Genomic DNA, 52,369 nt, shown 5'->3' with positions numbered 1-52,369 from the left:
AAAAATGTTAAGGATGAATAAAGTCTGGCGACATTGTCTGTTTATTGTTATCTGAAGACTAAGCAAGTAGGGCATAATCAAAATATCAGAAGAAAGATTATGATAGAAAATTAATGCTTAAAATGGAAAGATTAACTTTTGTCACTCCTAATATTCACTATAAGCTCTTGACAATCAAGGACTTTCTGTAAAAATATCCAACACTTGGGTTTTAAAACACAATGAAAAAAATCTAATTTAGAAACACTTGATTTATGTGTTTTAAAAAACCCAGAGAGCAGAAAAGCATCATGATCTAAGGAGGGTAAAACAGCATGAGGGAAATACTGATAAAATGGAAGAAATTACCATCTTTTCATTCAATGCAGATCCAAGTTCAGCATGAAGACTGACATTAAAATATTGCCTAAAAGTAAAGGGAAAAGGCAACCCATATTAACTTCACCTTCTTCAAAAGAAGGAGTATCTGTATCATTAATATATTTACCAATATCTATTTAGTATTAACTTTTCACCTTGATCATTGCTTATATTAAATATGTATCACAGTAAAAGTAGTGATGGTATAAAAAATAAAATATTCATTTCACATCTTCTCCTGAAACAGTGAATAAGTACATGCAATGTAAAGTTCATGTCTTTGAATTAAGAATATGTTCATTTTGCCACCTAAGCAAAATGAACACAATATCCATAAGGTTATTACAAGACATTTCATTAAAAACTAGTTCTATGCTTTCCTTTCTTCTATTAAGTCACGCTTTCAGAACTTGGTATCGGGCTCATAAACTAGGGACCTATACTTTATTGGAAAAAAAAATCCTTCAGAATCCCTTGCAAAGTCTATAAAACTAAGAATATTAAATGGAGCACCTCACAAAGTTGACAAGTCTGATTATTATAATTCACATATCTAAAATCTCAGTACACTTTCAATTTGATACAACTGGTTCCCAAACTTCTGTTCCAACAAACCACTGTCACACTTGATATTGACATTTCAATTGGCAACTGATCTTCAGGCTGGTCCTCAGTGGCATCACCATAAGCACAAGCCTGTGTGCATCCCACTTCTCACCCTGCACTATTTCTACTATCAGTATAAAGTAAGCTTTAGAAATTTGGAAATTTAGCTTTTCTAATCAGCTGATAAACCATCACCAGTTTTTCTTCTACATTAAAATATATTTAAACTCATTCAGAACACCTATTCAAAGGTTAGACATGCAGGAACTACCGTCTGCCTAACCATCATGAATAACTATAAAAATGCAACTATAAACAAAACTCTTGATTGGAAAATATATTTATGATGCAGTTCATTTGATGCCGTGGCCTACTTATAAATAACAAAAGTCCAGTAACACTTTTAGAATCCACCAGAAACACTGCCACTTCACAGCTTTCAACCCCAAATCCTGCCTTTGAAAATGTGGGACAATAATTACTGCAGGATGCCCTTAAAAAGAACAAATGAAGTCTCTAGTTCCAGAGGTGGCATCTTCAGCCATATCACAGTTCAGCAAATGTCCCCTCTCATGCAAATAACTGCTGCCTAGGGAAATTAAATCTCTCAGGTATTGAGTTCAAAATACTCAATATTTAGTCTGAAAGCTCACCAGGTTATATTTCACTAGAAGTTAGAGAGAACAAAGGGAACAAAAGGCATCCTTGGTCTCCTGTTGCTGTATAAGTGTAATTTTACATAACTTAAGTGCAACCAGTAACAAACTGGCAGCCCAACAAAATTTCTTTTAGAGGAAATTATTATTCATCATTTATACTTACTTCTTCAGGCTCCTCTGGGCTGAAGTTCAATTAGCTTTCCTCCAAATCCCATTATAATTCATAGAACTGTTAATCAGTTAGGCTGGCTATCATGAAGTCATAAATGTGAACAACAGTTTACTGGGGATATTTTAACACTTTTCCCCTCATTTCTCTTACTACTAATCTATGACTATGGAAAGGAAGGGGTGGGTGTTAGAGGTGGGTTTATGTTATTATCCATGTAGGTTTTGAGAACAGGTCTATAAGTGTACAGTAGAATTCTGTGTGATTTCCCAGAGAAAAAGATGCAAGCCACTATTTTCCCGACTCTTTAAAAGGAACAGCAGCACCACAGACAGGTGACAGACCTAAGGCAGTACAAGGGGAATAACATGCTAAGTACCTACAGGAATTGACTCCTGCACTAAGCTTAGTAACATGCCTACATCAAGTATGAACTGACTGGGATGAAAGAAATATGAAGACTCCAGGCATTTCCATCTACTCACAAAATCATAACGTTACTCCCATGCATGCCACTTCCACAGAGGCAATAATGACATAAATCCACATAAACTACCAACCAGTCGGGGAAAGCCCTATGAGACTCCTCATGCCTGTATAGCAGCACAGGTATCTGTTACCACTTTTTTCCACATACTTCTTTTTGCTTTTATCCACTGCAAATCTTAATGCAGTATCTTCAACATATTTCTCAGATTCTAAGCAACCATGCTCCATATGCTTTACAATATTCAATAGCCTTTTGTGACCTTATTTCCCTATTATCCTACATTTACTAAAAAGTCCAGAAAATCAGTTGAAATACTTTCCAAGTGACAAAAATGAGGAAGGCAACCAGGGAACTCATCCTGTGCCACTGCAATTACTGCTGGAGCTGGGTGAACACAAGTAAAATGAAAACAGGGGACATGATATACAACATAACAAATGAAAGAGCTGTCCGAAGTGTGCAAGAGGACAGGTTTCCTACTCTAGGAAAGTACGTGATTTGAAGGCATGCACATTGTGCTCTGCACCTGAGCTCAAATAACCTTGTGTGCCTCAGCTTCCACTGCTCCAAAACTAACAGCATTTAGGTGCTGGTTTTCGTTGGGATCACTAAAATGCTATCACTCCACAATATGGCTTAGTGGGCATGGTGGTATTGGGTGGACACTGGACTTGATTATCTTGGAGGTCTTTTCAAACCTTAATGATTCTATGATTCTATAGAGTTAATTTTCTTTACAGAAGCTGGTATGGTCTGTGTTTTGGATTTGTGCTGAGGACAATGTTGATAATACAGAGATGGTTTTGTTGTTCCTGAGCAGCACTTACCCAGAGCCAAGGCCTTTTTGGCTCCTCACCCACCCCACCAGCAAGAGCTCCAGAAGGAGCTGGGAGGGGACACAGCCAGGACAGCTGACCCCAACTGACCCAGGGGATATCCCAGACCATATGGCACCACGCTCAGCATAGAAATCTGGGGAGAAGGAGGAAAGGGGAACGTTTTGAGTGATAGTCTTTTATCTTCCCAAGTCACTGTTACAGTGATGGAGCCCTGCTGTCCTGGGGATAGCTGAGCACCTGCCTGCCATGGGAAGTGGGGAATTAATTCCTTGGTTTGCCTTGCTTATGCATATGGTTTTTGCTTTACCTGTTAAACTTCATCCAACCCACTAAGTTTTCTCACTTTTACCCTTTCAATTCTCTCCTCCAGTGAGTGGCCTTGTGGGGCTGAGTTGCATGCTGGGTTTAAACCATGACAACTTATAAGCTTATATGGCAGAGGGCCCTGAAAATTTAGTGGTGATAGCAGACAACATTGGTACAAACATAAGATGCATCATTCTGTTACTATTTACTTAAGAAGCACTGTATGGGATATCCAGATCAATAAGCAAAGATGTGAAGTATTACTGTAATACTTCCTCATTATATACTAAAAGCCATCTCTCCTTCACATTCAAAGTAAACCATATTTCCCAAGGATAATCATAATTCTTAATTATAAAATGATGATTTAGTCAGCACACCTGCCTTTAAAGCATAAAATACATTTTTTACAAAGTGTGTGCCTCTTTTGTGATTTCAAAGAACACTGCAAATGTAGAAGAGTGTGCAGATCAACAGTCAGCAAACAGTCAAAAAGCTGTCTAATGAATGAATAACCTCCTTTGAAGTGGTCTACTTCAATATTGTTATTTTTGGAATTTTAAGCATTAACTCTATGAGCAGCCAGCCTACACATTTCTATTCAGTGGCAATAAAAGTCAGCTAATTTGGTACCAACTACAACAAGATATTATAGTTTATGCATGATTTTTATCTCATAGATAAGGATAAATATGCCAAATTCCACAAGATATTTCCTTATTAAAGGGAAGTTTAGAAACGGAGGAGCCACAATGTTTAGAGTGCAAATCTCTAATTTATTTTTCCATTGAAATGAAAACTTCACCCTTGGAAAATACACTTGAGTACCAAATGTATTCATTAGCTTTTTGCATTTGATCTTGATTTGATGACAAAGATATTAAAAGGATGTCATATTATAGTAAATGTAGTTTTGACAATGGGTTCATTCATCCATTGTACTAAGTCAGAAAAGGGTCTTGTAACTAAAACGGCTCAAAATTTTCAAAGAATAATCTCAGAAGGTGATTAACTTACATGTTAGCTTAAGAAAAAAAATCCTGTCACATTCAATTTCTTTTTTTTTCCTTAAAAAGCAGTCAAAACATATTTGCACATTGCAACACCATTGAGTGCCTCCCTGAAAAATGACAGTGCATAAATTACAAAGCCAGCTTTTCACAGCAAACACAGACCTGTGCACAAGTTAGAATAACATCCTCTTAATCCCTAAAGCAGAGCAGTGATAAATGCATCTTTAGTATGTTAAAAAGCTGTTACTTTTTCCTTTTTTTTAAACCAAACTGCACTGCTATGAGCTTAAACTTCTCTCATTGCATTGCTCCAGGCAGTGGATCTCTGAACATACGCGCTTTCATCCTGTGAATATAGGTGAGAGAATAAACCAACGCCTGTTTTCCTGTCTTCAACATAAAGGCATTTGTAGCTAGACAAGAACCTGTGAGATATCAAACATGCTAATGAAACCTGACTGCTCTAAAAGGGACTGAGAGCTTGGCGTTCATTTGATGAATAAACATCTGAAGTTCTTATCTGCTGCAAACGCTTTCATTTGGGGTCCAACAGTAACTTTCTTGCTCTAACACTAATATTTAAAGTAACAGAATGTACTGTATGTTAACTGAATCATAGCATGTCTGTCATAACTATATTAATTTCAGAAATTTCTTGGCATTGAAAATATAAACTTCTATAAATCTGACTCTGTTGGGTTGATGTGGCCAGAAATGTGTATTCTATCACGATTTGTTGAAGCCAGGTGGGGCAGTGATTCCTTATCTCCATGACACATATTATCTGCTAATGGGCCATCTTTAAGACTAAGTGGGGCAATCATCTTTATCTTTTCAACAATCCATCCTCCCTCCAGAAAGATATTATCTGCTGCTGGCCCATTAAGTCCCACTGTATGACTGATAAAATTACATCATCCCACTGTGAGATGCTCTAGCCAGGGGGAGGAGCCAAGCCTTTCCAATTTAGATAAAAAAACTGAGATTCTGAACAGCAATTTATCCGTCTTTCCACTGGATTCCAGAGAAAAGCCGGACCTTTCCACATCATCTCTGGACCTTCATAGGAAAACTGCACCTTCTACAGGAGCACTGCTTCAGCTGAACCACATCTGCCACTGCAGGAGGACTGTAGCCACCATTTAACTGGACTGCTACCAACACCGTGACTGACAGGGTTTCAGGTTGGATTCTGACTCTGTCAGTGTTTTGGGATTGTTCTTTGTAATACTGTATTTCTATTTTAATTTTCCTAGTAAAGAACTGTTATTCCTAATTCTCATAACTTTGCCTGAGAGCCCCTTAATTTCAAAATTATAATAATTTAGAGGGAAGGGTTTACATTCTCCATTTCAAAGAGAAGCTTCTGCCTTTATTGGCAGATACCTGTCCTTCAAAGCAGGACACTGACAGAAAAATACAGGTATAATTCAATGCCCAAATAAAATTTCCTAACAGCTGTTTCAATTTCCTACCGCACAGTCTAACTAGAAACTGATTATCATCAATAAATCTTTAATCTCTTAATACAATATGTACCTTAATATAATATGTACCTATCTTTCTGTGAAAATGTAGTTGGATTATAAAACAGTAAAATAACAAAGTTATATTAGTGAGAAAAATACTAATGTACTACATCCCTTGTACCTGCTGAACATGCTGTATTTATATGGCAGTCAGCTCCCAAATAGATGGCACCAGAAGATGAAAATAGTTGCTTGTCACAGCATGCAAAGAAAAGGGAATTTGCTTCATCTGCACACATAGTTCTTTGAAGCTGTCCCGTGAAAGGTATCTCTCAATTATATATCACTATTTCCCCTCTCTCCCCACCAAAAAAAGGATTACAAACCTTTTTATTATGCCTAGGGGGATGGATGAAAAATTACAAATATTGCCAAGTGTGTAACTAGAAAAACTGCCTTGAAGTGGGTGGGGTTGTTTAGATCTTGGCAGCTGCTGTGTAATCAAAAGCTCTTACAAAAGCTAAAGTAATTTAAGTCTTGTCAGAGAGGCCCGCTGATTCTGGTAGTTATTTTCCTGCAGACCCTGTAATTGATTAGCTTTTCACACAGCATTTGCTGGGGCTGTCATCCAGAGCGAGTGCTCTGTCTGTCCCCTCAACAGAACCAACCCACAGAAAGACAAGATTTTCAAAACAATGCAGAATCCATCCTTTAGAAAGCACGAAATGTAGCTAAGAACTAAAACTCTGGCTATTTGTCTGCTAATTTCTTTAAGTCCTGTTAAACAAAGAAATCAGAAAGGTCTAGAAAGGTACCTTCCATGGCTGACAGGGATACTCAGTACATCTTTACTGATATTTCTAAGAGAAGCCATAGGCATTGAACACACTAAGATTTAATTTTTATACTGCATTTTGCTTAGGAAGTTGAACTTTCATCTAAACTCCTCACTTTCTCAGTTTTGAGAAATTAGTGGTCCAAGATGGTGCCCTCACTATAATGTCTCAGGCGATACAATAAAAGAAAGTTACTTCTTTAGACACACTAGCATCCAACTAGACTGGAAAAAGCCCTCACCATTCATAACAGCACCAGCATATGCAGATAGCAAGAATAAAGTTTCATGTAGAATGGGATTTTGAAATTTTCTGGTTTTAACCTATACTTCAAAAGAACTACAGAATGTGGAAGTCACCTGCACCTGGGCATCTGGACAGAATTTGAATAGCACACCTGTATACACAGCCTGTGAAGAATGGCTAAGCATTGAGCAGACTCAAGTTTTTGTTTAAAAGCCAAAGAGCAAATACAAAAAGCTTGGGCACAATTAAACAAGTGTTTTTTTAAAAAATGGAATATTAATCCTTTCCTGAATGATGGATTATAGCTATGTATTTATAAATCATATATTCAATTGGTCAGGTGTCTTATGAGATTCATACTGAGTCACATACCAACATACAATCAAATGAAGTTTAAAAAAAAAAATCTATTTTTTACATATGATATGAAATGCATAGCAACTCCCAAGGAGAATGCCACAATATAAGCAAAACACCTACTTAACTTCTTTTTTTTTTTCCATGTGCACAGAGACCTATGATTAAAGTCTGAGCTCCCATGGTTTTGATGCATACAAATATGCGCTACACACACTGTCGCAGCAGGCACTCATTATGCAGTCACAGCAAAAAAAAATTAAATGCCTCACTGAATAAGAAAGAAGGAGGAGATTTTTCACCAGTTCTGCTGAAAGGCAACAGCAACTTTAAGGGGAATTATTGTATATCCCGTTTATTCATCATTTGGGATAAATCAGTTTACTGATAAATAGCTAAAACAGTAATTCAGCTAAAAATAATTTACAGGAGTTATAAGCCCCAAAAATTCCTTACCATTCTGTGATGGCCTACAGCTGTCCTGGAGGCCTGGCAGTTATAAATAATTCCAGCTTTACAACTGAAATGTGATTGATAATGGAAGCAGTTCTATTATGTAACTTGACCAGCGAAGAGCATTAGAGAGCAGGCCTAGGCCATGGGGGACGAGAGCAGCTATTGGCTGTTTGACTGAGTGATAACTGGTTCAGCCAATGGGGACTGACCGTGCAGCCCTTCTGAGCTACGTAGGACAACTGTACTTAATAAAAGTTGGCTGTTCTGCATGACCCCAGTGTGTTTTGTCGCATGTCTGTACCCCAGATTGCAACACCATTCAAAGAATAATTAAGCAAGTATAGAAGATTAACTAGGAAATGTAAAATCTGGATAAATTATTAATTTAAATTAAGCCAAAAATAACAACCTGCCCTTTAATTAATTTTGGGGATAAATGATATCTGTTCAATTTCTTAGATGCCCAGACATTGAAAGCAAGAGTTACTCCAGGGGATGTGGCCTTGTTATTTACAGTATTTTTGTTCCATGGTGAATGTCAATGAACCTGTAAGTTTCAGATATATTAAATAATACAGCTTAAGATTCAAAGTACTCTAAAAAAGATATTACAGTGATTTCCTATGGTTAGGACTGTATATCACACTTTAGTATCCACAGACAAACCCTTCTGTAAGTGATTGTCATTTATCTATACTTGAGGGAATAATTTATTTTTAAGAATCCAAATGCTGGTTACATATTTAAATTAATGAAGCATGTGATGTAGGTCAAGGACAAACTAGAGAGAATTTTTTTTGTACTTTTCATGTTATCTGCAGTTTTCACACATTCTTAAATTAGTCTGTAGGCAGTTTGAAGGTTAAAGAACAGTGAACTTTGAGAACAATCATGGAGTTCAATGTGAAGAACAGCTTAAATCATATGCTGGAATGGTGGCATTTCAATTTTGCCAGAGGCAAGGTAAAAAGCTTAAAAACAACTGTGTTAAATGGAAACTTCTTATGTAAAAATACAGGTAAGAAAGAAATAGTAAGACTAGAGCTGTGACTGAAAACCACACATTTCTCATATTTCTTTCCTGCAATGTCTCTCCTGCCCAAGCTTTACAACCTACAGTGTGTCAAAGGGTGCAGTGACTGTAGAAATCAAAAAAGTATTTATCAATAAGGCAAACTGTAAATTATGGAGTGGGATTTTGAAAGTATGTATCTGGGAGATCAAATGCTTTCTCAGCACATCAGGAATGTCATCTACACTTATTATTACACACTGATTATTTCATAAGTTCTACTTCTATCTTAAATACCTTCACTACTAGGGGTTCATAGATTTTACCAAAGCAATACTTACACAGAAAAATAGCAGCTGGAACTACACTGCTGGGTCATTGAGCCAAATTCTGAAACTCCAAATACTAAGTTTTAGACTGGTTTGTGGCCAGGCTTCAGCTCAGCTTATATTGTGTACAGCCAGTGTGATACCATAGGTGCCTACACTAAAGTATGTACTTTAAACATGGGCACTAAGTCGAGCAAAAAAAAACTTCACTAGAAGTTTCAGGGTAATCTTTTTAACAGACGTAGAGAGTTAGAAAATATCTAGCATTTCTCTTTCCCCTCTAGCCTTTTCTTCCTTGTAGTGGTTGAAGTTTTTACCACTCTGCTGCTAACAGGATTTGCACAGCTACTGTTGCAACTTAAGGTCTAAGGCAAAAAAACTCCCACCCATCAGAATTGTGGGCTTTTGCTGAATATTTTTGATGGTTTAAATTTTCTGTTGAATATTAAACCCAAGTCTTACTCTTATGTGTGGCTATTACAGGCCCAGGGATAATCTTAAAGATTTATTCCAGTCTGGCTTTCTCAGGCTCAGCTAGGATTTTTCTCAAGCTAGAGCCTCCTTCTCCTCTGTAAACACAAGAGAAAGAATTATAACAAAGATAAACACCTGCTAGATCCGTGAAAAAGCCTGAGACAAGAAGTGTCTCCCTCTCTGACCAATTAACTGTCTGTATTTTGTTTTTCACGAAGTGTCTTATATAAAGCAATAGCTTCCTTCAATAAATTGCTCTTTATTGTTCTTTCTTGCACCATGCAAGAGAGTGCCTTGTTACTGTGTCCCTTCACCGCTCAGTAACCCTTATACAGTAACACTTATTAAAAATATTATTGCAGAATTATTTCCTATTTTTAGCAATGTAAATGCATTGTAAATGCAGAATTATTTCCCATCATCAGCTACTACTTATCTGTCTTGCAAAATGCACTCCTTTCTGCACCTTACTTTCCCTAGTACTGGAATAGCCATGCTACAATTGTGGAACACCTTGAGTTGCAAAGAACCTTTGTAGGTCATTAAGTCTGAACGCCCTGCTCCAAACAGAGCTAGGCTGATCAGGGCCTATCCAGGCAAGCTTTGAGTAATTCAAAGAGCAGAGAATCCATAACCTCTCCAGACAACCTGTGCTGCAGTTCCCTGTTGTAAATTTTGGGTGTTTTTCCACCAAGTTTAATAAGAACCTTCCTTGATGCTAATTGTCACAAATTATTACCAAAACAAGGAATCTGAAAATTTTGATCAAATATAGCAAAAACTTCTGAATTATCTTGTTCAGTTAGGAGAAAAATGCTGGAAAGTGTTTAAGTCCCTTAGAAAGTACTAATAAAACCCATTTTTACCACTAAGAGGCGAAACTGGAAGAGAAGGTGATGCAACATCAGCAAATTATCCACTGAGTCTAGGTTGCTTTATTCACTGTGGAAGTACTGATTTCACTGCCGTATTTGAAGAAGAGTGCTTTACTATGTATATTTCTGCAAATATGGAGTCCAAGTACCATCAAGTGCCTTGCATAGATTCCCACCAAAATATGAGCCCTGTTGATGCTTCATAGGTTTTGCAAGGTAATATCACATCCATTCATCTCCCCCCAGACCACCTGCTGGTCACTTTCTGACGTTCCAGATTTCCTGTGAGCCATTTACAGAGGTCAAAGGTGGCTGCATTATGCCAAAAGTACTGTATGTTCACATTGAGGAAATGTCTCTCACCAGACACTGTGATGGTACATAAACAATGTACTCAAAGTGCCTTACTAGTCTTACAAGCACTTGTGTACTTGCAACCCAGTAGTTGTTGGATCCCAGAAACCTGGGGTTTTGAGCTTTCTGTGCTTTCTGGCACTGATGCCCTGGAGAACACTGCTTTTGACCTAAGGCCTCTGAGAAGGCTTCCAAATTTGAGTGACCGAGTTAAAGCTACAGGTGTTTAGTTAAATAGAAGTGTGTAATTTCACATGGTGAAAGGTTTTTAATTTGAGGTTTTTATAATATAGTAATAGGTATGGGACAAGGTGGAGAATTTTGGGTGGTGTCTCCTTTTGATGTTCTTCTTCCTTCTTCAAGGTTTCAGGTAGTAGTTTCTGGTTAGACAGTGCTGCACTGCAGGTCACAGGACTTTGGTTATTGGGGCAAAAGTATAAATAATATAGGTGTATTTCTCTATTGGACTGTATAGCTGTAAGACACCTTGTAGGCTGATCTCCATCTTGCTTGCTTCTAGATGGTGGCTGGAAGTGTTGCTGAACTTTCTGTAGTTTAGATCAGATTTAATAAACAAGCAAGCCTGAACATGAGAAAATTTGTCCTCTTTGTGTTTTTTAATCCTGGCTCTGAGTGAAGACAGAAGAAAATTCAGACAGGCCACTAATTAAGTGGTGCATATACCACCCCATTGCAAGTGGCTACTTCAGATAATTTATTAAGAGAATACCAAATAGATTCTGTCCCTCTTTCCACAGAAACATCTAAATGCTAAGACTTACCAGTTCATGGTCTGCAAATCACAATGACAAAGATGCTTTAAAATTATTTTATTAAAGTACATTTTACAAGATAGCCCACTTTGATTTGTGAGATAGGAAACATAAAAATTACTTTCAGTGTTTCCAAAGAATGAAAAACAAGATGATTTTCATTCTTTGATGCTCTCACATCAGAACATACAGGAAATGCCAGCAATATACTATAATTAAACAAATATGAGCAAATAAATCTCAATAGTGAGTTGTATACGACCAACAGTATTTCCTTGTTGCTGCAATTACACCTTCTACCAAGGTTACCATTCATCAGCTGAAGGTCTCTCCAATAAGAACCTCAGCCAACAAATTATTAAAACACTGTACCTCATTTTCATACAGTATGAGGGTAATGGGAGCAATATCAGTCACTTTTTCCTTTTCACCCTTACAGATACAAATGACACTGGAAGCACCAGTCAGATTTAGACCACATGTTGACACCACAACTGCCACCAACAAATACTTCCTTATAAAATCCCTAATATTAACTTGCTGCTATAAGCAAGTCCAGATCTTCAACTGTGGGGCCATATGTGCAGGATACGTTAATACTAAAAAAACTTCAACTTAGTCTGTTGAACCAGCAAGTTTTGATTACTATTACAGTTGAATCTTTACATGCTAATTAGTTTCATAAAATCAACATTTGCACATTACAGAAGATCCCTACACAGAGCAAACAACGAAAGTCACAGAACAATTATGTTTGTTTGTTGGGGCTTTTTACTGCTGTACTCATCAGAATTTCTTTTTCTTGTTTTCAGATAAGTCAATTTGAACAGATTATTTTTATTATTTTGGTAAGCAATCCCAAGAATTCGTTAAACTTGAATAATTTGACTCACCATTTCATGTTACAAATGCTACACATAACTACTGGTATATAGCAACACACATCACTGCTTAACGAGTTGATTACAACAGGCCAGAGCATTGATAGTGTCTCAAGGAAGCGTCCCTCATGGAGCCAGATGAGACAGACCCTGTGTCTGATCAGAAGCCCTCATGCAAGTGTACCACTCTGTCCTGGGTTGGTGTTTTGACTGACTCCTCACCCTGCCCCCCTTGGCCATGAAGCTGTCTGCTCCCGGGGGAGGGGCCGCCTGGGCTCGGCTCTGTGGACTGGCCTTGGTTTTTTTTTCTTTTTCTGCTTGCGGTGGCTCGCTTGGCTCTGGCTGCTGCTGCTGCTGCTGCTGCTGGCTTTTCGCTGCTGTGGTAGTAGTTCGTTGCCTGCTCGCTGTTGTTTAAGGCTTGCTGGCTGTTTTTTCTTTCCTTTTTCTCTCTCCCTTTCTCTCTCTCCCCCTCTCCTTCCCCCCCCCCCCCTCACCTCCCGAGGATCAGCACCAGCTCGCTCCGGAGGAACCCTGCGGCTGCCTCTGGACACCGGCCAGAGAAGCATCTCGTCCTTCTGGTGAAGATCGAATCGTCCACGTCTCTTTTTTCTCCCTCGGTGAAATTTTTTTTTTGCATCTGGATCTGTGCTGGGAAGTGTTTCCCTTGTATGTGTTAATAAATAGGTTTTTTCCACTTTTCCCCCTGAGTGAAGTATTTTTTTCTTAAGTCTAGTGGGATAAAGAATTGGGGGTTTATTCCCTGGGGAGCTCTTCTGGGGTTTTTTTCCCCTAAGTTTGTCCAAACTAGGACATTTCTTATTTGGTGGCCCGTACGGGGAAGGAGAAAGTGGAAAAAACTTTAATAACATCTTGTTTTTAATTTGCTTGTATTGATATCAGTATGTTTTTTGAAGCCATGATGTCTTTTGGATTGGAAGCCTGTCTGTATGTTTGCTCTTTAGAGTTTTTTGAAATCTTAATACCCCTGTGGTCTTTGGGCCTGTTCTCTTACTCAGAGATAGCCCCAGTGTTGTCTCTAGCACGTAGTTTTTTCATGAAAGGGGTATTAACCAAAATACTCATTGGGCTAGGCTTGGTTGTTATGATCTGCCAGAAGTTTATGAAGGTGTTAGAATCCACTTCAGGGATGTACAAGTCGTGGTTTGTGTTGTGCACTCAATTCATTAGAGGAGAAGCAAGCAAAGAGGATTTCTTGCCTTTATTTTCCTTCTTCTCCCCTGAATTATTTACATCTCTGTTAGAAAATGTTCAGCTCTCCCTGAGTGTAAAGGAAACCATCTTTCTGGTATTTAATTTAGTAAGTTTTTTCTATACTGTCTGCAGTTTATACAGAATGAAAGCTGAGATTTCTAGGGATGCAGGTGTTACAACCCCTGATTTGGTAGCAAAGCAGAGTGGGAAGAATTCTGAGTGGTGTGGCAAATGGGAGGAACTGGGCCAAATTCTAAAAGAGTTTTCTGAACCTATAATCTGGGATTTTTCATCTGAACAAATTCAAGACCCAGTCAAGATTGCAAAGTACTTAAAAGAAAAGTGTCAGGACAATTCTAAGGAAAAGAAAATCACTGCAGTGAGCTGGGCTCTGGCGTACGCTTATCGAACCCTGTTAGATAGTACAGGACAACAAACAAAGGAGAGGGAACAGGGAGATAACGTAGCCACTATTCCAGTTACTCAGACTGCAGTTAACTCCTCAGGCTCCAGGACAGGGGCAAAATTAGACAGCAAGCCTCAACCTATGGCTGTGGCTACCAGTACCAGGAGTAGAAAGTGCACAAAGAAAACAGATCGGCCGGGGGAGGATGAGGATGAGGAGGATGCAGGAGAAGGACCTTCAACTCCCCCTGATGTAAAATCTGAAGCTAAAGTGACTGATGGGAGATCAGAAACTAATAATGAGTCCCTTTCTCTGAAAGATCTTCGTGGTCTAAGAAAAGACTATACAAGGCGACCTGATGAATCCATAATTAGTTGGCTAGTTCGGCTTTGGGATGCGGCTGGTGAGGCAACCATCCTGGATGGCACGGAAGCGAGACATTTGGGATCCCTGTCTCAAGATCCAGTCATCGATCAAGGTATGATGAGGGGAGCTAATCCTCAGAGCCTCTGGTCACGTGTATTGGACAGTGTGGCACAAAGATATCTCTGCGCTGATGACCTGTACATGCAGCAGACCAAATGGAAAACCATCGAGCAGGGAGTCCAACGTTTGAGAGAGATGGCGGTGACAGAAATTATTTTCTCAGATGACGTAACAACTAGAAATCCAGATCTGGTACCATGCACACCGATTATGTGGAGGAAGCTTGTGAGGCTTGGACCATCTGAATATGCCTCAGCTCTTGCAATCATGAAACGAGAAGACATATACGAGACAGTGCTTGATATGGCAAAGAAGCTTCGGGCGTACGCTGATGCTGTGCATGGCCCAACGCATGCCAGGATTGCAGCCGTAGAAACACGTTTACAGAACTTGGAGGATAAGTTGGAGGAAAACCATAAGAAGCTGAGAGAGGAAATCAAGGAGGATCTCCTCCAAATCTCAGCTGTGCAAATCGGACGTCCTGGCAGTCAACGCAGACGCTCCTCTGCTGAGGAGAGAAGGTACACCCCACGTGCGGAGTTGTGGTTTTTCTTGCGTGACTGCGGAGAAAACATGAAGAGGTGGGATGGAAAGCCCACAGCCGTTCTGGCACGACGAGTGCGTGATTTGAAGGAAGACAAGGCTCAACAAGAAGGTTCCATCAGAAAGAGAGCAGCTCCAGTCGCCCGGAATCACAGTGCCACGTATGAGGAGGATGATGACGACATGTCTGATTCACTTGAAGGAACTTCTAAGACCTATGCCCCCGTCAAAAAGGATAAACAGGCTTAGGGAGACCCTGCCTCTAGCCAGGGTGAGGCCAGGGAAAACCGAGTGTTTTGGACCGTGTGGATTCGGTGGCCTGGCACATTGAAACCACAGAAGTATAAAGCTTTAGTGGACACTGGATCGCAATGTACTATATTTCCATCAAAATGTGTCGGAAAAGAGACCGTTTCTATTGCTGGTGTAACAGGTGGATCACAGGACTTTACCATAGTGGAAGCAGAAGTGAGTCTAACTGGAGGAGAGTGGAAGAGATACTCGATTGTGACTGGCCCAGAGGCCCCGTGTATCTTGGGAATAGATTTCCTTCGAAGCGGGTATTTTAAGGACCCAAAAGGCTTCAAGTGGGCATTTGGGATAGCGGCTGTGATGGCAGAGAGAATCCAGCAATTGAACACCCTGCCCGGACTATGTGAGAATCCAATTGCCGTGGGACTCCTGAGGGTAGAAGAGCAGAGAGTACCGATTGCCACTTCAATAGTACATCGCCGGCAATATAGGACAACTCGGGATGCTGTGATCCCGATCCATGAGATGATCCGGGAGCTGGAGCGCCAAGGGGTGGTGAGCAAAACCCACTCACCCTTCAACAGTCCCATCTGGCCTGTGCGCAAGTCTGAAGGAGAATGGAGATTGACAGTGGACTACCGTGCATTGAATGAAGTCACCCCACCGCTGAGCGCTGCCGTGCCGGACATGCTGGAGCTGCAGTACGAGCTGGAGTCCAAGGCAGCAAGGTGGTATGCCACCATTGACATCGCCAATGCGTTTTTCTCCATTCCTTTGGCAGCAGAGTGCAGGCCGCAGTTTGCTTTCACCTGGAGGGGCGTGCAGTACACCTGGAACCGACTGCCCCAGGGGTGGAAACACAGCCCCACCATCTGCCATGGGCTGATCCAGGCTGCACTGGAAAAGGGTGAGGCTCCAGAACATTTGCAGTACATCGATGACATCATTGTGTGGGGAAACACAGCAGAAGAAGTGTTTGAGAAAGGAAAGGAAATTATCCGAATTCTCCTGGAAGCCGGTTTTGCCATCAAAAAGAATAAAGTTAAGGGACCTGCTCGTGAGATCCAGTTCCTAGGAGTGAAGTGGCAAGATGGAAGACGTCAGATTCCTACTGATGTTATTAATAAAATCACAGCTATGTCTCCACCTACTAACAAGAAGGAGACACAAGCTTTCTTGGGTGCTATAGGCTTTTGGAGAATGCACATCCCCGAGTACAGTCAGATTGTGAGCCCTCTTTACCAGGTTACTCGGAAGAAGAATGATTTTCATTGGGGCCCAGAACAACAACAAGCCTTCATCCAGATTAAACAAGAGATCGCCCATGCAGTAGCTCTTGGTCCCGTCAGGACGGGGCCAGATGTGAAGAATGTGCTCTATTCTGCAGCTGGAAACCACGGTCTGTCTTGGAGTCTGTGGCAGAAGGTGTCAGGTGAGACCCGAGGCCGACCCCTGGGATTCTGGAGCAGAAGTTACAGAGGGTCTGAAGGTAATTATACCCCGACAGAAAAGGAAATCCTGGCTGCTTATGAGGGAGTCCAAGCTGCTTCAGAGGTGATTGGCACAGAAGCACAACTCTTTCTGGCACCCCGGTTGCCAGTGCTGGGGTGGATGTTCAGTGGGAAGGTTCCCTCCACCCACCATGCCACCAGTGCCACATGGAGCAAGTGGATAGCCCTCATTACGCAGCGCGCCCGGATCGGGAAATTAAATCGCCCAGGGATCTTAGAAATAATTACCAACTGGCCAGAGGGAGAAAGTTTTGGTGTGACAGACGAGGAACAAGAACCAGTGACCCGGGCTGAAGAAGCACCACCTTACAACCAGCTACCGGCAGAGGAAATCCGTTATGCCCTGTTCACCGACGGTTCCTGTCGCATTGTAGGGACAAATCGGAAATGGAAAGCAGCTGTATGGAGCCCTACACGACGAGTTGCAGAAGCTACTGAAGGAGAAGGAGGGTCTAGTCAATTCGCTGAACTCAAAGCTGTCCAACTGGCTTTGAATATTGCCGAAAGAGAAAGGTGGCCAAAGCTCTATCTTTACACTGATTCCTGGATGGTAGCCAACGCTTTGTGGGGATGGCTGCAGAGATGGAAAGAGACGAACTGGCAGCGCAGAGGAAGACCAATCTGGGCTGCAGAAGAGTGGAAAGACATAGCTACTCGGTTAGACAAGCTACCCGTGAAGGTTCGCCATGTGGACGCCCATGTCCCCAGAAGTAGAGCTAACGAAGAACAGCAAAATAACCATCAAGTAGATCAAGCAGCAAAAATAGGGGGGTTGGAAATAGATTTAGATTGGAAACATAAGGGAGAGTTGTTCCTGGCTCGATGGGCCCATGATGCCTCAGGCCATCAGGGGAGGGATGCTACCTACAAGTGGGCACGAGACCGAGGGGTGGATCTAACCATGGACAGCATTACTCAAGTTATTCATGATTGTGACACTTGCGCTGCCATCAAGCAGGCCAAGCGGGTGAAGCCCCTCTGGTATGGAGGACGGTGGTCCAAGTACAGGTATGGGGAGGTTTGGCAGATTGATTACATCGCACTGCCTCAGACCCGCCAGGGTAAACGTTATGTGCTGACCATGGTGGAAGCCACCACCGGATGGTTGGAGACTTACCCTGTATCTCACGCCACTGCCCGCAACACCATCCTGGGCCTGGAAAAACAGGTCCTTTGGAGGCATGGTACTCCTGAGAGGATCGAATCAGACAATGGGACTCATTTTAAGAATAACCTTGTCAACACCTGGGCTAGGGAACACGGTATTGAGTGGGTGTACCACATCCCTTACCATGCACCAGCTGCAGGTAAAGTGGAGAGGTACAATGGATTGTTAAAGACCACCTTAAAGGCATTGGGTGGGGGATCCTTTAAGAATTGGGAGCAGCATTTGGCAAAGGCCACTTGGTTAGTCAACACTCGAGGTTCCACCAACCGAGCAGGTCCTGCCCAATCTGAGTGCCTTAATACAGTAGATGGAGACAAAGTCCCAGCGGCCCATGTCAGAGGATTGCTAGGGAAGACAGTATGGATTAATCCTACCTCGAGTACAGGCAAACCCATTCGGGGGATTGCCTTTGCTCAAGGACCTGGATGTACTTGGTGGATAATGCAGAAAGATGGAACAACCCGCTGTGTACCTCAGGGAGATCTGACTGTGGGATGAGACAGAAGGAATATGTAAATGTTGAAGGTTTGAGCAAGTCAGAGGAAGTGTCCATATTGTGTTTAATGAGTGTATATCCCAATCGTGTGTCAATGATCACGATATGGGATAAGGGGTGGAATGTCCTGGGTTGGTGTTTTGACTGACTCCTCACCCTGCCCCCCTTGGCCATGAAGCTGTCTGCTCCCGGGGGAGGGGCCGCCTGGGCTCGGCTCTGTGGACTGGCCTTGGTTTTTTTTTTCTTTTTCTGCTTGCGGTGGCTCGCTTGGCTCTGGCTGCTGCTGCTGCTGCTGCTGCTGGCTTTTCGCTGCTGTGGTAGTAGTTCGTTGCCTGCTCGCTGTTGTTTAAGGCTTGCTGGCTGTTTTTTCTTTCCTTTTTCTCTCTCCCTTTCTCTCTCTCCCCCTCTCCTTCCCCCCCCCCCCTCACCTCCCGAGGATCAGCACCAGCTCGCTCCGGAGGAACCCTGCGGCTGCCTCTGGACACCGGCCAGAGAAGCATCTCGTCCTTCTGGTGAAGATCGAATCGTCCACGTCTCTTTTTTCTCCCTCGGTGAAATTTTTTTTTTTGCATCTGGATCTGTGCTGGGAAGTGTTTCCCTTGTATGTGTTAATAAATAGGTTTTTTCCACTTTTCCCCCTGAGTGAAGTATTTTTTTCTTAAGTCTAGTGGGATAAAGAATTGGGGGTTTATTCCCTGGGGAGCTCTTCTGGGGTTTTTTTCCCCTAAGTTTGTCCAAACTAGGACACACTCTCACATCTCAGTTCTAAAGACAGGACAAGAATAAGGCACAAGCACAGAACATAAAAGCACAGTTCTGCTTTGTTGGAAATGCACACAACAAGCAAGTCCTGCTTAAAACCCCCAAAACCTAATGTGGCTGAGGCATTAGGAAGATAGAGCCTAAAAACTTCTTTTCCCAAGCCCCATGCATTCGCACCTCCCTTGGGATAAAAGGTAGGTAATCATTTGTGGAATAAAGCCACCTGTCTTCCAGTGCCCCCCCCTTTCTACCTGTATATTAGGATAGACCATCTCAGACCTAATAGGAGTGTTGAAAATATGTTCATTAATGCTTACATGACAGTTTCATAATTAGGTTACAAAGGATATCGAAGGACTGTGAAAGATAACACTTTTAGTTAGATCTAATTTCTGTTACCTCCTTTCTTGTGGTTTGTCACCAGGTTCTTGCTCCAAAACTGTTCTGCTCAGCCATGCTATCTACCTTTTTGCTCTGTTTCAAAATAATCCACTTCAGCTCAGGTCTAGACTGCCACCATCAGCATTGCTACATATCCTGTTGTGCAGCTACAGCAATGATTTATTATTCAATTACAACAATGTAGCAGAAGTGCTAGCGTTATGGGTCTTCATATATATTATGAGTTCAAGAAAATAATCTGCTGAAGTTCTTTTTGTTTCTCTGATGAACAAAGACATTCTCTACAGATAACACAGCAGATCACATAGTAGTAAGTATGAATCTCAGTAGGAAACCAGTATGCTTTATTTCAAACCTGTCAACATTTTTCATGTATCTCCAAAAATATATTCACTGCATTTTCCTCCCACAAATTCTCCAAATTACATCTGCTTAATACAGGAAATACATTTTAAAGGTCTTGAATGGAAAAAAATGCACATATTAATAAAATCAGAAAAGCATGTTAAGTTTTCTCACATCTCACTACTTCTTTCACCTTTAATAACATAGTGTTCTGAGCTAAGGACAACATTCCAAAGGAGGTACATACATATTTTCATACAGTGACAAAAACATTTCCCAGTGATTCTGAAAAAAAAAATGCAAACTCAGGGGTCAGTATTAACAAGATGAGGATTACTAATTAATGATTTTATTTACAAAGAGTAATGTTGTAAAAGAAAAAGCTACATTCATAATTAATAGGGAAAGTATGCAGATGAATCGATCATTTGTTGCTCTTACATATTGGTTAAGAATTGATGTGTTGCAGAATTACAGTGTGGAATGGGGAAGTATCCATTCTGTGAAAAAAAAAAAATCAGTACTCATCACCTATTTGTTTATTCTGCTGTTTCTGAAGCTGCAGAGAAAATTACTACCTGTCTGTGGTAACTGACAATTTAAAATGAAATAAAATAAAATAAAATAAAATAAAATAAAATAAAATAAAATAAAATAAAATAAAATAAAATAAAATAAAATAAAATAAAATAAAATAAAATAAAATAAAATAAAATAAAATAAAATAAACAACCAAATTAGCTAAAGTAATTACTATCTTAGAAAAAGGGAAGCAGGCATTTAACAAAACAAATACAGCAACAAGTTCCTTCATACGTCCAGGTTCTTTATGCAGAACATAATCATTTTAAACAGCACTACAGTATGTCATAGACAATAAATTAGTAAATACCGTAGTGGCTTCACAGTCCTGGTCTTTCTTATCAATGTGATTCCACGGTTCCTGAGATTAAAAACTGCTATGGCTTTAGATTTTAAGCACTCAGCATAGAAATAACTTATATGTGGAAATCTAAAGTTGCAAGACTTTATTACACTGCGCTGGCCCTGTGCCATTTTCACAGGCAGTAACAACACTGGAGGATCTACTGTCTTCACCACTGCCAAAATTGATATATCAGACTTCAAGAAAGTTTACTTATATTCAGAACTGTTATTTTCGGGCTTTGCACAGATTTAACTGCATTTAGTTTTAACTCTGGTAATTTCTGTGCACACTTTAAATTTGTAGGCCAGATGTTTAAATGCAGCAGAGGATTATTATTATGTATTTACTTATATAGATCCATCCCTCTTGTACGTCGACACTAACAAGAAAGTAAAGACACTTCCAGAGGAGTTAACACCTCATTCTGATGAGACTCATAGCAGGAAACTTGTTGGTTCTGAGCTCTGTATATGACCAATTCACTAATTTCAAAAAGTTATATCTGCATTCTTATCAATGAACATATAAATTCAAAATGTTCTGTTTTCATAGGCTAAACTTATGTAATCATGTTTTAAAATGTCAGCTTTTCTTTGAATGTTCACAAGTCAAAATACTTTATAACACTATACTAAAAATACAGAACTGTTATCAAAACCCCCCAAAATGATAAAACAAACAAAATAATCACAGTCACAGAGAGACTGGGGTTGGAAGGTGGCCCAACCCCCCTGCTAAAGCAAGGTCACCCAGAGCAGGTCATACAGGGTCATACATAGTCAGATTTTGAATATCTCCAGAGAAGGAGACTCCACAACCTCTCTGGGCAGTCCGTTCCAGCGCTCAGTCACCCTCACAATGATAGCAAAGAACCCACATGATAGCAAATAATTCAATTCACACAGAATTGAAAAGGGAGCATGCACAAATTAATTAGAGTTCAAACTGGAGTATAAATATGAACTTAGTCCTACAAAATATCAAACCTAAGAAAGTTAGGTTTAAAAAACCCATCAGATTCACAAGAAACCTGAACTTTAAGAAAATACTGAATAACGTAACAAGGTGAAAAAAGAAAAGTGATTCAACAAAGGAAGCGGAGATAATGAACTTACTACCACTGCAGCACTTAAATTTTTATTTTTAAAAAACTTACAAGTTAACTTCATAGGGCACTACTAGCCCTACATTTCTGGACATGCTCAAGTTGCCATCAAACCTGGAATTCCCTATTAGAAAAGAATATTTTGATCATCCTATTCCAGATTTATCACTTTGGCCACACTGTCCAGATTCCCTCTTTCTTTACATACAACCTGTAGGACTGGGCAGTGGATATTATGTTGCCTTTCAATTAAGCTTCTACTGTCAGTAAAACACTGAGGATTCTCAATACCTCTTTATCCAGAACATTCTGCTAGTGTTTTGCTGCCAGATATGCCAGAGACATAAGGTTTCGTCTACTTCTAACAAAACTAGCTTTTCTCTTTTTTTCCTCGTGATTAAATCGCTATTGGCCTCCAAAGAACTGGCATTCTTTCTTTACTCTGTGTGAAGACAACACACTGATTGAATGATTACACAGTGTAGTCCTCCCATAACATTATGTGGCTTTTTAGACCATTAGAATAAATTATTTTTGCTTGATCTTAGCATGCTTGAAGAGCAGGACTTACAGGTACTACAGAGGTGTTTGAACTTCTGGGGTAATGAAACAATGCAGGAGCTGCAGAAGAATTGCAGTGCTGGTAGTAAAGCAGGACTAGGATTGGAGCTGGGAGTAGGAAACCAAATTAGATCTAAATGAAGCACGTAGTAACATGAAGCTGAATACAGACAGTTCTTGATAACCCAAATACACAGTCCATTGAACTGCACAAGGCGTCAATGTCCTCCCTTCCCTCCCTTTAATGCAAAAACTTCAGTTACCAATATGGGACATTTTCAAGTTGATTTTTCAAGTAAAATATAGTGCAAGCTACTCAAATAATTTGTTGCGTCTGTTCTAATAATCGCTGTTTCTGCCCTAGAACGGAAGCAGAGCTCCCTCCGAGGAGCGGCACAAGGAGGGAGCCGGGCAGCGCTTGCCCCTGGCACAGCCACACCTCGGGAATGTTCCCTGGCTCCTGGCGCCACCCAGAGACACGCCACGGCGAGCCAGCAAAACCCCCTCTGGACCTGCTCATCCAACCAAAACGAAGGAAAAATGCGTATTAAACCTCGAAGAGGAAGAAAACCCCTCTCATTTAAGAGCTGTATGTTGAGCTCTCGTTTTGAGAGGGATACAAGGTATTTTATAGAGTTTATCTACAACGAAGGGGATATAAGCCCTCAATTCAAATCTATGTTCAGATTTTGGACAAAATCGACCTATATATCCTTTATATTTCTGCTTGCTGATGTATTAGAAATGAGGTTCGTTTGACATGTTTATTAGTGATTAGAACACAATATGAAGTACCCCAGTGTACATTTAGATTAACAGTGTAGGAATAACTGATAGCATTGCAAGTATACCTAAAGAAAGGTAAACCTTCATCTAAGTAGGCATATGTGATGAAAATGTACTGTATTTGCTAATGGGGACAATAAGGAAGTGGAAATCAAGACACCTGACAATTAAGAAGGCAATTAAGTCCAAAATATATATTTTAAAAAAAAATCCTGAAACCAACTCACAAAACTCATTCAATAATAATGACTCATTTAGTAATATACATAAGAGTTTATCAGGAAGAGGAAGTCAGAAGCTAACTATTTTTTAATTCTTATTTAGAATGATAAAACCAGTTTTAATCACCACACATCAAACCAAGCAATTCTGTATTTGACTTTTATACATTTTTCTAATCATCACAATCATAAACACGCACAGCAACTCTATACAGACATCTATAAAGTTTCCCCTTTATTGCAAATATTTTTAAACAGCAAGAACAGAAAAACAACCTGTAGAAGCTAGAAGCAAAATCTTCCCTGAATTCTTTAATAATTTTCTTCCCAGTATATAACAAATCATTCATTGATACCTGCTCTAACAGAGACTATACAGACACTAATATTCCACATCAACCAAACAAAAATTACCTCAAAGGCCCCCAAAACATAAGTAAAAAAACCCCTTCCCATCAAAAAGCCAAGAAGAAACAGAATTAAACTGACCCACTTCTCTCAGGGATGATAGCTCAGAGAGAAGGTAATTCAGAGGAAAACTGCATTTTCCATTTTGATTAGTGTTTTATCAATAGTCAAAGTAATGTTTTAGTCATAAAAGAACATACAGAACCAGTCAGAAAAAGCAATTGCTTCTGCACATGAATTCTTCTTCTTACAGCTCTTGTCAGGAGTATCTTTTGTGGTTAATTCAAAATGGTGAGGCAACTAATTTTCTCTTCTTTCTTTAGATGTCTCCTGATTAGATGGAATGAAAAGGTACATAGCCAAACTTTTGGAAGAACTTCCGAGCATTTTAAATGTCATAGAAAGTAGATTTTACTAAGGAAACAAATGAAGTCATTAATATTTTAATTTAGTAGTGCAAACATTCTATTACTTATCTATTAGAAATAGCTCTTTATGATTTTTTAAAACTCGCACTGACACCTTGCATCTTAAAAGAGATTGAAACTCCAAATAGTTATAAAGCTAGACAGACAGCATCAATTAGATGAAGGAAAGATACCTACTCCCTTTACAGCAGGACTGCAGATTAATTTTAAAAAAGTTTTCAGCATTTCAGAGGGCATGAACCCTGGTTGAGGACTTACGGCCATAAAAAGGTGTTGATCAGTCTAATCTTTTAAAATGTTTTATGCAGCAACATACAGCAGAGTTGGCTGTGGATTTGACATAATAATCAGCAGGGGAAGGAGAGCTCATTACTACAAGCTCTCCTTCCCCTGCACATTACCTCAGCACGAAGCCACATATCTCAATCAAAAAAAATTGCTATGGAGAGCTACACAAGTTGTTTCTAAATCAGCCAGCTTGGGGCTCAGCCTTATAGCTGCAACCTTCTTTTAACCTTCAGAAAAGCAGAAGGACCAGGATGGCCTCTAAATATTAGCCACCTATAAGTTTTAGAAATAAATCACTTGGCATATAAAAGTCACCAGCAGACCTGACCTCTCTCACACTAACACAACTGCTGCCCAGCGCAAACACATGGAAAATTCAGCAACAAGATCTAATGGAAAAGCGACAACCAGGACATCGTGTGGTGGTAGTTGAGGTCTAGGGGTGTCTAGCACATTGTAGAGTACTTAAAAGAACACTTAATGCTTTGGCCTCACCTCTTTAAAATATTTCTCAGACACAAGAAAACTTTCCTGAAAGTCACCAACAATCTATGACTATGACTATTTATAATGCCCAAATTTTTGACAAGGCTAGTGATGTCAGTGATGTGTTACAAACCAGAAATATGCTTTACTTGCAGGGTGTGGGGGGCAAGGTGTGTATAAAAAAAAGTAAGAGCCAAAGATTCAAATTTTCAGAGACTTGCTCAGAAAACAGTGTTGCAACAAACTTGGAAATAAGAGAATCATCTAAAGAACCTGGAGAATATGTTTACTGAACTAAGCTTAAGACATCATAATTTCTTATGATAAGTACAACAAAATACAAAACAGCGTGGCAAAATATAAGTATTATTTTAACTGTAATGATAGAATCAGAGACTGAGTAAAATTAAGGCAAAGGGGGCAAAATGTAGAAGGCTGACAGAAGTCCTTATGATGGAATTACTGCCAAAAGAATACAGTTGCAGCAGCACATTTCACATTGTTTGATGTTCTAAAATGCAGTGTATGTTCAAATGTCAGTACAGATTCTCATGAATGTCAACTATTAAATAGTGACCATTCAATATAAATAATTGTATTGAATTGTATTTCATGGGTTATTAACAGCTGAAATATTAGTTTTGACCCCCAGTTTCCTAGAACATACTGCACCACATCAGTCTCCACTTTGGAAATGAACTGTAGCCAATCAAGTCCCTTGACCTGATTCTGACACAAGATATCCCAGCCCCTATTGCTGTGCACTGAACCCTGTAAAATCAGCTACTAAGTGAATGTGACAAGGAACAAAGCAATGCTTGCCTATCTAGATGGGATCAGACCTGAGTCCTTATAAATGATGTACCAGGGATTGTTTTAGTTCCACAGAAAGCAGTAAAACATTCTGTAATGGGAATTATGTAGTTTTTGTTCTATCAAAATTAAGCTTAGAGACACTCTAAGGAAAGCTAACATAGAGGCACTGAAATGAAGTAGAAGTTACAGAAGCACAGACACAAGTTGCAGAATTTCCTGTTGGTGAGATTGTATGTGAGGTGCTGCACCAAGAGGAGATAATTTGGGATTAGTGTTAGCATGTGAAAGCCACAGTGACCAGAAAACAATAAAGTGCATCTAAGATGCCAAGCATAAGCTGATCATCTGCTGAGAATTAATTTTCTTTTTCATATTCAGTGCTATACACTTTGAATAATTTTCTTCAATCCTGAGAAAACCAGCTAAAGTCCCTTCACCACTCATCACATAAAAGGTTGAACAATACGCAAAGACTGCTAATTATAGAGCCTTATTTACATGCTGCTAGAAATTGTTATGTCTTCTGGTGAGTGTTCCAATATATGGAACGAAGTTTCTAAAAACCAAGTAAGACAGTTTTGTGAGAGCAGATTTTCAACATATTTATTCACCTTTGATAGTAGCACATGTATTTTCTGCTATTTATAATTTATTTAGAGCTGTCAGACTTGAGATTTTAAGTACCCTGGAGATGTTTCCTTAGATCAAGAAAAAAAATATCTATTTTATTTATGTGATGAAACACATGATACAAAATCATACTCTAAGGTACATGAACAAAAATAAAGCTGCTTGCACAACATGAAAACATTCTGCCTATATTTTCCCCAAAATAAATAACCCCTACATAAAACACAATTATACAGTGGAAAAATACCAAAAGCATATATCAAACCCCCCATGAACGCTCATTACTCACTTGCAACTCTAAACAGATTCAACAGGTTCTAATACTAACCATGCACATATAGTAAGATGAAAACAGCTTAAAGCAAAAAAAAGCATTTAAAGTAATAACCCAGTAAAAACCATAATGAATTTAAACTCACATAATCTATTAATTTCTCTTCTTATTATGATGTTATATAAAGAACTGGAATGACTCCATCTGGAACATTTTGAACAAGATATTGGAAATATCCAGGGGAAAAATGGGATAATGAAGCAGAAGTTTCAGAAAATGGCAGTAAGTAAAACTAAGTCTCAACAGTTAAATTCTGTAAGGCATAAAATACTTCAAAATACACAATATTCAGTCAAGGTATACTTAAAGCATATGCCAAAACCAGCTCTCATAAAAAGAATCACTTAACTCTGCAGTTACAAAATACTAAGATTACTTGTAAGGTTTTACCAATAAATATCCATTATTCACAAAGTTAGAGACCTGAACAAAAAAAAACCCATGACTAATCTTACCTTTTGCTATGGGAAGTTCCTCTGCCCTTCTAAGTATAGGATCCACCCATCTCTCGTTCTCAATGTAATTCCAGCAGATCACTTTACTCTTTTCACCTCTGAGTTCCTGGAATTGTTAAAGTAAAAAGAAAAGTCGTCATTACTTTTCCCCTTTGTGAATACTATCATTTTTTCTTTTCCGTCCCTAACACATTTCTTTTTCTTCTTGTCTGTCTGTCCTAACTCTCTCCTCCCTTTCTCTCAAATGTGTGCATGGCAAAGCTCCTCAAAAACTTCTTGTATTTACTGCCCTCAGCTGAAAGATAAGTCTTTATAGGAGAGATTAATCTCCAGGATTTTTATTTGGACACAGATACACCTGCAGTTTTTTTATCTTCTGTACCTGCAGAAATTTCAGGCAGGACTCAACTCTTCAACTTGCTGCGTCAGTAGCCATTTTTAGTATGTCTACCATAATGAGGTCACTTTGATTTGTATACCTTGGAAATTACCATGTACAAACATGTGTCCACTGACATAAAATATATATATAGGCTGCCCCTTAAAACGGAACACATACAGTGGGACTATACATCTTTTCTAACCCTCTCCTTTTCCAAATCATATTTTCCTGTAAGGTCTCTAGTTTTACAGTGTTCACTAGGCCCCCACACATTGGTCCCTGTTGTCAGGGGTCACACTGTGACCAGCACACACAAAACCGGTTGTCAAACAGTAACTGCGTTGTTCAAAACGCTTGTATTAGAAGGGCAAAGCCCTGACGAAAAACACGCAACTGAATGCAACAGGATACACGTAAGAGTGTCCTCAGAGAGCAGGGCTGGATGAGAACACTTTGGGAAATTCTGTCCCAAACAAACCAGTGGCTAAAGCAAGCAAGGAGGTGAACTGAGCCGCACTGAATTTTCATGTGCTAAATTACTTATAGTTATGACCAGAAGCGCGAAAGCCTTGCACCGCCCGGCTGCAGAGCCCGAGGTCCTGCGGACACGGTGCTCCCGGAGCAGGACAGCACCAAGCCCATCGCCCAAACCTGGCAGTGTCGCACCGGACACTCCCCGCGCAAGGCACACGCAGCTCCTCCCTTCCCTCTGCACCCACTGCCGGGCATCCACCACTCCTGACCGCCGAGAACCACGCCATAACGCCATTCCTCCTCCCGGGAGGGCCGAGAACCCGCAGGAGCGGCGCGCCCGCGCGCCCCCGCCCGCGATGCCGCCGCTTCCCGGCCCGCCCCGACCCGCTCCCGGCACCCACCGTCCGGGCGGGCCAGCAGAGCGGAGGGCGCGGAGCTGCGGCGCAGGTAGGTGGCGGCCCCGGGGTCTCCATGGCCGCGCGGCGGCGGAGCGCTCCCCCCGGGAGCCAATGCAGGGGCCCGGGCTGGGCCGGGCCACGAGGCCCCAGCAGCTCCGGCCGCGGGGGCAAGCATGGCCGCGAGGCGGCGGCCGGGACCGAGGCTGTGCCCGGCCGCGGGGGTGGCTGTTCGGGCGGCGCGGCCCAGCCGCGGCCCGAGCCCGGCAGAGCGGGGCCCGCGGGGCCGGACCCGCCCCTGGGGAGGCCGCGCATTTCCCTCCGCGCAGCTCCGCGGCTCCAGAGCCGGGAGCTTGTCACCGGCGTCGCCCGCTTGTGGAGACTGATTCCCGGGCGTCTATGTGTTTACAGAAAATAAACGGCTTTTGTTGCGAGCAGCACGATGAAATTCGGTTGCCTTTCCTTCCGACAGCCCTACGCAGGGTTGCTTCTAAACCAAGTCAAAACAGTAGAGACTCGCTGGCGTCCTTTGCTAGCAGGCTACAAGAACCGCACCATTGCTATTCATATAGCTGTTAAGGACTGGGAAGATGAAGCATGGAGAGAAATTCTTCAGAATAGGTTGGGCATGACACCGAAACAACTGCAAGATTTGTTGGATGACGGGGAAAAATTTGGCAGAGGAGTTATTGCAGGTAAGTATCCTTGGGTTGTATTTTCTAAGCAAACTTTCAGTTCCTTAACAGTCAACTCAAATACATATTGCAGCACTTTGCATGTCATTTAAGAGTATACATAAATAATTGCATAAATCCTATTTCAGTTTTACAGACCCCCCCCTTGTCACTTTTGGTATTTGGGCAGTGAAGTTTGTTCCTGTAACAGTGCAGAGGCAGTGATGTTTCACTGCATAAATTGTGCTGACCTATAGCAGAGGTTGCTTACTGTACACTTAAAAAGTTTTTATCCAGTGCTCATTTGTACTAATTTGTTGTAGGGTATCTTTATTACACCATCTTTCATTGTCATTTGAATACTTTTAGCTATTCCTGCACAACAAAATTATTATGTCACATACACTGAACATTGTTGTGGTTCTGTAGTGCTGAAAACTGTAGGTCCTACCTAATATGTAGATTTGCAGCCTTAACATAAATTGCATGCTTAATTGTGGAGTAGGTAGAAATTTCAAAATGGTTTAATGATTTTAAAATGTTAGTGGCTTGAGAGGAGCAGAGGAAGTCTTAGTGTTTACAGAAGCTGGTTCAAGGCCAAATGTAGCTCAGGAGTTTTGATAGCAGCTGTGTCTTGTTAGATGCAGGCTGCTTTTCAAATTCTGCATCTCTGGTTTGTGGTGATTTTCACTGTGCCCTCTCCCTTTTCTCCACCCCAGTTAAATCACGTGGACTTTTGCAGCAAACAGCACTGGTGGGAGGTATGCCTCCCCTCTGACAGTGCTTTTCTAGTAACACACTGGCAGTTCTCTGTGTCCTCAGGGAGGGCTACTCGTCTAAAACTTTTCTCTAGATCAAACTGGCAACTAATTTTTTATTTTAATTGTAAAATACAGGATTAATTGACGTTGGAGAAACATCACTATATCCAGAAAACCTGCCTCCTGAAGAGATTCTAGAGCTGGAAAACAAAGCTGTCCTCAGTAATCTAGAACAGAAATATTTGACTGTTGTTTCAAATCCCAGGTGGCTCCTGGAACCAATTCCTGCCAGAGGAAGAAAAGGGGTGTGGCAGGTGGACATTCCTCAAGAACTGATCCCTTCAGAATTGTAGGTGTTGCCCCTTACTATTATTGTTCCTGCCTAAATGCAGACTTGTATTTAAGATGCTGACTTGTGAATTACATCAGCATCTTGTTAGGACTCTATTCCAAAACTATTTGAAATGGCAAATTCATTTGAAGAACTGCTTGTTTGAGGCAAAACATACAAGATGTCTTTATGACTATTACAAGAAATTACTGTTTTTCTAGACTTTTCCAGTATAAACAACTAAGTAAAAGCCATTTTTAAAATGTATAGTTATGGATTGTGTGTTGATTTAAATATAAATTAAAATGATTTTTTGATACCTGCATCTCTGGTTATAAGAAAATGGTACTTAAAAACTAGCTGCCACAATGGGACATCTGTCCCAGACCATGCCTTGTCTTATCTTAAGGATAGATTCTTTTCATTCACACCTCAGGCACTGTCATGGGGTGACTTTGTCATGTTGAATGATATCCCCATTCGTTTGTTTAGCCCAGAAACAAGTTTTGTACCTTTAACGCTGGATTTGAGAGTGAAGGGGGGAAGGAGAAGTGATGGAATGTGAGGTAGTTGTTTTCAAAACATACAGATAGGAGTTTCATCGCTTTGTCTCTGGACTGTATTGCTGTGGTGAACAGCGGGAGAGAGCTCTCCTTTGCTTTTAGGTAGTTTTTGACTAACTGAAGCAGAGAAGTTCCCCAGACATTTTTTTTCCTTTTTCCTGGAATTATTTGAAGCAGCTCTGGACTGGGGACCTAGGGGGAGCACCAGGAGCTTGCACCTGTGGTCCATTGGGGCCTGGCCTGGGCAGTGGCATTTTGCAGAGCTGGAGGGACAGACTGAGCCAAGCTACCACCACCAGGAGAGACTTTCTGAATTTGTCATCTCTTCAGAACAGCGAGAGGTTTTGTTATTTGGTATTGGGGTGGTTTTTTTTGTGCTTGGCAGTGCTTTGCCTGTTGAATAAACAGTTTTTTTCCACTTCTCTCTGAGGAAATTTCTTCCCGAACCAGTTGGGGACGGGCTGCTTGGGTTTGCTTCCTGTGGGGGGTCCTTTGGAGGTTTTCCTCCCAAATTTGCCCTAAACAAGGACAGGCACACAAGATGTGCATATGATGGATATAGCTCTGTGACCTGACAGACTTTGCAGAAAGGCCATTTTGAGAAGATGCTGGCACAAAATGAAACTGAGCAAGTATTAAATTTTTTTCTCTTATTTAAGATGAAAAATACTAGTTATTTTTGAAAATCTAATACTGAATTCAAGACAAGTGTGAAGAAATACAAATAAGAGCCATTAAATTCACACCTTACATTACAGTGAAAATCCTTTTGATTTTCTGGAGCAAATCCTGAAAGTTTTTTGTGCCACACCTAGGCACAGCTCTAAGAACAGGACAAGTAGCAGAGCCTTCATATTCACTTTACTGGAGCACTTGGGAAACTGTCCCCTTAGACTACAGCACTTCTGCCAGAGCTGTGTGAGGTACCTTGCACCCCCAGTGCTGGCACCCAGGCGCCTGCATATGCCCTGTCTGAACCACATGTGGAGCTGGGCCATGACACCAACACAGACGAGCTGCTGCCAGCACAGCTGGAGGAGTGGGAAGTGACTGCAGGGCAGGGCTGTGTGAAGCAGAGCAGCTCCCTGGCCCCAGCCAGGCCCTGCTGTGCCTTGGCTGAAGGGAAAGCACAGAGGTTGGAGCTCCTCTGTGTTTGTCTGAGGAGCAGCGCATGGAGTTGTATGGGCACCACTGCCTCGAGGACTGCCTTGGCATTCTGCTTGGCAGGTGAGGCCTTCCCCAGTGCAGAGCTGTGCCTGTTTTCCCTTGGACCTGCTGTGCACAGACTGCTCTCCTCCTGGGAAGTGGCTTCTCAAGCTCAGCATCTGATTTTCTTTTCCATGGTGGTGCAGGCAAATTGACATCCAGTAACAATCCCACTGATGATAGATTTTTTGAACCAGAATGTAATAAAATAAATATAAATAAAAAAATACATATAAATAAAATAAAAACATATAATAAACAAAATTTAAACTGTGGGATGGCATAGTGCTGGATTGGGTTTCAGGCAGTAGCTGGTCCACAGCCAAGAAAGGGGACATCTGGAGCATCACAAATGGAAGTGCTGCATCCAAGTTTTTCAGGCATAGACCTTGAACACATGCAGAAATGTCCACACACTCTGCACTTACTGCCATCCTAACACTAAAGAAATGAAAGCCATAGTATTTAAGCTATCTAAACTGTGGGTTACCTAAACAGAGTGCAGCTGCAAGGATTTGGGAACATCAGACACCTGTTTTTATAAGCTACAGGACTACACATTTCATAGACTCTATTTCTCCAAAGCACCTCTAAGTCCAAGGCACACTGTCAAAGCAGGTCTTCAGACAAAAAAAAATGCTATGCCAACACCAACAAGATCCTATCTTGAAAAGTTTAATCATTTACACTGACCAACGCGAAGTTGGTAACGAAAACCAAGCTATGATATTTATACCAGCTAACCAACAGCTGTGAAACCTACCACAAATGTTTCTGGCATAAACCACACAATGGAAGGAGAAACAGCTTATTGGTCTAATGGGAGAATGGTACATGCTGCTCAAGAAGAATCAAAACACGAAACTGGAAAAGCAACAAAAACAACATGCAACTTCCAAGCCAGCACAAAAGTTAAAATACATGAAAATTTACATAGCTAACTCAACAGCATCATGTAAGTCATCATATATTCTACTTTTCCCCCCAAAAAAAAGCTTTCCAGTGTTACCTCAGAAGTGCAACACTCCTGTGGCCTCTCTGGTTGAGACAATGATTGTGGCTGAACAGAGAAAGAAGTAAAGAGGTACTATGCTAAGGCATCCCAAAGCATTTAAGAGAGACATGAAAACAAGTGTATATTTAGGACCTAAAAGACACCTGGAATAGCATAGGCATTTCATACAGGGTTTTTAAAAAAATACTTTTAGATAATACTTATACTGTACACAACAGGACTTTTAAACAATATATTACACTGCTAAAAATGTTCATATAAATACTATACAGGCAAGCGTGCAACCAACCTGTTAGGAAGGTTCACAAATTAGACAACCACGTATTTCTGGAAAAGCACTCAGATTATCTTCAGGATTTCTGATTCGTGTAATCCAAGCCACTGATTCAGCAATACCTATTTTAAAGGAACTGGGACAAGGCATGAGATGAAATACATCTGTCTGCTGATGACAAATTCAAGTTTAATATGCTACTGTCATCTTAATCTGGCATATCAATGTTTAACTTGGGAGGTGGAATCACATATTTTCCAGGACTCTGTGTAATGACCACTCCAGTCTTTTTTCGAAACATTGGTGCAATTTTTGGCGGTTCAGGCAGTGGCATTTCTTCTGTCTCTTCATTATCTTCATGATGAAGATCATAAGAGATATTTCCATATTCTCTCAAGAATGGGAAAATTTCAAGCAGGAACTGGCAAAAGTCTTTGCGAATTCCAAACCACCCTAAAATAAACCAGATCATTTTACACTATTAACAGAATAAACACTTAATTAAGTAAGACCATTTAAGGTCTCTTAATTGCTTGAATATAAATACGATTTGTTAATGCTGCTTCTCAAGTGTTCCTTACGCCTATCATAACATTTCAATTTAGGTTATATACAGAAAGACAGCCTGTACAACCATTTGTACAGTTCTATGTCTGCAAATGCATGCCTGTGCATAAATCCATCTACACATATTACAGTTACACTATCCCAGCAAGAATCCATTCCGTTTCACACATTACACAGTGTCAGGTCACATCAGTACAGAGTAGAACACAAAAGACTTAGCATCTCAACCAAAATAAACAGTGCCACAGGGGAGGACACTGTAAGCACTGAAACCTTACTACAACTGCCTGAAAACAATAGCAACAGAAAAGCCCTTTTTAAAAATACAAATCTTAATAAAATACATTTAATTTTAATCTGTTTCCAGGATTCTGAAATACTTACAGTGATTGCCTCCTTTTTGTCCAAATGTTGTTGCCATTAATGTTATCAGTGAAAGCCAGAGAGGAACAAATATGGGTATGAAAGAAAAAGAATTATGCCCATCTAGTCTGTGTACTAGCAAGATCTAAATGGCAAAAAAAAATAAAATTATGTGATGTCAGTTTGATTGCAATACTCACTTTCAAACTGCTTAAAGCATATGCTGGATCTGAAATCTTTAATTTCACACATCTCTGAGGAAAAAATGGCCTTCACGGGAGCATGTAGTTATAGTTCCAATGTGATACAGATTTTACTCAAGAAACTTTAAGGGAACATAAATTTCTTAGGCTGCAATACAGGATGTGACCAAAAGTATGAAGTCTATCACCATGTGTTGAAACCAGGTGGGGCATTGATCCTTATCTCTGTGGGAGATATCCTCTGCTAATGGACCATCTGTTAAAAACCCAGTAGGGCAGTGTTCCTTATCTTTTCCACCACCCATCCTTATTCCAGGGGAGATACCTTCCATTAATGGGCCATTGAGTCCCACTGCATGACTGATAAAATTACATCATCCCACTGGGAGATGCTCCACCCTGGGGGAGGAGCCAAGCATTTCCTACCCAGATAAAATCTGGTATTTGGAACATCAGAGCAGCCTTTTTCTGCTAGATTCCAGAGGAAAACCAGACCTTTCTACATCATCACTGGACCTTCGGAAGAAAGCTGCATCTTCTACAGGATCACTGCTTCAGCTGAACCACATCTGTCACTCCAGGAGGACTGCAGCCACCATTTAATCAGGCTTGCTACCCTGACTGACGGGGTATCAGGTTGTATTCTGACTCTGTCAGTGTTTTAGGTTTGTTTTTTGTAATACTGTATTTCTATTTTAATATTTCCTAGTAAAGAACTGTTATTCCTATTCCCATATCTTTGTCTGAGAGCCCCTTAATTTTAAAATTATAATAATTTGGAGGGAGGTTTACATTTTACATTTCAACAGAAGATCCTGCCTTTCATAGCAGATACCTGTCTTTCAAACCAAGACAAATGACTTCTCATTTGTGTTTCATATTTGCTGTTAGTATTTTATTCTAAAACAAAGAGCAGCATTCTCATTTCATTAAGTTAAAAAATCATCATTCATTACTTTCTGGAAAAGAACAAGATATATCAAATTCATTATGGCTTTTCCTACCTCAAATGTGAGCAGTGGAACTACAATTGTCATCCAGCTGACAGCCATGGTTATGTGTGTCCTCCTCTGCTCAGCAATCACATCCATGGACCGCAGGAACAGCACAGACCACACGATGTAATAGAGGACAACGAGGCACAGGAAGGACATCAAGATCCACAGTGGAACACACACAACCTGAAAGAAAGACACCTTTTTTTTGTTTCAGTTGTGGATTGTTTTCTTAATATGTAAAGAGAGTCTATGTATTAAGCCTAAACAAGAAAATTAGGTTTTCAACTAATGTGCATGAAACTCGTGTGTTGTTTCAAAACAAATCAGTTCAGGGGTTCCCCAACTTTCTAAACCTCATCAAGCTGAAACAATTTAAAATTAAGGCTATGTAGTTCCACTTTGGTAAGATTTCTGTGATTTTGCATGGGCTCAAACTGTACTTGAAACTGATTTTTAGCAAGTACTTCCTACACTGGATACCTTACTTTACAGGATTTCAATTATTTCTCAAGTTTTTGTTTTTTTTTTTTTTTTTTTTACAATAGAAAGGACAGACAACCATGCCAGTGTCAGTTTTGTGGGAATTTACAAAAACCAGATACAGAAATAGCGCTTTTGTATTCTAAAGGGACTTGGGACAGAACATCTCAGCAGTTTTGACAGTGACTACCTGCAAAGTAAGTGGATTTACATTCATGGTAACACAACAAATAAAACTAATTATTTACCAATACATTCTCTAACTTATCAATAATTTTCATGTCTTGTTTAGTGTTCCCATTGGGAACTTTGGGTGAGAATTTCCCTTTCAACTGCTGCTCAGAGACTAACTGCAGTTGATGGCACATTCCTCATCCCTCACAGGATGATGTGCCCAAAGAACAGCCTCTGATTCCCATGATCACTGAATGAAATGCCAGATCTTCAGTGAACGACTGCTAAGCAAGCAAAAATGGAATAATGGACTCTTCATGTATTAACTGTTCCCTAGAATAAGTACCTTAATGAAATTCAGCATTTAAACAGAGGTAAGAAGGAAAGACTGGTTACATACAAGCCATGGCCATCTGATGATCTCATCTAGTCTGAGTGCAATAAATATGAACTGCAGAATATTGACTGAACACAAGATTTCCAGCTAGAAAAAAAAAAGAAAAAAAAACATTACTTAACTCTTGCATTTACATTTTCTATTACTAGACATCCCTAAATCTGTGTGGGTGTGATCCCAACCACATAATGTAGAGTCAGCTGTTTTCAAGATCTTCCTAGTATTTAAAAAAAAAAAAAAAAAAAAGGCACTTAGAGTAGTTCGAGAAATAAGAAAAGCCAAACTAATCAGAATGAAAAAAGCAAGGCATCAGAAAACAACTGTACTTTTCATACAAGAATGCCACTAGAATTAAATTAAGTAGTAAAAAGACCTTCAACTTAAAAGTAGCAAAATTAATCTTCTGGAATATTTCATAGTTTCAGTAATGGGCAGAACTACCAAGAGTCCAAATTAAAAGTGTAAGTAAAATTTAAAGCTCTATCTAGGGAAAACAATAAATACATGGAATATTGGAATATGACGTCCAAATTCAAATAATTTACTGTATAATTGAGAGATATTTTAAACAACACTGAAGACATGGGTTTTGTGGCAACAGAGAAAAGCAATACTTCTTAAAATGTTAGTGAAAGGTTTTCATGAGTCCTGCTTGCCACTATGAGAAACAGCCCTTCAGTATACTTTTTGTTAAAAAAAGTCTATGCCTAGCTTGAACGAAGTGAGACAATGAAACACTATCACACATGGCAAGATTCTATTTCCAAATTTTATGGGCAGCCCTACAATGGGTAGGATTTTCAGAGACCACAGAATTATTACCTCAAAACTCTCACTGAAGCTTTTGAATGCAAGCTAGAAACATTACTCATTTTAATAAAAAGCATGCAGTTATGTAAGGCCTCTTTTAAATGTAATATTTCTCTGAAGGCAGACACTACATGCTACTTTTCACTAACACACATGATTGTGTTAGTCAGTGTAGACTGTGATCTGATAAATGCCTTTGAAAGTTACAGTGCAGGGAGACAAAAATCCAACAGCCAGCAGGCGCCTTCAGCCAGCTTCAGGGACCACGCCAAAGTCTCCACTGTTCAAATACAAACTACTTTGAAAAGTCTGAAAAAGCAGATTTAAATTTTTTTACCACTGGCTTTCCTAAAAGAATAAACCACCAATCCTCCCCCCTCCACTCAAGAGTAAGACCAAGCAACCAGAAAGCTGCAAGAGCAATGAGAGAGAGAAAAATATAAAAATCAGAGGATCGATTGTAAATAATTTTTAGAATCAAGTTAACATATGAGATCTACATGGCAAATATGCACACATATTTGCAGTGCTCACAACTTAATAAATTCAACGTGCTTTAAATAGTGTTTTACTGACTATAAAAGAGTGTAACACATGTAAGGAAGCTATTTTTGAGCCGAATATGACACAGGGACAAAAACTCAGCCCATACTTACTGATAACCTAATCAGATGCAGAACAGGAATGAAAAGATAATGTGCTTCAGATTAAATATTTATGAAAATAATAACAGATTAACAACTGCTTTGATTACTCAAGTCAAAAACGGATGTCCTGGATTAAAGGCAGACCCTTCATGTTTCTAGCAAATGAAAGGGAAATAATGAAATCCTCACAGAGTAAAAAGAAGAGAAAGCAGAAGAGCACTAAGTGAAGATGACTAAGAGTAAAAAAAAAAAAATTAGTTGAGACAGCTGTTTCCTTTTATGGGTTCCACTTTCTTCTGCCAGTACTTAGCAGCTGTGCAGTCATCTGTAAATCAATGGGTAATCAAGCATCATCCAGTAGATGGCAAGCACCTCCAAGCAAATTTTACTTTTAGCAATTGGTTAACTGGTAATAAAACCCTGCAAAATAAAATTCTATTGGCAAATGTTTCAAAATGAACTCAGGATATCAGTTTACCAGCCATCATCAACAATCACTTACCAAAAATGTTTCTCTCTAGTGAAAAACTCATCTTACACTAATGTTAGAGAAATAGGCCTTTGAAATTCAAATACCTGATAAAGCTGAGCCTAATCTAAAAATCAGATTTTTAACTGTCATGGTGTAGTTTGAGGACATAGCAAAACGAAAAACTCCTTTAAAAAAATCAATATGGAATCTAAATTTATTGCAAAATGTCACAATTGTAGGAGCACCTTGAAAATCCTTCCAAGGTTCTTCCAGAACGAAAGGGAGTTAGAGATAAGATAGAGGCAGAAAATAAAAACCTAATGTTACTGCCTACCTTTCACATTCCCAAATTAAAGATTAAACACACAAATTGTGATATTAAGATATTTTCAGCCCTGATTATGTGGGGCTCTGGAAACTCAATTCTGCCTAGAGATAGTGCTTTGCAATCAGTGGAATTTTTTTCTTTTGTTTCCATCTAAATGTTTCGTATTGATCTACATTAAGCATTCCTGGCGAGTTATTTTAACTGAAAAAAAAAAAAAAAAAACAGGTTCAAAACATGCAATTTGGTAGTTGAAGAAACTGGAATATACTAGAAAAAGTTATATTATTCCTGACCCTGATTTCACTCCCATTTGCAGGTGAGTGCATTTACAGGCGAGTGCAATTAATTGGACTGATGTAGTCTTCTGTATTGTGCTTTCCTGAGAGACAAACTACCACAGAATTGATCCCAAGTCCTGCAATGCCACAACTTTTACACATCATAAATGAAGCCTCACCTCCAGAGACCTGTCATGTCGGAATCCCCACACACAAGCTGCAACTGAGACTGGAGACACAAAGAACAGTGGCATGAAGACCAGAAGCCAGAAGTGGGTTCCTCTTTCAATCCTGTCACACACCAGGACTTCAAACATCAGCAATAGCAGGTGGATGCCTACTGCAATTAACATAGCTTTGAACTCCACACAGGTTTCTCCTTCTGCTCTGAAGAGAGGATAAGGAAAAATTTACTTGCCTGTAAGAATGCACATTACCCTGCAAACATCCCAGGACATTTGCTTGAGCTTCAGCTATTAACGCTTGTTTTTAAGAAACATACACATTATACCCATTAAACGCCACTCTTGATGACCTAATCAGATTTCTTGCCGATAAAGTTGCACATTGGAAGTATTTTAGTCAAGGGCTGCAGTGGGATTTTCACAATTTGAAAAATTTTTAAGGATTCCATAGCTGGGCAGATAGAATAGGATTTCTTTCCTAGTATATCAACAGTCAGCTCTCATGCAGGCTTGTTAGGAAATAAGCTAAATTTAAAATTATCTGTTTGATTTCTGCACCAGCATTCCTTGAATCAACATCTTTCCCTAGAATTTTTTTATTTACCTAAGCCAAAGTACTGCAACAGATATTTTCTGTTACTAACAGTAAAATGCCTGTAAAATAACAGCAAACACAGACCTTCTCCCTACACCATTAGACCCATTACTAGAAGTAGCAAACAAGATCTGAACCACATCGCATGTGGGTGTATCAGGAGATCTGTGCACCAAAATGTTTCATTTAGTATTCACCACAGACAGAAAAGTACATTTATTGCACTACATTTAAAGTAATTTTTCTTTTGACCTGGGACCTTCAAATTCACATTCTACTCAAATTACCAAAAAACTCAACAGTGATATATCTAAAGATGTGGAAGTTATTTTGTCCTAGACTGACAAGACACAACATTCCTTCTGTTATGCCAAACAAACATCATCAACTTACCGATACTGTGGGTTTCGGGCCCATACTCCTGTTCCCACTGAGGCACCAACAATCACCATTAACTTCCATAGCCATATTGGAGCAAACACAGCCCAGTAACTCCACTGAATTTTGTCATCCAGACGTAGAGAGAGCAGCACAGAGAAGAGCAGCAGGCAGGCATAAATAAGGAATTTGCTATTGAACAAACAAACAAAAAACCCAGTGAGGAATCAAGGCAGGCAACTTCACATTAGCTTTGTAGAGGACAACAAAATTAGTCACAGCTGAAATTTCACTGAGATACTTCTTAAGAGAAAACATGTCAAGCTTATTTACAAAGAATCAAATACTTCATCATAGATACAGCACAGGTGGTCATCATCTCTTTCACTTATAAAATCATTGGTTCAAGGAAACACATCAAAAGCATTTTGGCATAACTATCTCATTGAATGGACTGAGATAAAGTTCCCTTCCACAAGGATCCAGTCAAGAGCTGTATTATTAAAGGCTCACAAATATACCAGCTGTACATGTTTCTAAAACATGTTTTCTGTCATATAAATCAAATGAAGTAGCTTTTGATATTCAAAATTTATGAAATTTTGTCCACACCAATTTTAACTAAAGGTTAAAAGTTATTATGAATTGTAAATTCACATTCAGTTAAAAAACCAATACTGTAGAAAAGAAAAATCCAACACGTTAAACTTTGAGCAAAATTACCTATTATACACTGAAGTTTCTCACTGGAATATTGAGGGTGATGCTTAAAAAATTTGAAATAGCTACATTGATACAGTTTATAACAAAGTCAATTTAAGAATGAATAAACACATCCAGAATACTTGAGCAGTGGCACAGCAACTTCTTGTACCACCAAAAATCAGACAGAACAATTACACAGTAGACGATTTCTTCAAAGGACAGGAAGGGAAAAGTCTCCCACCCATCCACCAGAAGCTCACAGACTGCTTTACAAAACCTGTAACTTTCAACATGGATAACCTAAGGAACAGAATAATGCAGCAACAGTCAGGAATGCTACCATTTCTCCAACAGCACAACTCAAACTACCCACCTTCACTCACATCAAACAACAATGCATTCATCAGATCAAGATGACTACATTTGATATCAAGATGTTTTGTCTCAGAACAAGTGCACCTTAATAATAAAACCAGATTTATTGTGCCAGCAACTACCTCAGGATAGGATGATATAAACCAGTCACACTTCGTAGCAACAAAGAGATGTCTCAGTTCCTTGGCTAGTCATCCTTTTTTGACATTCAATATTTCTGTAATTTGTACTTTCCCTGGCTCCTCAATAAATGCAGCAGTGAAACACCACTGCTCCCTGGGTGTTCCAGGCGCATCAGAACAGAAAGACACCTGCAAAAGTGCAACATTCGGTTTTCCCATTCATCACTCAGCACCCAAATAAGCTGCAAGCATTGCTCTGCAGTAACAAAACTTTATAAGCTCCTAAGACTTCTGCTCTTACTCTTCCTTTACTCTGACCACACATATTTCAATTGATAATTTCAGCCTCTGTAACAATGCATTTCCTGGAGCTTTTGTTTGTCAAAACAATTGACTGAACACAGCCTGCTATAAATGGCATCATGTAAGGCCTCTTTCACGTGCAAGGTTTTTCCAGGACTCTCAGTATCTCAAGCCATGTTGCAGAACTTACTTACAGACCCTTAGTCTGTGGTCTTGAAATAACTGGTAAAACCCGGAAAAATTTAACTCGTTCTCTCCGTTTCTTTAAAAGTTATATGTCCGTACTTGCTTGGAGAGCCACCAGACTCCCCAGTTTGCAGTGACCATCACATTGTTAATTTTAAGGGAGCCCGAAGGAAGGGCTCGCCTTCCACGGTGCTCGCCTCACGATCACAGCCTGCGCGGAGGCGTGCGGACCCTCCGCACCCCAAAGCACAGCGGGGAAACATTCAAACACAAGAAAGAGCCTGGGAGTAATCTGCGAAAGCTACACAATAACAAAGCAGATGACTGGAAGTGAGGCTGGAAAGCAGATGTAGAGCACTCGCTTTCCCAGCCCCTGAATGCAAACCAGCCGCGGGGAGCGCGCACCGACACCCGGGGCGCTGGGAAGGCTGGATTCGATGATCTCAGAGATATTTTCCAACACGGTTGATTCAATCATTCTGGACAGGAAACCGGCCGAGAACGGCGTGTTCCAAATACCATCCGAGGCGGCGGTGCGGAAGGGCCACCCGAGGCCGCCCTCCCCTCCAGAACTGATGGGTCTCGCACCCAGCGCCGCTCCCGACCAGGCCCCCGGGCTAACCTTGCCAGGCCGGGGCTGCTCGTGCCGTACTCACCTGGGGTTGAAGTCCTGGAAGAAGCCGCGCAGGTTCATCGCGGCCCCTCTACCAGGCGCTCATGGCGCGGCCCCGACACCTCTCCAGGGCCTGGTCTGCCCGGGCCTCGCCGTCGCCCTGCGCATGCGCGCGGCCCTCTGCCGGGAACCGGGCGGGCCAAGCAATGCCGGGCTTCGCGAGTGCGCGCTGCGCATGCGTACCGGGCACGGCGGCGGCTCTGCCAGGAGATGAGCGGGGCGGAGCCGGGCGGCGGAGCTAAGCCGGTGCTTCGGCTTCTCCAGGATTTTTTCCCTCATTTCTGGCGCAAACCAGGCTTCTGCCAGTATAGACCCAGTTGTGCGGGTCCTGGTGCTACATGGTCTCGTAAAAGTCCCTCTCCAGCTGCCTCGGAGCCCCTTAGGTACTGGAAGGTGCTCTAAGGTCTCTCTGGGGCCTCTCTTCTCCAGGCTGAGCAGAATTTGAGTGACAGTTTCAGAATCTCTGGGCAACTCTGGGACATTTCAGTGTCTAGGACAATTAAATACCCGGACATTTAAGCACAGCTCTACAAAAAGTTTGTCATAATCCAGTATTCACTCAGAAATGTTTCAAGTACAAATTTGAAAAAATCCAAATTATGTATGTGCCTTCTTGGAGACAAAATACTGGGTGCTAAAAATCTTCAGCCAAGATAGAAAAGGCATAAAAAGAATCAAGGTGGACTTAAGTGAAACAAATTGTTGTCAGAAAGGCGAGAACTGGGCTTTCTGTTGTTTGGAGTTTTTTGGTTTGTCCATTTGTTTAAGTGAGAGTAATTAGCTGTTGAAACAAATGATCCTGAGAAACAGAAGATTTTCCCTTTTTAAATAAAGCCCATATAGCTCTCTGGGAGATAGATGTTAATCTAATTCATGCTGATGAGTTTGACTGTAACAAGACCTATGAAATTCTATAGCAGATCAGGATTGTTTACACTATGATTCCATGATAGGATAGATTATCTGGTGGTAGTTTTTTTGAAGTGAAAATTTATATTGTAAATGAAATGCTAATAAAACAAACAAACAAACAAAAACCCCAACAATCATATCTTAAGCTTTAGCTTTTGGAGAAAGATGAAATTAAGTAAATGGTCTAAATCTTCCACCACCTGCTAGCAGGACTGACAATTTATACCAACTAAGAAGTTAGGTATACATGCAATGTGATTTGTTAAATACCACAGCCATTCGTAGCTCTTGACAGTATTCATTAGTTACTACAGATCTATTCACAGGCATGATTCATCTGGAGATACTCACAGGCAGATTGTAGATACAACAGTAACTCCACTGGCAAGAGCACAAACAGCTGACAGACATCCACACCAGAAGCTTTCTGCACAATATATTCAAGTGATAAAGCAAGGGCATGCCAGCACGAGGAATGGAAGTGAGGAGGGTGTGAGGAGACTGGGAAGAAATCAGGATAAGAAAAAAGCAAGAACACATAATGAAAGAAATGGGAAGGAAAGGATGAAGGCTAGACAGTCTTCATCAGAGACTGATAAGATGGAAAGGGCCACAATAGGATCTGTGCCAGGGCAGTACAAAAGCTTGGAAGGAACCAAAGAATTAACAGGCTTAAACAATTGGAAATGAGAACCTTGGTTTTAATTATGCTTTGAAAAAGCTGAGCATCATTTGTTTGCAAGACAGAACAATTATGCATAATGTATTTGTCCAAGATAAAATACATCTACTGCAAGGCACAAAGAAGCTACTAGACAAGACCTATAAGCATAATCTGCAGCCAGATGCAATCATAAAACAAGGTCAAAATATTAATAACAAGGAATTAGCTTGAGAATTTTTAATAATTCAGAAGGCTAATAAAGCAGCTTGGCATTTCTGAGAATATTAATGAAGTTCCATAGAAGTAAATCAAGAAAGATTTGTTTTGCAGTTACAATGTTTGGCTGACTGCCCAGGGAGCAAAACAGTTCCTATGAGGTATGAAGAACTAGGAAAATAATCCTTGGTTAAAGAAATGAAAGCTCAGGGAACATACTTTTGTAGTGGTACCTCAGGAGAGCTAGAACTAATTTTTTTGGTTTAAAGTCAAATAATTGTGAATTTTAGGAGGTTTCTTATATTTTTTTTTTTTTTTGTGGTCTCAGATTTCCTGATTACTATGGCTAGATACTACCTACACATGTGAGGGTAATGTTAGGGAGAGATGAAGAGTAAAGGAAACTCAGGCTCTTATCTAAACTGAAAGACTTAAAAGATTTATCTTAAGTTTACATTTTATAGTAATTCAAGGGTAGGAGAAGTAATATGGGCAGAAGACAAAAGAAGCAGCAAGTAATCTGCTTTCGGTTAAGACTATGTGTCTACAGCTGGTCAAGACTTGAATGCTGGGAATTGAAGTGAATTCCCTGAGACAGTTTACCTTCATTTATCTATTTTCTCAAATTAGTTCAAGAAGAGATATGTAGGGTCTTTTTTATAGTCACTGCCATTACTGCTTTCATAAGCCATCTACTTGTATCCTTATTCTGCTTTAAAAATATAAACCAGGAACATTCCTGTCCTTGACAGACCAAAATTAAATGAAGGAAACAAAACCTGAATCAGCCTTCTAATTTGAAAAGCTTGCTTTTCTGTTGACAGTCAGCCTTGACTCCTTTCTAATATACCATATAATTCATATGTCCTTTTTGCTTCTCAAAGTGCCCATGTTAGGTGACTGGAACACTGCAGCATTTAAAGGGGGGATAGCAGTTCAGCAATAACTGACTGATGTTGCTGACAGAGGAGTCATGAACTGTTTCTAGGATCATCTTTCATGGTCTATGACAGAAACATCAAATTGTTTACAAAAACAAATCTTCAGGTTTGAAAATCCCCATTTGAATTTCAGTAGGCCTTACTTTATTCTCAGAATAAACAGAGTTTGACTGATAATTGACAAAGAAGAGATTGTTCAATCTATTATAATGTCTTTATACCAGCCAGTAATTTTGCACAGTTAAGAACAGTAATGATCTAATAAGTATATGCTTGTTGTCATTGGCATTACACACAGCTGTTTGGTTCTGAAATGAGGGCCTTCAGTTTCAATGAGAATTTTAATAATTCCTGCAATAATATTGATTTGTGTCCTCCTTGGGAAGTTAGAATTATTTAAAGCCTTTAGCCTTGAACTTTTTGCTTCTGTCTGTTGCATGTTGTGCCTCTCAATTACTGTCCTCGAGCCTGAAACCTATTTGTAAAGTTGTAGCAGTTCAACAAGTTTCTGTTTATATTAATGCCAACTATGATTGTGATGTGAAGCAAGTTACAATATTTAACCACTATGAATTTCACAGGCTATTCTGCCAGTTGGATGTTAGAAAATTCATTGTTGTGCAGCTCTTTGGCCTAAGAAGACTTGATGTTACCTTCAAAAGATGTATCTGTTTATAGTCTATATTTTTTGTCTTAAACTGTTCAGCTGGTCTCACTCATTACTTGTTCTCCTGTTGAAAGGAAGGTCATTGAAGCAAGTTGTGTTCCATGCCTCTTTTCTTACAGTTTGTGTGGTTTTTCAGCCTCACCACAACTTCCAAGTTATTAATTTTTTATGTTACTCTACTCCTGAGCTTTCTTGCATAACTTCTTTTTTCATTGTGTTTAATAGTTGTTTAAGATAAAGATTGAAAAGAAGGCATTGGATCATTGTTCTATAAATAAATCCTATCCATTTCCTCATAGCAGTGATTTATCAGAGCCAATTCTTTCCTTTGAGGCCTTCTTAATTACCTTTTAATTCCTTTCTTCTTAGTTCCTTCCTTCTTCATTTCCTTCAAGACTTTGATGGAGGTTCAGATCATGCATATTGTCCTGGCAAAATTAATATATTCTTCTATTCTTAAAACCCATCCAGCACAAAACAAGGCTTATTTGAGTTGTTTACTTTCAGCTCGATTGAGCTACTTGTTCCAGATGAACACTAAGCTTCTAGCTATTTACATTACTCCTTTTTCTTGAGTAAAGGCACCTAGAAATTTTACCTACAGCATTAATCAGGATAAGAACTTTAGTACTGACACAGGTCAAGTGTTCCAAGAATCTCAAGGATCTGTGTGTCTGGATAACACACACTACAAATGTAATTTCTGTCTGTGACTCCTCTGAGCTTTTCTCAGAAGTCAAGTAAGAACAAGATAAATGCTTAAATACCTTCAAATCAAGTAAGAGGTTTTGGATGTTGGACGCAAGAGGTGAGTTCCACTCAGGGTGCCTCACAACAGAGCAATCATTTGCAACAGTGTTGCATGTGAGTTACAACACTGGCACTCTGATGTACTAACACAATGCAACATACTTCAGCCAGTGGTGCAGGACAAGGATAAATCAAGCTTCATCTTATCAGAAGTTGGATATATCATAGCTCCTTTTTCAATGCATTCAGGGAAAACCAGAATTGGGTTAAATATCAATATGACTGTACATGGCTTTTACAGAGACAAAACACTTAACCAGTTACTTGCTGCATATTCTGTGACAAGGACTTATTAACATCTCACCACACTGAAAAGACATACAAAGATATCCAAAAACAATACAGCTCACTTAAGTCTCTGATTTTTCAGCCATGAAGATCCAGACGAATTGTTAACCAAATTACATGGGAGACAGGAAATGAAAGTGAACAACACAAAATGAGATTTAATTTTTTTGTTTGCTTGATTGGTTGTTTTTTTGGCTTTTTTTTTTTTTAACCTTTGCTTCAGGTCTGAGATCTAGCAAGATGACATTTTGGATCTAGGAGCTATCAAATTTACACATTAGAGAAAATCAGAAAGCTTCAGCACAGTGGTCCAAAGAGGTATGCTGGATTACCAGTTCTGCACTCACAAAGGATGACTTCAGTAAGAGGATAGCATGAGGTGATTTATCTTCCCTGGGCTTTCAGCTTTACAAAAGTCTACCAGACATTTCTTTTTTAACTTGTACTGTAGTGAACATGTATATCTAACAAGGAAAAGAAGAAAAAAACAAAACAAAACACAACCTAAAAAATATTTTAAAGTATAAGTATTTTCACACAGCCAAGATGTGCAGAGCAGCTTTCAACAAGATCACATGCTGCTTTCCCCCATATATTCCTGCAGTAAGTTGGAGTTGTCTAGTGAAGCATCATCTTGGTATGGTTCTGCTGCTGAAGGTGACAGGTGTTCTGTGAAGGAGTCAAGGAATTTCAGGAGGAGAAAGAATGATCTTCCCTAAGGCAATCAAATTTTACCTTGTGTCTATGTGAGTACAAGCCAGGCTTTACTGGTCCTTTTTTCCCCTTTGCATTTCTTACCCACAGGGTATCCGTGATGGAGATCCTGAGACCTACTCCACTCATACCTGCAGTAGTGATGAGTAGCTATGCTCATTCAAACCTGTATTACAGATTTATGTAACAACAGTAAGTTTGGAAAATCAAGTTCTAGATGGACAAAGTAAGTGGGACAAAATCTGTTTGTCTCCCATTGCTCTCTGTTCTGTAATTCCATCCTTTTATTATAGGGATGGAATACTCTTGGTGAAGAGATGAACACTTCTCTTCTCAAAGTATATTGAAACAGCATGATGCTTTAGCCTCCAATTGCCTCCTCACTCCCTGGCCTGCTTCCAAAGGCAGATGGAGCATTGCCTGAGAGGCAGCAGTGCAGAAGAGGTAACCAGATCACAACTGCTCACTTCTTAGAAGCTTAATTCTGTGCCTCTCTTACCATTGCTGGAAGTGGCAGAAAATTTTGCTCAGCTGAGGCTGGAGTTTCTGCTGTGTATGTGAAAAACAGTTTCTATTTATTTATTTTTAAAAGAAGTCTCATAAGATTATCATCTTCATGGAAACTGACAGCAAGATCAATACTTATTTTTGTTGTTAATGCTTCTAAGTTGTAATTTATATTTGGTTTGACATTTTAAGATGTGCAGGGGCTTTGTCTTTTTTTATTTCTTGGTTTTCCTTTTAATTTCTCACGGATATTTGGGGTTTTCATACCCTGCTGCTCCCTGGCATCATTATAACTACCTCCTCTCAACAAGTCTGTTTTCCAAAGCTTTTTGCCACTAGAGCATTTCATGGAATGTATGAAAGTCCTTTGCATAAAAAGTGATCAGAGATATTACTTATTTGAACTAACACATTCTAGAACCTTTGTGGTTTTTATCCGAACCTTTTGAACCATAGAATACTATTGACAAATTATAGGGAAAAGAGTGCTTAGAAAGAACATACAGTTTGAGCTGTTCATCAAACAGCTCCTGCAAAACACCTTTGAGTCTCACTGACTGAAGGGAAAATGATGGTATCCAGAACAGACAAATTACTTTTTTGAAGTGTCATGCTTAAAAGAGTAAACTCAGCATGGGGTCTTTGGGATCCCGTACACTACACTTATTATGGTAGGATATGAAGGATGCAGGTTAGACAGAAATAATCTCTGACTTTTTCCTGCTTTTGCACTTACAAAAGAATTAAATGTAGAATATTTATTTTAGTAACCAGACACAAGCTATTCCATCCTGTAGTTGTACACAGAGTAGTACCAATTCCTGAATACATAGTGGAATATATCTTGGTATGTTACATATTGATTTGGGAAAATTACTGTGGTGCTTCTCAAGAACCAGAAGAACACAGCCTTCTGTGGAGCTGGCTATGTACTGGGTTCATCCCTGGCATGCCGATGGGATGCCCCTGGAGGTATTGGCCATTTTCAGCATATGAAGCAGTGTTACTCATGAGTAGCTGCAGACCACTGCGGGAGACTCCAGGATTCTTTGTATCAGGGTGGACTCGTGGAAAAAGACTCAAACGCTCTGTAAACGCTAAAAGCTACAGTTGCAGTTTATTATAAGAGAGTCTGCAAGGAGCTGGCGTTTGTATGTTCTCACAAATCAGAGTTTGGAACATACTACTATAGTAATAGAACCAGTGTGCTACTGTGTACACAGTAAACTCAGAGCAGTGCAGGAGATGTCTCCAGAGGTTGTGAGAAAAATGTTTTTGTACGTCTCAATTTTTTGACTCACAGTTCTGTTCCCAAAGGTGAACTGTGAATCAAGAAGATAGTAGAGAAAGGAAGAAATTGATATTATCAAAAACTCAGTGTTACACACTATTACAATTGTTAGTTCTATGTCTCTTGGTCTTGCTACTCTTGTTTTAGTCAAGCATAATACAATGTGTCATTAAAAGAATCCTCATTAGCAACTCCTTGCTAATTTCTAAAAGGCTTTATCCTAATCTTGAGCAATTTTCTTTTTCTACCTTTCTCTGCATAGTTACAGATCCCTCTTTATCGTCCCGCGTGCTTCCAACTTCATGGCACTTGCTTTACATCCCACAGTTTGCACGTATGAGTAGTAGAATTTGCCCCTTCACAGGAATCACTCCTCTCATACTTTGTAGGTAGACTCACACCAGAAAACATCACCTTAGTCAGAGCCAAGTAGTCATGTACTTTGGTGTCCTTGTCAAATTACTAATTGCAAGGTTTTAAAGTTTGAAATTGAGAGTTGCTTAACAGAAGGTGACATCCCTCTTTGCAATACCTGAATACTGATGAGCTTATTCACTTCCCCTCTAAGGCAGCTGTAGAAGGGGGAAGAGAGGGTATAGAAGAAAAAGAGGGAATAGATTTCATTGTCAAAAATAAATGAGGGGATGGGTTATTTTGGGATTTTAAACAACTGCAATGTTGTCACTATGCTGAGGATGCCATTCAAAATACCCTCTAAAATCTGCAGCAACTGTTAATCCTGAATAACAAACAAAACAGAATTTGTAGATATTTAAATAATAGGCCAACCCTTGACAGCTATCCACATTAAAGAATTCAATAGCCTTACATGACATCTTGTTTACACAGGCTTTTGTGTTTGGGGACTTTATCTTATTACTGGACTCACCATGTAAGTTGAGAAATTGTCTGTGTCAGAGCTGTAAGGAAAATTAATCCACAAACACCAGAAGTTTATGTCCAAAAAGGAGACAGAGGAGTCCTTTTTCTTTATTTGAATAAAGGGAGAGGCCATGGGGCATTCCCCTGGGATCTCTCAAATTTTTGGAGAACGCAGCCTCCTTTTTATCCTAATTTCCTGGCCACTTTTCCCTCTCTCTTTCCCCATTGGCTGAGGTACTCGAGAGGCACAGACTTCCCGGAACGCCTGATACCTGAGATTCCCCTCTAATGTATAACACTTCCTTTTAATTTTTTATTCTTATAGAATTCATAGTTTCCCCCACTGTTGCTTCTTTCATGTTCTGTTACCCAGTTTCATTTACCAGCAAACCTACAGTTTGTTTGTAAAGGCAATCAGTGTAATCCCTCCCATTGTTTCTTTTATCTCTAGGTGCTAACTTTATCTACCATCAAATCTACAGCCTGTTTGTAAAGACAAATGTAACATTCCTCTCAGGGCTTATATGCATAAAAGTTATTTTTGCACTGTGCTTGCCTGTCCTCACTAAGCACTTGGGACAGTGTGATTTCTTTGAGCAGTTCCTGAGTTGTAGGCACATTTCCTGAAATGCGTGTAGGGAGGGTCAGGAAGAACTCCAGTTCCTCAAGCCACCCAACTGTTCTTTAGCCAGCACATCAGAGCTGGACCTGCCAGTGTCTAATTTGCCATGTTTATAGGCCCAAACAGGAAATGTGAGAAAGCAGGAGAGGTATGCCTTTAATCCATTGCTTTTGGTGGTGATAACAGCATCTGCCTTACCTGTTGTCCAGCACCCAGAAGTCTAAATAGTGTCTTAGAAACAGCTCTGATGTCCTTGGGAAAACTCTTGGTGTGATATCACTGACCTGGGCATGCTGCAGATGAACGGATCTGCATTACTCACTTCAGCTGCAGAGAAATAACTGTATACGAAATGAAGGCTTATAAATGAGTATTTTTGGATTAGGAATGTTAATAACAAAAGTTTACAATGTATTTTCTAGTGCACAGGTCTGCAAATCAGGCTGCAAGGATGGACTACAATGGTACCGTCTTATCATAAGAATGTTAACAAACTGGAAGTCTATGCAGATGCCTTTCATATAAAGTTTGTAGCTTTCCCTTGAGTGCTAATGCTCACAGATGGCTTAAAAAGTGTGATTGGTTTGATTCTGAAAGTATAGCAATGGAATTCTTCAAAGATAAAATGCTGTTTAGAAATATATCAATATTATGTCTAGGCTTTCATGTTTGCTATTAGTATTTCACTTCCTTACCATATGTGCCAGAGGAGGATACAGATATGAATGCAATTATAAATATTTTTAATAGATCCCTCTTTCATTTTCTTCATGGTGGCTTGTACAGAAATAAATTTAATCAGTCCATAAAATGAAAAGGAAAACTACTTTTTTGATAATAATCAATTTAGGGACAAATAAATTTGCCAACCAGAAGCTTCCTGTAGTGATTAGTCACTTCCTATAATACATGAGAATTAAATGTAATCACTTTGGGATTACTTATATTGATTAATTGAAACTGCTTTGTTCTTTTGGCATTTGAGTAAACTGACCACCGGGCCCAACC

The 52,369-nt window shown here is 39.9% G+C and overlaps 3 protein-coding genes across 3 annotated transcripts; 1 reads left to right on the top strand and 2 right to left on the bottom strand.

The window, feature by feature from the left end:
- Positions 1-23,316: 23,316 nt before the first annotated feature.
- On the bottom strand, positions 23,317-29,189 carry LOC130253327 (basic proline-rich protein-like). The gene is made up of 3 exons (XM_056491824.1): positions 28,791-29,189; positions 27,534-27,639; positions 23,317-24,426 (listed from the first exon to the last, which is right to left on the bottom strand). Exons 1-3 carry the CDS (start codon positions 29,097-29,099, stop codon positions 24,416-24,418), a joined length of 426 nt encoding a protein of 141 aa, XP_056347799.1. The 5' UTR covers positions 29,100-29,189; the 3' UTR covers positions 23,317-24,415.
- On the top strand, positions 28,567-31,535 carry LOC130253326 (protein EOLA1-like). Its single transcript, XM_056491823.1, has 4 exons — positions 28,567-28,836; positions 29,196-29,479; positions 30,355-30,568; positions 31,291-31,535. Exons 2-4 carry the CDS (start codon positions 29,227-29,229, stop codon positions 31,307-31,309), a joined length of 486 nt encoding a protein of 161 aa, XP_056347798.1. The 5' UTR covers positions 28,567-28,836; positions 29,196-29,226; the 3' UTR covers positions 31,310-31,535.
- A 1,443-nt stretch (positions 31,536-32,978) lies between these two features.
- On the bottom strand, positions 32,979-43,028 carry TMEM185A (transmembrane protein 185A). Its single transcript, XM_056491821.1, has 7 exons — positions 42,831-43,028; positions 40,499-40,675; positions 39,505-39,712; positions 36,794-36,877; positions 35,746-35,922; positions 34,560-34,683; positions 32,979-34,061 (listed from the first exon to the last, which is right to left on the bottom strand). Exons 1-7 carry the CDS (start codon positions 42,866-42,868, stop codon positions 33,817-33,819), a joined length of 1,053 nt encoding a protein of 350 aa, XP_056347796.1. The 5' UTR covers positions 42,869-43,028; the 3' UTR covers positions 32,979-33,816.
- Between the last annotated feature and the right edge of the window lie 9,341 nt (positions 43,029-52,369).

This window comes from Oenanthe melanoleuca, chromosome 4A, assembly GCF_029582105.1.
Source record: "Oenanthe melanoleuca isolate GR-GAL-2019-014 chromosome 4A, OMel1.0, whole genome shotgun sequence".
Taxonomy (NCBI): domain Eukaryota; kingdom Metazoa; phylum Chordata; class Aves; order Passeriformes; family Muscicapidae; genus Oenanthe; species Oenanthe melanoleuca.
This window is presented reverse-complemented; position numbering and strand designations above follow the sequence as displayed.

Excerpts from the sequence above, each read along its gene's own strand:
- LOC130253327 (XM_056491824.1), bottom strand. The coding sequence starts at position 29,099 with ATGCGCGGCCTCCCCAGGGGCGGGTCCGGCCCCGCGGGCCCCGCTCTG. Across the intron at positions 27,640-28,790 it reads TCTGCTGGCCCGCCCGGACG|GAACTCAGAGGTGAAAAGAG; the intron begins GTGGGTGCCGGG and ends TAACAATTCCAG.
- LOC130253326 (XM_056491823.1), top strand. The coding sequence starts at position 29,227 with ATGAAATTCGGTTGCCTTTCCTTCCGACAGCCCTACGCAGGGTTGCTT. Across the intron at positions 29,480-30,354 it reads TGGCAGAGGAGTTATTGCAG|GATTAATTGACGTTGGAGAA; the intron begins GTAAGTATCCTT and ends TGTAAAATACAG.
- TMEM185A (XM_056491821.1), bottom strand. The coding sequence starts at position 42,868 with ATGAACCTGCGCGGCTTCTTCCAGGACTTCAACCCCAG. Across the intron at positions 40,676-42,830 it reads TTCCAGGACTTCAACCCCAG|CAAATTCCTTATTTATGCCT; the intron begins GTGAGTACGGCA and ends TTTGTTCAATAG. Across the intron at positions 34,062-34,559 it reads ACAAAAAGGAGGCAATCACT|GGTGGTTTGGAATTCGCAAA; the intron begins GTAAGTATTTCA and ends GGTTTATTTTAG.